Source organism: Aplidium turbinatum, chromosome 9 (assembly GCF_918807975.1).
Source record: "Aplidium turbinatum chromosome 9, kaAplTurb1.1, whole genome shotgun sequence".
Classification (NCBI taxonomy): Eukaryota; Metazoa; Chordata; class Ascidiacea; order Aplousobranchia; family Polyclinidae; genus Aplidium; species Aplidium turbinatum.
The window spans coordinates 12,635,700-12,707,788 of NC_137480.1; the positions used below are offsets into that span (position 1 = coordinate 12,635,700).

The 72,089-nt window shown below is 38.8% G+C and overlaps 4 protein-coding genes across 9 annotated transcripts in view; 3 read left to right on the plus strand and 1 right to left on the minus strand.

Annotated features, from left to right (window-relative positions):
• The first annotated feature begins 13,782 nt into the window (after positions 1-13,782).
• Positions 13,783-14,910, plus strand: LOC145776700 (zinc finger MYM-type protein 1-like). Its single transcript, XM_082587930.1, has one exon. It carries the CDS (start codon positions 13,783-13,785, stop codon positions 14,908-14,910), a length of 1,128 nt encoding a protein of 375 aa, XP_082444056.1.
• A 6,616-nt stretch (positions 14,911-21,526) lies between these two features.
• Positions 21,527-25,511, minus strand: LOC145776701 (uncharacterized; the record flags this gene model as incomplete). Its single annotated transcript, XM_082587931.1, has 1 exon — positions 21,527-25,511. A coding segment is annotated over one exon (1,065 nt), but the record flags the coding sequence as incomplete, so codon positions are not given.
• Positions 25,512-33,157: 7,646 nt separating this feature from the next.
• On the plus strand, positions 33,158-54,336 carry LOC145776985 (glutamyl-tRNA(Gln) amidotransferase subunit A, mitochondrial-like). Of its 5 annotated transcripts, none has more exons than XM_082588243.1 (11): positions 33,158-33,177; positions 39,901-40,037; positions 46,749-46,863; positions 47,849-48,037; positions 48,237-48,380; positions 48,924-49,099; positions 49,801-49,913; positions 51,519-51,611; positions 51,877-51,956; positions 52,393-52,527; positions 52,979-54,335. In XM_082588243.1, coding segments are annotated over exons 2-11 (1,413 nt in total). In that variant the 5' UTR covers positions 33,158-33,177; positions 39,901-40,036; the 3' UTR covers positions 53,346-54,335. The 5 variants fall into 5 exon arrangements, with proteins under 5 accessions (XP_082444369.1, XP_082444368.1, XP_082444370.1 ...); XM_082588242.1 differs by lacking the exon at positions 33,158-33,177 and adding an exon at positions 33,868-33,942; XM_082588244.1 differs by lacking the exon at positions 33,158-33,177 and adding an exon at positions 33,868-33,942 and having other exon boundaries at positions 46,721-46,863; positions 52,979-54,334.
• Positions 54,337-71,235: 16,899 nt separating this feature from the next.
• The window catches only part of LOC145777008 (AT-rich interactive domain-containing protein 1A-like), a 26,179-nt gene continuing 25,325 nt past the window's right edge, over positions 71,236-72,089 (plus strand). For both annotated transcript variants that reach the window (XM_082588273.1, XM_082588274.1), the window contains exon 1: positions 71,236-71,900. In XM_082588273.1, the coding sequence (XP_082444399.1) occupies positions 71,265-71,900 (636 nt within the window). In that variant the 5' untranslated portion in view covers positions 71,236-71,264. The remainder of the gene's footprint in view (positions 71,901-72,089) is intronic.

The window sequence follows — 72,089 nt, forward strand, 5'->3', positions numbered from 1 at the left end:
CGCTACAAAGTGGTGATAGACACGCGTTTTATTTGTTGCGGAAATCAGTGAAAAGAGAAAAATCGCCATCGCTCACAGAGTGCAAAATAAACGTAGCTTAATGCAGTGTGCAAAATATTATCTTGTGCGATTTGAAGTATTTTTCTCGCAGAATTCAAGAAGGTGCCAGAAACAAGAAGAGAAAAAGACTAGAGTGTAAAAGACAATGAACGCAGCGGTATTGAATATACAAAAAAAACTTTTAAAAAGTAACACACCAGCCTTGCATTCAAAGTGCATCAATAGGCGAAAAATGAAAAACATCTTGTGAAGAAATTACTATTGTTTTCGAACGCAGAGTTGCAGACAATCTTGTTGCTTAGCAAACACGTGAAGATTACCGGGTTGCTGGTTTGATTACGTTTGCGCAATCACACGATTGTTTGTTAAACGCATTAAGCGTAATAGGCCTATGCTTGGAATTCACTTCTCTCTGCTTAGTAAATTAACATTAAGCAACTTTCAGTGACTACGAATTTTACAACGATTAAACAATAATTACAAAGAACATTTGCGCTTTTTAATATTCAAAATTAAAGGCACGTAAATTAAAATGCAATAACATTAACTTTTCTCCAGTTGCTGGAGTAAGTCTGTTTCGTTGAGGCGTGAAAATATTGCCACCTGTGCTAAAAATTCGTTCGCTTTCGATCGACGATGGTGGTGACGAAAGCAATTTATTTGCAATTTTGCTCAGCTCAGGAAACATAGTATTGTTTGCTTTCCACCAAAGCATTACATTAACATCTCTTGGTGGAAGTGACAATGTGCAATATTTTTCCATTTCATCTTTCAGCTTCAGTGCATTTGGCTGTAACATAGTCCGTTTCATGGGTTGAACAAACAATCGAGTGATTATTGCGCCAACGAGGTAATATTTTTTCACGTGTTTACTAAGTGACAAGATTAATTCACTGCAATTCAGCGTCTGAAAAGATATAACTTGCAACTTCACACGTTGTTTTTCATTGACGCCCTTTGTTTTTTTTTAAAAGCGTTTTGAATCTTTCAGACAGTTGCTCTCATTTTCTTTGCAGTTTATACTCCCTCGCTTTTTCTCTTCTTGCTTTTAGCGCCTCGCATACTGCAAGCTAATAACTATTACGTAATAATCCATTTCTCCTTTTGTTACAGACGGTTGTTCGCCTGGTCAAACGTCATGTAGAAACCGTTCGGGTCTACTGAATATTACGTCATGGAAATTCCTAAAACATGAGCCAAAATTGCACCATCGTCCGTAAGACTCGTGTCAGACCGGTTTAAACCTGTTTCAGTTTGAGACCTGTTTGGACATGAAATATTGCGTCACGAACTGCTCTCGTGCCTTTGAGTTATCACAAATTTTTCTGATTCATTCTCGAAGTTGTTTGTTGGAAGTCGGTCGCACATTTAACTGGTTTATTTGGTGCTTGCTAGCTGGACAAATTCTCCGTCTTTTATCCAAGTAATCTGTATCGTAGTGACAGTTTTAGAGGTGTAGGCATTGCACCAGTCATTTCGATAGCCGCGGGCTAATTTTACTGGAATACACCTTTGAATAGACGTTTCGAAAGTGTGTTTATTTTTCGGTCATTACGTACAGACGAACGGATTCGGGAATCTTATGTTACAATTTTCCCACGAAGAGATTATGGTTTACCGCTGTGACCATAAAAAATAAAAGACGAGTTCTTGTCAGTTGGTAGGTCAAGAAGAAATTAAAGCAAGAAAAATAAACGACGAATTTGTTAGCTGGTAGGCCAAGAAGCACTTGAAGGCATAAAAATAAACGACGTGTTTGTTGTCAGCTAGTGCAGAAGAACTAATTAGAAGTACAAGAAATAATAAAAGAAGATTTGTTGGTTGGTAGTCTACACTCTTACAGAAGCAAAGAAAAGTAAAGACATTTCTTCTCAGTTTGGTACAGAAGAAAAATAACTTTGACATTCATTAGCAAGAAAGAAGATTAAAAGACAATCCATCTGTGCTTGTAGATTCAAGTGGAAGAATCCAAGCAAGTTTTGTGGACTTTTGGACTTCATACCCGTACAGCTACGGTATCGTGCATTTAAATTCTTTTTTGTATTTTTACGCTCTTTGCAGTTAAGTTTTTTATAACTACTGTAGCCTAATAATTTTGTGTGTTTGTGTAACTTAATTTTTTTAATTGTTAAATTTAGCCCCAACATTTAATATGTCTACACTCGGTGGCGACAAGGACTCGACCGCCGTAGACTCGACTGAGTTTAAGCCTGATGATGTTCTTTGCGGTCGGGCAGGCCATTCTGGGGAGGGACCCAATAACGATGAGGCTAAGTCAGTTCGAGAGGCCCGGCATCTTAGACGGGATATTTTGACTCAAATTGGGGAACTTTCTGTAGCCCTAGGTTCTTTGAGTGATAAGCAGGAACTGTTAATTTTTCGATCTAACTTATTTACTTTAGAAGAGGAATTACGGCATTTCCATGCTCTTTTGACTAAAATCTTTAACTCTGCAATCTTGGCAGAACTTCGTGATAGGGTAGATCCCGAATTTAACTCGTTAAAAAATAACTTTGAACAAAAAGAAAGTGAGTTCTCAGATATATTGGATGCTGACATACATCCTGAGGATAGCGCCTCAAATGTAAGCACTAGGATGTCTAAGAGTTCGTCTTGGATAGTTGCACAAATTAACCTACAGCTAAGACGAGAGGAGCTCCAGATCCAAGCTGAGGCCGAAGCAAGAGCTGCTGAGGCCATCGCGAGAGCTGAGGCCATACGAGCTGAGGCTGCCGTGAGAGCTGCTGAGGCTGCCGCGAGAGCTGAGGCCGAAGCGAGAGCTGCTGAGGCCATTCGAGCTGAGGCTGCCGCGAGAGCTGAGGCCGAAGCGAGAGCAGCTGAGGCCGCCGCGAGAGCCGAAGCTAGAGCTGCTGAGTTCGCACTCAAAGACGCTCAGTTGAGGGCTGAACAACGTAAAGAGGTAGTTTTAGCTGAATATCGATCAGAGGCGGGCTCCCGGCGTAGCTCTAGGAAGAGCTCTTCTAGGCATTCCAGAAATAAACATCAATCGCAGTTTAATTTACATAACCTTTTCCAAACGCCCGTTCAACCTGTGAGTGGACCAGGGCAATCCACACGTTTTCCAGCTGTTTCAGGAGGTCTCGGGGCCGCGGCTAAGGGTCTTCCGAATGCTGTAGAGCCAAGGTCTGCGAATTACAACCGAACTCCTCCCCCAGAGCGTACAGGTCACGGGGCCGCCATTAGCAGTAATGCTTTGCCCCCTTCAAAGTTTTCTGCGCCGCTAGTTGTGGATCGCCCAGCTACACGTAATTTGGGTGGTTGTGAGAGGCGTATCGCGTCTCCTGATTTTAACGTGTGTGAGGATCGTGATCGGGCTGTGCATGTGACTGAGCCCACTCAGCCCCTTAAGGGATATAGCTTGTCTTCTCCCGCTAAATCGAGTTCTCAACAGCAGGATTGCTGTTTTGAATACCAAAATAGTAGGACGTTTTTCGATAAGGCGGCCTTGATTGGTTACGATGGTAATAATATGCCATTTATCTTCTTTAAAAATCATGTTACGGCCTTAATGGCAGCTTCGCCCTTTAAGAGGACTCGTTTGACTTTGTTACAAGCAGCTTGTGTTAGGACAGCTGCGCAAACGATTGCTAATTTGGTTTCTGATACCCCTGGCTTGTCAGAGGAAGACAGGATAGAAATGTCGTTAGCTCGCTTGTCCCAGCGTTTTGGGGTTCGTGGAGGTCTTTTTGCAGAACCGGAAATTAGAAAGTATCGCTATGGTAGCAAATTGACTTCGACCTCTTCCAGTGATCTGAAAGAGTTTAAAGATGAATTATCGCAGTGTTTGCTTTACGCGCAAGCTTATGGTCAGCGTGATAAATTAGAAGGACGTTTTGTTTTGGATTTGGCTAAGCGACTCCCGTTTGACGCTAAGCAGCGTTATCTTGACTTTTTAGGTGATCAGTATGGTGGCACTGATGAGCCTACCTTTCAGAGTTTGTTTGAATTTGTAGTACGGGAGGAAACGCGTAAGTCGACTGATTTTAGCATTATGCTAATGGGCGATTCTGGTGAGTCGCAGCAATTTAAAAAGTTTGGCAAAGGAAAATTGCCTTCATGTCCGGTTAGGCAGACGTCCGTAAAACCCCATGATGATGTGATGTCAGGGAGTTCGCAGTACTCGACTGTTGTTGGCGCACCGCGCGGTGGTGAAGCCAGACGTAAAAACCTACCGGCATGTATTTGTTGTTCGTCACGTGGTCAAGTTGAATATCATTTTTTGTCTAATTGTAAAGAATTTTTGCGCTTGACACCTAAAGATCGGAGAGATGTCATTGTGAAAGCTGGCAAATGCTTGAATTGTTTGCGCCAGCATATGGTTAGGGATTGCGTTCATGCAAATAACTGTCGTAAGTGTGGGCCTAACAACGATAGGAAACACTATTTTCTTTTGCATGATTTTTATGTGACGTCACGTGATTCTCTGGATTCGGTTGGGAAAGATGATGCTCGTGCCAGAGTTCCTGTGCGTAATGTTAAGATTGGAAATGTTAAAGCAGCCTTTAACCGCGTTACTGCTGCTCGTGTTTTGAATCCAATGACTGGCAAATCGAAGTTGGTGTATTGTCAGCATGATCCTGGTTCGCAGTTGACGTTTGTTTCGAGTGATTTGGTGTGTGAACTTGATCTTAAACCGTACGATAAAGCGTCGTTTAAAATGGATACCCTGGCTGGTCAGAAAGCTACTTGTGCTGACCTTGTCAAACTCAGCATCCAGTCGTTAGAGACAGATGAACTGTTTTGTGATATAACCTCGGTGGTTAACCCAGCTTGGGCTGATGATGTTAAAACTTTACCGCATAAACAAGATTTAAATGGTTTCCGTCATTTTCATGACGTGAATATGTTTCATTTGAATGATTGTAGTACTGTAGATGTACTGATTGGCAACGACAACGCTTATTTGATGTGTGCAAAAAAAGAGCGTGTTGGAGAAAATCGTAGTGAACCACATGCTTTGCTCACTCCTCTCGGCTGGTTGGCTTGTGGTGGTAAGTCACCCTTAGATGAAAGCGTTGCTAAAGTGTGCAGAGTGCAGACGTCTTCAGAGTCGGATGTCATCTCTGGCTTTCAGCGTAAAATTGAGTCTCGTGATATGGAAATAGAAGACCTGAATAAAGTCATTCAGGATTTGACGTTGCAAAATGAAACCTGTGAATTGTCTCGCAATGATAATTTGGCTAGAGAACTTGTCGAACCGAATATTGAGTTGAAAGATGGTCGATTTGAGATACCTGTTCCGTTGAAGGAAGATATTGATCTACCTAACAATTTTGTGTTGGCGTCAGATAGAGCTGCTGCTTTAAGAAAGAAAGCTTTAAAACAACCTGAACTTTGTGATTTCCTTACTGACACCATGAAAGATCTTAAATCAAATGGCTATATTGAGCGTACTGGTGAAGCAGGAAATGTCAAGGGATTTGAATGGTATTTACCATACTTTGTTACGTCACAATTAAAAAAGCGCATTGTTTACGATGGCAAGTCTGAATTTCGAGGAACTTGTGTTAATGATGTAATGTTTTCGGGTCCTGACTTGTTAAACCCTCTGGTAGATGTCTTGGCTAGATTTCGGCTTGGTAGATTTGGTCTCATGGCTGATGTGACTAAATGCTTCTTTCAAATAAAGTTACCTGAGTCGCAAAGGGATTTGTTTCGTATATTGTGGTTTGAAGATGATGACCTTGAAAATGGTAGGATGGTACCATTTCGTTTTTGTGTACACCCTTGGGGAATAAAGAGTAGCCCGTATATCGCTTGCTTGGCTATAAAGAAAATGATCGAGCAGAATCCCAGCAGTGCTGGTGAATTGACTCTCTGCAATATTGCAAATAATATGTACATGGATGATTTTATATTTTCGGCTGATAGCTTAGAGGAAGCTCAGCAAATCACTCATGAATCAATTGCTTTGTTTGATAGCCGTGGGTTTAAACTTGGTAAGTGGAGTGCTAACAAGGAGGCTATGATTGTCTTGTCAAATTTGGATAATGAGATGCTTTCACCTTTGATTCGTGACATTGACTTTCAGACTGAAAATATGACTTTGCCATCAGCGAAGACATTGGGTTGTGTGTGGCAAACCGAGTCTGACGAGATGCGTATCGCATGTTCCTTAAAGCCCTTAGCTAAACACACGCGCCGAAGTATGCTCAGTCAGCTTGGACAAAATTTTGATCCGCTAGGCTTTGGAGCGCCATTTTTTCTAAAAGCACGCCTTATACTTCAGCAATTGGCGAAGTTTGATTGGGACACCGAGGTCCCTGATAGCTTTGTTAAAGAGTGGGAGTCGTGGCTTCGCTCTTTGGACCTGCTTAAGGATTTTTCGTTACCGAGATGGTATTTTGCAAACTCTGGTGTGTGCAGTCCGGATGATATTGTTTCATATCAATTGCATGGGTTTAGTGATGCTTCGAATCAAGCTTTCTCTTCTGTTGTTTACTTACGTAGACTGGTTAACGGAGTTCCGAGTGTGTCTTTCGTTCTGGGTAAATCTACCATTGTTGTAAAAAATCAGTTTTCTTGGCCGATAGCTAGGAAAGAGCTTGTTGCCGCTTTGAATACAGCCAAACTCGTGAAGCAGGCCTACGAGGCATTGAAGATGCCAGACTGCCTTAAGTATTTTTGGTGTGATTCTCGTACTGTGTTGCAGTGGGTTAAAAACCCTGATTTACGTTTGAATAAGTTTATTACGCGTCGAGTTGAGCATATTTTATTGTTGTCTGGAGCCCAGGATTGGCGTTTTTGCCCTACCGATATGAACCCAGCTGATGTTGGCACAAGGCCAAATCTTATTACAAAGAAAGAATTTCGAGAGTTGTGGTTAAATGGTTCTAGTCTTCTCTACCAGTGTGAGGAAATTCCATCTGTAGAAAATGCCACTCCAGTACCTGTCCATAGCCTATATCTTCGTGACGAAGAGGAGTCGCTTGACGTTGGACAGGGTGGTCTTCACAGATTGATCGAGGCCGCACCTTCTTTGTATGTTATGAAAAAGAGAATCGCTTATTTGGTTGCTTTTGTTGAATTTTTGTGCTGTAAAACGAGAAAGCGTAGCTTTGTGAAGCCAAAACTGGATGCATCTTATCTTAACAGTGCTTCAGAGTTGGCTGTGAAGTTTGTTCAGAAGAGCGTGTATGGCGATGTGGTACATTTAATGACCAAACGATCGCCGGATGCCCTTGAGGAAGTGATAAAGCGAGGTAGTGTTGGCGCTTCGCAACGTGAGAAGGAACGGTTGAAAGAATTACGTTCACTTAAAAAGTACAGACCTTGTGTAGATGACGCTGGTGTAATCCGCATTGAAGGGCGCTTAAGTAATTCTCCCAAGATCTCTCTTGAAGCAAAGCATCCGATTGTTTTGCCTTCGAACAGTGCCGGTCTTTGGGATGTGCAAACCGTGCGATCGCACAGGGCCCGCAAATTAGGGGGCCCGCAATTTACTCAGAAAATGCAGTAATTTTGTCATTTTCAAAGGAAAAATTCAACATGTGAATTCAGCAAAGGAATTCGCAGCAAGAAAATATAGAGACTCAACGAATTCAACCTATTTCGTCGCCTGAATATTTCGTACCCTGAAAAGATCGAGAGAAAAAAAACGACATAGCCGAAATCGCTGATCGGAGTTGCCGCAAACATTTCAAAATTTCTCGATCTTTTCAGGGAACGAAATAGGTTGCATCCAGACTTAACATACTGTAGAGACATACCTTTATTTCCGAAAAATGCCAAAGAAAGCATGATCTTATCCTTTTGCTATGCCACCGGACAGCACCATTTCACAGTAATATTCATACCTAAATTTTTGTTGAACATGCTCTCAGAATGTCCCAAATTCAAAGTAATTTTTCAAAATTTTCTGGGGGAGGCCTCCCACACCCCCCGCCGCTGGTTGTCGTTTTTGGCGATCACGCCGCCACCGTCGCCCCTCCCCTTTCAAAGTACCTAGCTAGTAGCTACGCCGCTGAATTGGATTATTGTCATTGGGGCCCGCAAAAGCATATTCCGCACAGGGCCCGAAAAACCCTAAGACCGGCACTGCTTCGAAGCACCCCTTCACTAGGCTTGTTGTACTGTCGCATCATAATGGAAATGCGCACTGTGGAGTACAGCACACTTTGTTGTCTACGCGACAGAAGTTTTGGATCGCTAATGGTAATGCCTCCGTGAAGAGGTATCTTGACTGTGGTGTATGCGCGATTGAGAAAGCTCGACCTATAAGGCAGCTCATGTCTGATTTACCTTTGTCTCGCACAACTGCGCATAGGAAACCCTTTTTTGATTGCGGCTTAGACTATCTTGGACCTTTAACTTTCGTTGAAGGTAGAAGTCACAAAAAAGCTTGGGGACTCTTGTTCACATGTATGGCATCTCGCGCTATTCATGTTGAGCTGGTTACGTCATTGTCGCTGAGTGATTTTTTACTTGCCTTTACAAGGTTTACAGATTTACGTGGGCAGGTTAATGCTATCTATTCCGACAATGGAAGTACCTTTCAGGCAGCATCTAAGAAGTTACCCGAGTTGATAGGATCAGCTGAATTTCACAACGCCCTGAGACAGAGAGAGATAAACTGGGAATTTATACCTCCGTATGCTCCGGCGCAAGGTGGCGCCTGGGAGGCAATGGTTAAACAATTTAAAATTGCATTTTTTCACATTTTGGACTCTTCAATTCGTAAGCCCAAATTTATTGAACTGCTTACGTACACAGCAGGCAGTGCCGTTCGGATCGTGAACGAACGCCCTTTGGTACCTTTGAGTGACGACCCTAGGGATTTTACTGTCATCACCCCTGCCTCACTTTTGACCCCATACTTAGACCCATACTGTGCTGTTGGGCAACCACATGATCGTGACCAACTAAGAAGGGATTATCGGTTCAATTTGTCACTTTCTCATCAGTTTTGGAGTAAATGGATCGATTTTTACTTGCCAGGTCTTCAGGGCCGGAAAAAATGGCTAAAAATGGCCGAGAATTTGGAGCCTGGTCAACTTGTAGTGGTAGGTTCTCTCCAGGACATTGATAAACGTGGGAAGTATCAACTTGGGAGGGTGCATGAGGTAGTTCCACAAATTAGGAAAGGGAAGCCTGTGGTTCGTAGAGCTAAAGTTGCCGTCTGCAACAATGATGAGAGTACGGGGAAAGTGAAAGTAGACTATGTGTTGAGGGATATTTCGTGCCTCGCCCCCGTAAAGAACACCTAAGTGTTAGGGTTTGAGCTTGGTTTTGTCTGCGGTGGCCGACACTTGTCTGAGCCCAGAACAGTCGGTTATTATCGCAACCATGGTATATAGCGTCATTTTTTGCGTGTACCTACTACCTATGGTACCAATTTCATGTATCGTCGTGTTTATTCTTATTGCTGTTCATTCTTTGCATGCCCTTTGTATTTGCGTATTAACTTAAACGTGAGTGATTCAAACAATTTGTGTATCATGTGTTTTTATTCATTGGCTCACAATTGTCGTCAATTCTTTTTTAGTTATGCCATGTCAGACTGTCATAACTAGGGGCCGCTATGTTACAGACGGTTGTTCGCCTGGTCAAACGTCATGTAGAAACCGTTCGGGTCTACTGAATATTACGTCATGGAAATTCCTAAAGCATGAGCCAAGATTGCACCATCGTCCGTAAGACTCGTGTCAATCCTGTTGAAACCGGTTTAAACATGAAATGTTGCGTCGCCTTTGAGTTATCACAAATTTTTCTGATTCATTCTCGAAGTTGTTTGTTGGAAGTCGGTCGCACATTTAACTGGTTTATTTGGTGCTTGCTAGCTGGACAAATTCTCCGTCTTTTATCCAAGTAATCTGTATCGTAGTGACAGTTTTAGAGGTGTAGGCATTGCACCAGTCATTTCGATAGCCGCGGGCTAATTTTACTGGAATACACCTTTGAATAGACGTTTCGAAAGTGTGTTTATTTTTCGGTCATTACGTACAGACGAACGGATTCGGGAATCTTATGTTACAATTTTCCCACGAAGAGATTATGGTTTACCGCTGTGACCACCTTTAACTTCTAACCGTTGTGTAATCATTCAACTTTTATATTTTATCTGGTCTGATTTTCTCTTTGAACGTTTTTCGTCATTTCAAAGAAACAAAGTATTTTGATCTCGTGCCTACTAAACAAGAGTTTACAAAATGGCGGACAATCGTCATAATTTAGACTACCGCTCTCCGAATGCTAGTTGACGTTGATGCGGTTGTTCCAAGAAGCCGTTCTTTGATCGGTGTTTCCACGCGCTCGCGCTACTTTTGATTAGGAAACTTTGATATAAAGAATCGGAAAGAATCGGCAATTTTTTCCGATGCCGATTCCGATTCTCCAAAAATTGCCGATACCTGCCGATTCCGATTAATCGGCACATCCTTAATTATTAGGATATTATTGGAAATGCATTTGACAAACTCACAGCACATTCTTATATAGCAAAATGCCAGTCAAATGCTCTTAAAAAGCAAAAAGATAATTTGAAAGATAATGCAGCTATCGCTTTTCTGAACTTTGCAGAAAACTATCGATTCATTGTTCAGGATGAAATTCAAAATTTTCACTGGAATGTAACCCAAGCCTTAAAGCAGCCGGCGGCCATGGCCGCTAAGTAGTGCTTGAATGACCGCCGGTGTTACCTCCTCAGTCGGCCAATTTGGCCGCCGGTTTCTTCAGCTAATTATTTAATTTTGCAATAGAATGATCGTGGATTAACTGTCGAAAATATCTAGTATCAAAATGTGACGCAGAACTAGGTCAGCACGTCATAATCACCACTGTTGTATTGTGCGGAAACATTTGCTATTGTATGGAAAATATCCAGCTGCGATCACCGGCTATAAGTCTTGTTTGTAATTCCCGACGTTTATATTAACAAAGTGTTAATCCGAAGTGCTAATTTACATTGGCTGGAAATATTGTCGTTTTTATGTTGATTCAATGTTGTGGGACATTGAATCGTTGTTAAAAAGGAGAATTGTTCAAGAAATGTCAGCAGTATTTGAATATTAAGGTGACCCAAAGTGCCATGCCGAAACTTTTTCAACGTCAGCAAATTTAATGAGAGGGCTGTTGTTGCCTTTCCTGAACTAAACGACTGAACTGCGGTTGAGTTTTTGACAATGCAACACGCATGTCATCTTCAACGTCCACCATAGGCGCCGACTCCGGGGGGGCAGCGCCCCCCGTAAATTTAGCTCGGGGTGGCTGCCCCCCCGCAAATTATTTAAAAAAATCCTAAATCAAATGTTTCTAAGTTCAGATTTGCGTTAGTTTGACCTTCATTGCGGATCGATCTCAATTAAAAGATCTGCTTGTTGCAACAAGAGCGCTGCTCCTAAGATAACAAAAGAAACAGAAGTACGGTAGCTGATAAACGCCAGCATGGTGCCGTTGAAGCATAGTAACAATGATTGAAAAGCGTTTTTCTTGATTTCTTCTGCTTTGTTTTTTCTTGGGAGTATCAATAACGAGGTGCGGTTTGCTGTTTGCTCAGTTTGGTATCTATGCGTATTAAGGGCTAAAGTTCAAAGTGATCAGCATATAATTCGAAGTAGCAGAGTATCTTGAATGTTCATGGTCTGCAGAGTATCTTGAATGTGTGTGAAGATTATGCGCTTTCTAACGATGTCATTTTTAACTGCAAAAAGTCATTTGCTATGTACTTCCAAACAAAACACTTAAAGTTAAATATGAATCCAATTGTACGGCTCAATGGAAGTGAGATCAAATTCGTAGACAGTGTCAAATATTTGGGTGTTTTTCTTGACACGGCAATGTGTGACGACAAGGATATAAATCGACAAGTGCGATCAATCTACTGTTCTGCCAACAAATTAAAATCCAAATTTTACAAGTGCTCCAGTGATATTAAAAATGTTCTATTCCGTTCTTATTGTACTCCAATGTATGCATGTCATCTGTGGGAAAATTATCATCAACGTGACATTAATCGTCTGCGTGTTGCCTTCAATAATGCGTTTAGAATTATACATAATTTGCCTAAACACTATAGCGTACGTGAACATCAAGTCTTGTGTAACATCATAACATTTGATGCATTACTTCGTAAATATGTTTTTTCTTTTGTTGGAAGATGCGAAGTATCGTCTAACTCTATTGTTGCCTCCCTGATGAGGTCTGATTGCCATCGTATATCAAATTACCGTCTTCATTATAATAATTCTATGTATGCTATTAACTAGTTTTGATGGCTGCCATGTCATCTGATTGTTTTTATCGTTCTCAATACTTTCAGTTCTTCTAACTTGTAACGCTACCGTACCATTGTCTGTAAACTTGTAACAGTAGATAGCCTATTTATTGAGATTTTGTGCATTTGCAGTTTGTGTATTATTTTGTTATTTTTTGATGTTATTTCGTTGTTGTTGTTCGTTATTTGTGCATTTGCAGTTTGTGTATTATTTTGTTGTTTTGTTTTGGATATGGACAGCTTTGTCTGATGCAAATAAATTATTATTATTATATTATTATAAAGCTTGGCGATATACAATGGCAGATAGACGCAAACAAACATCAATGCTTTCATTTTTTGCTAACAAAGTAGCGGCAGCAGTGAACATCAACCAAGTGAAGATGTGTGTGAAGAAAGACGGGAAAGTGAGAAAGCTACCACTTCGTCCGAAGTGGGAGAGAGTGGGTTGAATGTTCAGTCTAAAGGTCAAAAGTACCAGCGTTCATGGGAAAAGGAATATCCTTGGATAACCTTCGACTCCGTGAAAGGAATAGCTTATTGCACATCGTGCAAATGGCTGTGGATCAGTGGCGTAGCCAAGGGGGGGGTTTTGGGGGTTACAACCCCCCCCCTTTGGCACGCGTGTGACGTCACGATATTGAGAATGATGCTTTCAGTCAAAAAAAATAGACTAATTTTAAACAAAATTACGTTAAAAGAACGAGTTTTGCCAATACCAAACATCTCAGCCAGGAATTAGCAACAAGAAAACATAGAGACTTAGCTTTATTTCCGAAAAATGCCGAAGAAAACATGATCTTATCCTTTTGCTATGCCACCTGACAGCACCATTTTACAGGAATATTCATACCCACATTTTTGTTGAAAATGCTCTCAGAATGCACCAAATTCAAAGTAATTTTTCAAAATTTTCTGGGGGAGGGCCCCCAGACCCCCCGCCGTTGGGTCGTCAAAACCCCCCCTTTCAAAATTTCTGGCTACGCTACTGCTGTGGATCATAACAAAGTCTCGTCACAGACAAAATCTGTTTTGTCTTCAGGGCAACAGAAGGTTTGCATCGAAGGTTTCAGCAAATGGAAAAAAGGGAAAGATGCATTAAAAAAGCATGATATTAGTACCGCACACAGGGAATGCAGTGAAGCTAGACTGGTAGACGCAGAGGCCACAGAAACATCAAAAATAGTATCTGCAATTCGACTTTGAGGAACATGAAACGAAATCGCTCTGTCATTGAGTGGATTTTTAAAGTAATAATTTTTCTTGCTCGACAAGGGTTGGCATTGCATGGTCACCATGATGACAATTCAAGTATAATGCAAACGCTTCATCTTCTTGCCTCAAAAGACGATAACTTAAAACAGTGGCTTGAGTGCAAAAGCTATCGTTGGTTAAGCCATGATATTCAAAATGAAATGCTAGAACTGGTTTCGTTAATTGTCTTGCGCAACGTTGTTGCAAACATTAATTCTTGTGTTTGGTTTGCTATCATGGCTGATGAAACGCAAGACATTTCTCATAGGGAACAAATCTCTCTGTGTGTTCGTTATGTTGACGATAAATTAAACATTGTAGAATGTCCACTTGGTATGGTTCAAACCGATCGTACAGATGCTGCCACCTTACATCAGCTTATACGTTCCGCAATAATTGCCGCTGGTCTGGATTTAACTCGTTGTCGTAGTCAAGCATACGATGGAGCTGCGAATATGAATGGCCGTTTCAATGGCCTACAAGCACGTTTCAAGCTTGACAATCCTTCTATGGTACACGTGTACTGCGCTGGACACCAGATAAATTTAATTGTACAGGACGTGTTGAATTATAGTCACAATGGTAGAAATGCTCTGGCTGTACTTCAAAGTGTTGTGAGTTTCATACTTGCATCCCCAAAGCGATTGGCACAATTCCGTAACTTTCAGTTGAGCACTGACGCAAGTGACCATCACTCATCACTACGACCATTGTGCCCAACAAGGTGGGTTTTGAAACTTGGCGCAATCGATGTCTTTTTACGTGAATATGAGAATTTACTGGATTGGCTTAAGAGTGTTACTGAAGATGACACTGCAGATTCTGTAACTAAATACCGAGCGCAGTCTAACTTGAGAGCTATGGAAAACTTTTCAACCTATTTTACTTTGAAAACCATACATCGATTGCTTCACTCCGTGAACCCAGTTCATGTAGCTGTACAAGCACGCCACATGACTGTTGGTAAGTTTCGTGTTCTATTAGAAAATCTGTTAACTGTTCTTTCTGGAAACCTTGCAGACGATGACAGTGTGGAGGCGTTTGTAAATTCTTGCTTTGCACTTGGTTCGTCAGTTGGACTGGAACCTCCACAAATTCCAAGAACGACTGGAAGAAGAACCCGCAGTCTAACTGAACACATTGAGGAAGACAACGTGGTGACCTTCTTTAAACACCAGTTTGTACAATTTTTCCAGAAAGCAACTGACACCATTAGAGAACGTTATGCAAACCACAATCTCGAGACAGTTAATCATTTAGAGAAGGTACTTCTCTGCAGTGATCCTCAAAGTGATGAGGTGAAGTTGTCCATTTCAAGTGTAGCAAGTTTCTACCAGGATGATATTTTAGAAAGCAACCTGTAGCTTGAAGTCGAACAGTTTCAAAGCTACGTGACTGCGCGAAACGTAGATACAGTAAAAGTTGAAGATGTACAAACACTGTTTTCCTGTGACAACACGCTTCGGATATTGTTGCCTAACCTTTTTACGGTTCTTCGCTTATATTTAGTACTTCCGTGTACAACCTGCGAAGCTGAAAGGTCTTTCAGTGCTCTTCGTCGTATCAAAACGTACCTGCGATCAACAATGAAACAGACACGCTTAAATCATGCATTGTTGTTAAATGCGTACAAGACAGAAGTTGATTCTTTGCTGTTAAACCCAGTTATCGATGAATGGATCGACAGAAGCGCAATAAGGCAACAGACATTTGCCAAATCTTCCTCTTAAGTCTTAAGCTGACTTTCTAACTTGCTCTTTTTCATTTCGTGTTCTTCAACAGTTCAACGTATGTAGCTACAGCAAGTAGTTCAAAAGATTTGTGCAGCTGTTTTACACAGCATTTTCTTTCAATGTCTTCGTAAGTGCCACTAAGCTACGAGGTTAACCTTTCAATAAGGCCAAGGCTATTGGCTACAACAAACTTGCATCTTTCACTTTTTGCGTTCACTAGATAATTAATAGTTCTGTTATTACCTGTTTTCACCACGATTTTCGTCGGAGAAAAACTGTTGGCTGTCTTTTTATGTTTTAATATCCTTGCAGGAATTTTAATATGAACGGTCAGGGTAGATTCCGCCCAAGCAAGTGATCAGGTTAAGTTCCATTGGTCAGCGATCTTGGTATTTCCTTCTGGGTTACGAGATATTACTACAAAATCACAGTTCCTTGTTTTCATTACCTGTCAAATCGAAATAGATGCCTGAATGCCGTGCTCTGTAATGAAATGCAGTGGCGGCTAACATGGCCGGTCTGGGGAGCATTTCAAGGTTCCGGCTATCATCATGTTTTCCATCTTTTTAGCATGATATGTGTCGGCCACACAATTAGCAACAGATTTTACTACTTTCCCAATTGTGTATACAGTATTGAACTTTACAACTGTAATTATCAGGAAAACGCTTGGTCAGTGGTCATTAACTGTGGTGCCAATAATTAACGTCTGCAATTTTTAACAATATTGCTTATCCATTTGGGACTTAACCCGTTAAATGCGTAATTAATTTTTCAAAACTCTCCTTACTGTGCGTATTTAATTTGATCACTAGCAGTATTTTTCGTCGCATTATTGCTTGCTAGGATAACCCCCCTGATGCAACACAATACGCTTTTGTTCAATTTCCTTTTGTGTCTATTGCATATACCTTTTCATTGACTATTGGGGATAAATCTCCAGCTGGACTATTGTTTTCTGATGTAATCGCATTACTTTCAAGTGATTATACTTTTCACCATTTTGAAATTATTCAACTAGTTGTTTATTATGAAGAAAAAAATACATCAGTTTACAGAACAGAATAATTTCTAAGCATTTATAGGAACGACAGTAAACAAAGTATATGCAGTCGTACACATAAGTTTAGTTTGGCAATATTCAAACTGTATCATTTTCTGACGCTTGTTCTAACATTAGCAGCAACACAAAACCTTATTGTTTTGTTGACTATATGTTACAAAATATTTTTCGAACACAACAAAATATTTCTGAAACTGAAACTGCTTGCAAGTCTTGCAACATTACATCAAAATGACCTCACACTGGCTGAATGCGTGTGATGTGATTCGAATTTTAGACACCGGAAGAAAGCCATTTCAGAAAAAAAAATTTAGGATGAAATCTTTTATTCTTGCAATTGTGGTTAGGCTGTATTGGAGGTGAGTGCAGAAGCTACCTAATATTGCAATAGAGTGATTTAGGGATTAATGAATTCCATCAGGCTGCAATCGTCATTGTAGTGTAAACAATGCATCTAGGTTTCTTCACACGTCATAATTGCGCCTTCCAGACAAAGCGAATAGAGCAGGGGTTCTTAACCTTTTTTCTTTCATTACCCACTTCCGCTACTTAATAAACCTATATTCCCCACATACTTTTAAAACTGACTGAAAAATCAAAATGAATCCTAGTAACCTGTGTGACATATCTGTCATAGCACAATGGTATTTAACAAAAAGAACAATTTCAATGAGAAGAATAACATTAAAGATTGTCCATTAATGTCAATGCGATTTTTGTTTTTGCTTTTCAGTGACGATCGAGTCAATGTCAGGCTCTATTTTTGAGATTGCACAACGCAAATCTGATTCCAGATGAATTGTAAAACAATGCACTAGGACTCGATGTTTGTTAAAAAATATTACTTTTGTGACTAACTAATCAGATTTACATCCTTGGATATTCGAGTAAAACTTAAAACAATTTCCCACTTCCAGACCAGAAAGAATTTCCCACTGCATGGATATTCAGTAATTTCCCACTGGTGGGAAATTTCCCACCGTTTAAGAACCACTGCACTGGAGTACACATAGAACAACAAACCCAACTTCAAATTACCCACTTGAAATCCTCAAATTCCCCACTAGTGGGTAATTACCCACAGGTTAAGAACCCCTGGAATAGAGGAAAGCGAAATTAAAAGTGCCATGAATAGCTGCGATCGCGAAAACGACAATTGTCGTCATACGCACTTAACAGGTTAAAAAGGAAATCTCAATTAAATCTTACCTGAACAAACGCCACACGGTGTTTGTAGCAAAATTTCGCGCGAGGAAATGGAATACTACAATTAACAAGGCAAAACATTTCGCGCCTGTTGTTTTGCGTTCGCCTTTTTCGTTGAGATGTTTTCCTTTACCACACGCGCGCGTGCAACGCACACACCGCCGCTGTTGGCGCATGAGCTGATGAATGCGGTAACTTAAAAGCGATAAAAGCATTACACAGCAAAATGGAGCTTTGTAAATCTAGCAAAAATGGAGAAGTAGCGTCATTGTGCTGAGCCAGCATTTTAAATGTAAGCAATCAGTCGGCTGGAAAGTTTGCCCCCCCGGCAATTTTCAAAACCCGGCGCCTATGACGTCCACTGTCCAGGCGATTTCGATGTTGTTTTTATTGTAACAAGAGCTGAGAATCTTGCCTCGCAAAGGTTAAGTGGTTATGAATGGTAACAAAACAATAATCGCTTGCTTTGCCAAGAATGGGTAGGATTGCAGTTGTGAGCACCATAATTCTTCCACAGTTTTTGAATGAAACTCAATGCGTAATAACTCTTTTGATCTCAAATCGATTAGGTCATCTTTACTGAGATCGTCATCGCTAATGTTGTATAAGTCAAAAAGAAAAGGATTTCGAATCCATGTTTCAACTTCGTTCGGTAGGTGATCTAAATTAAAGTAACGTTGAAATGAGATTTGCAGGGTTTCAAGTGTGCGCAAAATTTTTCTCTCATAGAGATCAAAAGAGTACATTCTCTTTGAGTTTCATCCATCAAGATAAGATCTTCTAACATTGGAAAGTTAGCGTAGGCTAATTACATGCTTCCAATCTGCGTTTCCAAACCGGCAGCTTGGCTAAAAACGCTTTTTCAGTTGCATGAATTATTGTCACACCTGGTCCTTGAATGCCACGATTAACATTGTTAATATGATCGAAAATATCGGCTAAGTAGGTCATGCCGTATAGAAAACTTTTACTTTCGAACAATTCTGAGAGGGGACTTCCTTTTGCTTTCAAAAGAGTTGATACCTCAATTTTTAGCTGCAGTCGTTTTAAAACTTCTCTAGATAGCCAACGTACCTCAGAATGATACAAAAGTACTCCGTAATCTGACCCTACTTCATGACAGAGCGCTTTAAAAGTACGGTACACGGTGGTTTACAGCTCTGCTTTTGATGAAATTAACGACTTTCACGCAATTCGTCATAATTTCTTTGAGACTTGCTAGTAAAGTTTTTGATGCTAAGGCGTACCTATGCAAGAAGCAATGGGTAACAAACACGCGAGGAGCTTCGTTTTTTACTAAACAGCAAATCCGAATTTGTTCCTGAGCATAGCTGGTGCTCCATCCATGCATATAGAACAAAGTTTTTTTCCCAAAAATTCATCAAGGTAATCACGGACCCCCAAATGCTTTCTCACGGACCCCTAAGGGGTCCGCGAACCCCAGGTTGGAAACCACTGCCCTAAATGGTGAGTTGGTGACATCATAACGGTATAAATGGTCAGGTTTTATGAAAGGCGGTATGCAGTTGAAACAATTTAGTGTCGTTAGATGGTCCCGCAATACCGGATTACAATCCCGATAAAGCAGTTATTGCGTGGTACAACGATTAAGCAAGACGCTCAGACTTCAATAACACTAAGAGATCATTTTGGCATTGTTGCAAGTTTAATTCTATTTACTTGTGCTATCGTTATTTTGTATTTTGGCCTCCAAGCATGCAGATTTGGCCGCCGAGAAGGAGCTCTCGGTAGGCCACGATGGCTGCCGGACAAAAACACGAGTTTTAAGGCCTGGTAACCCAATGTACTTTACACCCTGTTGTCATCTATTTCCAACCAAACAATGAAAATGGCCATAAATCAATCTGTTACATTTCTGATGACTTAGAGCACGACACAACCTTTGTTAACGCCATTCAGCAACGTACAACCAAATTTATCCAACAAAATATTCCAAGCGTATCAAAAGTGAGTTATTATTCTGACGGGTGTGCAGGACAGTATGAAAATTACAAGAATATGATGAATTAGTGCCACTATAAAGAAGATTTTGGCTTGGATGCTGACTGGACTTTTTGGAACAGTTAAACGCCTGGTAGCACATGAAAGTTTACAGAGACCATATTCGGATCAAATTCTTGATGTAAATTCAATGTTGCAGTTCTGTTTAAATTCAATCAAAGGAATATATACAATTTGACTTCATCAGTAAAGAGAACTTGGAATGTGCTCGTAAGCTATTAGAATTGCGGTACTCATTCATATATTCAAACCAGTTGTATGAATAATGTAGCTTGCAATTATGATGATTTTTGGTAGATTGGTTTGGTGCTTGCAACCAACAAAGACGAAAAAGATGTTCAAATTCGATTTATACACCCACACGAACCTGCAACCAGATTCCACTGGTCGGTGCGAGATGATGCTTGCTGGGTGCCGGAATCTCACATTCTTTGCAAAATTGCTACACCATCAAGCACATCCGGTTATGGTCGCTGTTATTCCATTTCCCAAGAAGAATTGAATTTGATCACATTGAAATTTGATAAATGAATAACATTCTGTAGTTAAATAGATGTTTGTTATTGTTGGGTATTGGCATGTTTGATGTTGCATGATATTCTTCGAGTTATGTTATAACACTGCTTTAATGATATTGGCATTTTAGCATGTAATAAGGTTGTAACTAAATTTGTTCACATTTTTTTGTGTTACAGACATATACAAACACAATTTTTTGTTGCGATTACAACTAGGCCTTTTAATGAATAATTTGAGACCATTTTTGCAAGTTGGCCACTTGGGCACCCTGAGATATTCAGTGCGGAAGTTGATGTATCAGAAAATCTGAAAGCAAGATTTGAAACACAAATTCAAGGGGGAAAGGGTTGTTGCAAAATTTTTTAACCATCATTTTTGAATTCTTTAGGGTTCAAATTGGTAGTATAGCCTACCAAATTTGGGCCCGATGTGACAATTATTAAGAAAGATATTAAACATTTTAGTCAAAGATGTTTACAAATTATGGGGCGCTCCTTGCATTTCGGCCACCTGGTGGTGAAAATTTAAAACTGGCATTACTTTTAAACCGCTCGGTCGAATTTGCTCAAATTTTCAGAAAAACCTTTTCTGTTAAATAGCTCCATGTCCTAGGAATTTTAGATATTTTAAAATTTTTGTTTACAAATTCCAAAATTTGTGATGATTTAATATGGAATGACCTTGCTATAAGAGTTACTGCATAGTTTATTTATTTTATTTAGTTTGTTTATTTTTTAAATCATCTTGGTCAATAATTTCATACAATCTGCATACTTTATGAACTTCAAGCTTCATTTTGTTTGGGTCTGCTACTATTCGGCTAGTCCCCTTTTCGACTACTTCCCTTTTCGGCTACAGTCCGATTCGGCTACTTCCCTATTCGGCTACAGTTTTGAATTGTATTTTATTTCACAATATCGTTTCTTTTGCATTCCAACAAAGAAAAATAAATTGAAATGAAATTTAGCGCAAAATGTTTGAACTATTAAATTGAAATGTATGCTCACATAACATCGACATGTATCCTACGTCACCGTCTGTATGCAAACTTAGAATATATTAGAATCCTCAACTATTACAAAATTCCAAATCCAACGACGCCTTCTGTTTATTTAAATAATGTTGTATTTTATTCCATGATATCATTTCTTTTATAGTTGAAATTATCGAAGCTTTAGATGAGTGGGGTTTAGACCTAACCACTGAGATCTTAAAACTAAAAAGTGAATTAAATTTATTTTTGAACTATTAATGTTTGCTCAGATAAAATTGACATGTATCCTGTGTCGCCGTCTGCATGCAAACTTAGAATATATTAGAATCCTCAACTTTCCAAATCCAATGACGCCTTCTGTTTATTTAGAGAATGTTGTATTTTATTCCACAATATCGTTTCTTTTATAGTTGAAATTATTGAAGCTTTAGATGAGTGGGGTTTAGGCCTAACCACTGAGATCTTAAAACTAAAAAGCGAATTAAATTTATTTTTGAACTATTAATGTTTGCTCAGATAAAATTGACATGTAGCCTATCCTGCGTCGCCGTCTGCATGCAAACTTAGAATATATTAGAATCCTCAACTATTACAAAATTCCAAATCCAACGACGCCTTCTGTTTATTTAGAAAATGTTGTATTTTATTCCACAATATCGTTTTTTTTATAGTTGAAATTATCGAAGCTTTAGATGAGTGGGGTTTAGACCTAACCATTGAGATCTTAAAACTAAAAAGCGAATTAAATTTTTTTTGAACTATTAATGTTTGCTCACATAAAATTGACATGTATCCTGCGTCGCCGTCTGCATGCAAACTTAGAATATATTAGAATCCTCAAGTATTACAAATTCTAAATCCAACGACACCTTTTGTTTAGTTAGAGAATTTTGTATTTTATTCCACAATATCGTTTTTTTTATAGTTGAAATTATCGAAGCTTTAGATGAGTGGGGTTTAGACCTAACCACGGAGATCTTAAATCATATTCATGACATATGGTACGTTCCATATTCATAACTTTACCAAAGAAAACCGGAGCAACAGAATGTTCACTTCACAGAACAATTAGCCTTGTGAACCATTTAACAAAGATCTTACTCCGAATCATGATGACGAGAGACCAAAACTAAAATCGGAAATATCAACAGCACAGTTTGGATTTGTTCCAGACAAAGGCACCACAAAAAGGAATTTTTACATTAAAAATGATAACAGAGAGATGCATGTCCGATTCTTCTGTTTATTTAGAGAATTTTGTATTTTATTCCACAATATCGTTTCTTTTGCATTCTTGCATTTTATCCAGTGTTTACCTTTAAATGCCTTCCCAGACGGCAAAATCCATCATTTTTACATTGATTCAACGTCTGCAGACGTTAAATCAATGTAAAAATGACGAATTTTGTTGTGTGGGTTCGCTTTTTGAGCAAACATTTCAATTTAATAGTTCAAACATTTTGCGCTGAACTTTATTTCAATGTATTTTTCTTTGTCGCAATGCAAAAGAAACGATTTTGTGGAATAAAATACAAAATACAATTCAAAACTGTAGCCGAATAGGGAAGTAGCCGAATCGGACTAGCCAAATCGGACTAGCCGAATCGGACTGTAGCCGAAAAGGGAACTAGCCGAATCGGACTAGCCGAAACGGGCCATTCCGTGAATCTTTACATGTTGAGTCATACTAAAAGGCAGCTATATTAATAACATGTTATCTTTTTATAACAAAGGAACCAAGTGCTGATGACTTTTCATGTTCCAGTAAATATGCATTTGCAAATTTTAATGCAAAACTTACAGAAAGAAAGAAAGGAAAACCAAAAGTGAGATGGAGGGACGACATTGACAAACAATGCAATATAACCAATTGGTACCAACTAGCACATAATCATGTAAATTGGCATGAAAAGGGGAAGGCTTACGCTCTGCAGTGGGCTCCCACAGGCTGAAAATGAATGATGAATGCAAAACTTACAAAAAAATGGTTCCTCTGGTGAACAATCTAATAATTGACAAACAATGATTTCAGTATAAAATGCTTATACATATATATAACACAGTATAACATATGGTACATTCTACACAACGTCATTCAAAACTTCATTTTCAGTTGATTGGATTAGAGATGATAATTCTTCATGATGCAAACATGGATAACATTCCTTGGTGTCTGGACCAATTTCCAAATGATCTTGACCAATGATTCCATAAGTTTCATATACTTCAGAAACTTCAAGCTTCACAGGGACACTTTCATGTGGATTCATATTCAAAATTGGAGGAAACTGCAAACTGACTTAACAACACTTATTTTATAATGATGCAACTGAATGGAGTAATATTTTCCTGAACAGAACAAACATAAAAAAGATAAAGATAAACAGTCTAAATTACGAGCACGTACAATCAACTTTGTCAAAAACATCATATTCACTGTTAAAAACATCACATTCCTAAGAAGAGTTTACTCAGGTAAATAACCAAACTCGATCATGAATATGACAAACATGTTAAAACAAAACATTCACAATTTTGGCTAAACGTAATCTTTTTATCGTTGAACTACTAAATTGCTGAAACTAGTAAGTGAATCTCATATTACGTGTGGGATTCGTTTGTGCCGATTTAGAATATGCATGTATGCATGCCTGAAAATGATTTGTCACAAACATCGCATCGGTGTAGCTTTTCATCACAATGAGTTACCATATGAGATTTCAAATTACTAGATCTGGAAAATGACTTTTCACAAACTTCACATTTATATGTTTTTTCCCAGAATAAGTGAGCTTATGAAATTTCAAACCACGAGATTGCGAAAATGACTTTTCACAAACATCACATTAATACGTTTTTTCACCAGTGTGAAGTAGTTTGTGGCGTTTCAAACTACCAGATTGCGAAAACGACTTTTCACAAACATCACATTCATATGACTTTTCACCAGAATGAGTGAGCTTATGAGATTTCAAACCATGAGATTGCGAAAATGACTTTTCACAAACATTACATTTATATGTTTTTTCACCAGTATGAAGTAGTTTGTGGCGTTTCAAATGACCAGATTGCAAAAAAGACTTTTCTCAAATATCACATTTATATGCTTTTTCATCAGAATGAGTGAGCTTATGAGATTTCAAACCACCAGATTGCGAAAATGACTTTTCACAAACATCACATTTATATATATGCTTTTTCACCAGAATGAATTAGCTTATGAGAATTTAAATTACCAGATTGCGAAAATGACTTCACAAACATCACATTTATATGTTTTTTCACCAGTGTAATTTGTGGCGTTTCAAGCTACCAGATTGCGAAAATGACTTTTCACAAACATCACATTTATATGTTTTTTCATCAAGAATGAATTAGCTTATGAGATTTTAAATTACCAAATTGAGAAAACGAATTTTCACAAACATCACATTTATATGTTTTTTCACCAGTGTGAAGTAATTTGTGGCGATTCAAACTACCAGATTGCGAAAAAGACTTTTCACAAATATCACATTCATATGGTTTTTCACCAGAATGAGTGAGCATATGAGATTTCAAATGACCAGATTGCGAAAATAACTTTTTACAAATATCACATTTATATGGTTTTTCACCAGAATGAGTGAGCTTATGAGATTTCAAATGACCAGATTGTAAAAAAGACTTTATACAAACATTACATTTATATGTTCTTTCACCAGTATGAGTGAGTTTATGCGATTTTAAATGACCAGATCGCGAAAATGACTTTTCACAAATATCACATTCATATGGTTTTTCACCAGTGTGAAGTAATTTGTGGCAATTCAAAATATAAACACGTGAAAACAATTTGTCACAAACATCACATTTATACGGTTTTTCACTTGCGTGAAGACGTTTGTGCTGATTTAAATTGTCTATATCTAAGTATAACTTTTTACAAACATCACATTTATGTAACTTTTCACTGGTATGGGTTAGCTGATGAGATTTCAAATGACTAGATCGCGTAAACGACTTGTCACAAACATCACATTTATATGGCTTTTCACCAGTGTGAATTCGCTGATGTCTTTCCAAATCAGATTTCCAGTTAAAACTCTTACTACAAAAATCACAAGATTGTTCCCTGAAGTGAACTTTTTGATGAGTCTTCAATGCTGATTTGCATAGGAAATGTTCATAACATACATTGCAATTCAGAGTTTCCTTTTTAGTTGGTTGGATGGAAGATAACCCTTCTTGATACAAATATGGAGGACATTCCTTGGCGGCTGAAGCAGTTTTTAAATCATCTTGGTATATAATTTCACATGATTCAGGAACTTCAAGCTTCACTGGAACCTTTTCATGTTGATTTATACTGAAAGGTAAAATGATGATTATTGTTTCTTGCAAACTGATCGTGCAACTCGATAGTAACAGAAAAGATGGGATGTGAAAAAGCGTGGGTAAAATATTATAATATGAGCATCAGACATCTCGACAAGGCCAACTTAGTGTGAGCAAATTTCAAATGCAAATTTGCAAGTTCAAATTTTATTTGAATTCTGCAGCAATAACAAAATTGTTTTTTGTAAGATGAAACTACATTATGACAAGTAAATGTGATGTCCTGCAATAAGAGTTACTGCATAGTTTATTTATTGTATTTATATATAGTTTATTTATTTTTTTAAATCATCTTGGTCAATAATTTCATACGATCTGCAATCTGCATTAGGGTATTTCATTTGCTCCCTTTATTTTAATTTCGATCTGTCTCTAAGTTAATTCTGTTCCATAAAAAATGTTCCATATTTGGGAAAAAAATAACTTTAGAATAATTTTTAATTTCATTACCCCCTGTTTAACCCCCCCCCACCGCAACTCCGAAAATGTCAATTCGATTATGTCGTCACTGTTTTTCTTCCCTGGGACGTAAAATTTGTCTAAGTTGTCATCCACCCAAATGCTGACATGGCATTTACAGACTCTTTCGAGAAGAAATTATTGCGTTAAGACGTGTGCACGCACACACTCTATCGGGCCAGACGCACATGCGTGGGCCGTGGAGTATGTTGGTTTGGTTGACTGCGGGTGTGCGACTGTGCGTGCACATTAGGGTGATTCATCAATTGAAATTTTTTTTAATTTAACGGGGCACCCTCTCGTATTCTGTCAATACCTGAAAAAATAATCCTGTCAAATTTCTAAGGCAATCGAAACCATTTTTAAGGTTGCTACCGACTTTGAAAGCTGCACATAATACACAAATGGGTCATTCCATGTCAACTCAACAGGGTGTGCAAGCTTGACCCTCTTAGATTTTGTTGAAATTCACACTAAAGTTTCATATTGATGCATAATGAACACAAAAAAAAATTCAGCTCATTATCTCAAGATGTTTAGAAATTATAGCCCTTCAAAGTCACCAAAGTCCCTCAAAATGCGTTTGCATGTAAATTTTCCTCCATGTTTGGGTCTTCATAACTTTTATTCTAAAGCATTTACAAAGCTGAAATTTGGTATTCTGAGTAAGAAGCAGCCCTAGTTTGCATATCTACCATCAAAATTGCTAATTTCAAATTAGTTTTAGATATAGAACCTTTCAAAAGATGAAATTTTTTACATTTGAAAAATTTTCATCATTTTTTGATGTCCGTTATCTCCTAAACCAATAGTCACAGAACTATCATTTTGCGTATCATTAGTCTATACTAGTTGGTAATTAACCCCCATGAGACTGACATCAATCAAATGTAAAATTACTGAAGTTTGGAGGGTGCAAAGATGAAGCCCGAGCATTGGACATTGAATCACTGTGGAAGGCGATTGATTTGCTGGCTGGGCTTTCCTTATTTTGTTTCAGTTTGTAACACCAAGCGTGCAATTCCAAAGAAGTACCTGACTTTGGTGGGCCTAACCTCCTACAAGAATTTCTTTTCCACTAATGATGTGTTTAAACTACTGTATCGTATTATGTTGTGTTGTGTCGTATTGCACCCTTCACTATGCCCTGTTGTGTTCTAACTGTGCTAAATAGCTATTATAATAATGATTGTCGCTAAAAGACCATAGATGTTGTAAAGCGACATAAAACAAACCATAACAATCAATCAATCAATCTTTTAGGTATTGACATGATACGAGAGGGTGCCCCATTGAATTAAAAAAAATTTCAATTGATGAATCACCCTAGTGCACGTGCTCTGTTGCCGATAAGAGAAGCGCTGTTCAGCTTGTGTGTGGTTCATTTGCGACAATACTGTTTCGTGTAAACAAAAGTTGCAGCAATGCAGGATGTCAAAGAAAAAGTTAAAGTGCTTAAACTAACAAGCTAAGTATGAAATTGTAACCAAATTGAAAGGAAAAATTAGGAACAAGACAAAGTTTTCTGAAAAACATGATCTACCAAGGACGACGTTGAACACCCTCCTAAAAAATTCAGAAAAAAATTATTGCAGATTATGAATCTGGTAAGAATGGCACCTCAAAAAGAAAAAAAAACGCAACTTTGAAGATGTAGATCAGAGGTGACGAACCTGCGGCCCGCGGGCCGCATGCGGCCCGTCAAAGAATTTTGTGCGGCCCGCAAACAATTTGACAATCGCTCATGCATTGAAGACAAAAGACATCTCAAAGCTGTTTTATGCCTTCACTGGTACACCTTTCCTTTGCTATTTTCTTGCCCTAAAGTCCAGTGGTTCCCAACCGGGGGAGAATTCCCCACTAGGGGGGAATTTTGCAATTTTCAGGGGAAATTTGGTTTTGGGATTGTAAACCTTTTAAGCCTAGTAAGTTGGCCTAGATTAGAGCGTTAAAGAGGAAATTATTATTAGATTAACTCCCGATTATTTAAGCAACTGTGCACTGACAATCTGACATGGATGCTATCCATCAAGTAGGCTTACTTCTGTTTCATGCAAACACTAGATGGCTTTTAAGAGGAAACGTAACCGAACGAGTGTTTGAGCTCATAGACGAGCTTAAATTATTTTTTGACCTTTAAATAAACTTGGAATTTGTTTCATTGCTGAATGATGACAGATGGATTAGATTCTTTGCTTATTTGGTTGATATGTTTGGTCCATTGAATAAACTAAATCCGAAAATACAAGGGAAAAACACCAATAACTGTATATATTCAATTGCCATCTCTGTTTAAAGCAGATTGCTCATCAACATGGGTTATCTGTATCCATGAGCCATTGACATATTGATACAATGGGAATTTACAAACTGTAGGCTACTGCTTCCATGATGGCTCAAGGAAGGTTGGAAGAGAGTGATTAATTTATGTCATTGTCATTTGGAGATTGTCTTAAGGTACTAGAAGGCTCTGCTGTCTTCTTCGCGAGGGGAGTAGCCTACGTTTTGTCTGGCCTCTACATTTCGACCAGCCTGGTTTGGGTGGCCCTTCCAGGAGTAGATAGTTCAGTACCGTTCAGCACTTACAGATGCTTTTGGAAGCTTTCACCAGCAAGCTTGATAATAATTGAAAGAGAAAAGTTAGAATGAACAATTGAAAATGTTCCCATGTTTAAAGAATTATCATTGGTGCTGGTTGTTGATGGCAAAGAACAAGTTCTTCCAGAGTTGGAAAAAGAATTGATTTTGCAACATCTCACAGCATTAGAATTAGAACTGGAATTCATTCGATATTTTCCTAAAATTTATGACGATGAGCTTGATTTAATACAAAATTCATTCACATTGTTGATGAAAAAACTTCCCGATAAATTTCAGGATGAATTTTTATAACTCAAAACGGATTCTTGCGCAAGAGAATTATTCAGGAAAGATATCAATCACTGGATTTTGGCCATTGATGTGTAATTTCTATCCCAAAGTGGCAGAGAAAGCTACTCGAAGTATCCTTCCGTTTGCTTTCACTTATCTACGCGAATCAGGTTTTTCAACTCTTGCAAATGAAAACAAAACAAAGAAACAGATTAGACGTGAAGAATGATATTCGTTGTGCTCTTTCCAATACTCTTCCAGCATTCATGAGTTGTCGAATCAAAACAATCACAAGATTCACACGGACTGTTAAATGCATTGAATCTTAGAATTTTGAATGCCTATTCTTTGAATAAAATACTTTTCAGCTACGTTCTTCTTTAATTAAATTATTTTAGTTTGAAAAGGAATATTACCAGCTAAAAAGCTTATTACTAGTGAAAGTTTAGTTTATCTCCCAAAACTTAGATTAAAATATTAATGTAAACAAGTTTTTAACAAACTAAATTTATAGGGGGAGGGATTTAGATTTGAATATCGACTAAAAGGGTCCACCGGATAAAAAAGGTTGGCAACCACTGCCCTAAACACTAACTTTCAGGGTTTAAAGTTAGAAAATAGGAAAGCTATAAGGTAAAGGTGTGAAAACACTATTCTCCAATTTTGGTCGATTCCAATCTATGACGTCATGGAACTTTGACGATTAAAAAGTTGTGTGGCCCGATAACTCATGTGTAATTGACAAAGTGGCCCGCGACAGCGAAAAGGTTCGTCACCCCTGATGTAGATGAACCTTTGCTGAAGCGGTTTAGAGTTGCCAGAGATTAGAAATTGCCAGTCAGTGGCGAAGATTTGAGGCTGAAAGGTCAGCAGTGTGCTGAAGCATTTGGTTATGAAAACCCAGAGAAACTGGATATCCATTGGGTCAACAGGTGGAAACTAAGAGAAGAAATAGTCTGTAAGAAACTGCATAGAGAAGCTGAGTCTGCGGACCATGATGCTGTTGACGACTGGCAGAAAAATCGGCTTCCTGTACTTCTGCAGGAATTTAGACCAGAAAGCATTTTTAACACAGATGAAACTGGGTTGTTTTTTAAATGTCTTCCTGACTGAACGCATGTGCTGAAAAACGAAAAGTGTGCTGGGGGGGAAATGTCCAAAGAAAGACTGACTGTGCTGGTCACTGCGAGTATGACGGGAGAAAAACTGCCCCTTCTTTTGATCGGAAAGTCTGCCAAGCCACGTTATTTTAAAGGAGTGAAAAAAACTTCCACTTCAATATGAGTCCAACTCCAAAGCTTGGATGACCTCCACCCTTTTTGAACCTTGGGTGAGAAAAGTGGACCTTGAAATGAGAAGCAAAAACAAAAAAATTGCTTTAGTTTTGGACAATTGCACTGCTCATCCAAATGTGAGAGGCTTGACTCATGTGAAACTGATTTTCCTTCCTCCAAACACTACAGCAAAAACTCAGCCTATGGATGCTGGCGTCATCCGCTGCCTGAAAGCTCATTACAGAAAGAATTTGGCAAAAGAAAGATTGGTTGCATGGGAAGAAAATGTTGGAAATTTCAAAATTGACATTTGCCATGAATTTTTTGCAGAAAGCCTGCAACAGTGTTTCCGAAGTTATGATCAAAAATTGTTTCAGAAAAGTGAAGTTGTCACTGAATGGCAATGAAGCTGAAGAAACTCTTCAAGAAGAAAATGGTTCAGAATTTCTAGGAATCTGGGAAAGGTTGCAAGCTGCCGATTTGGTTCCTGCCACAGTAGGATTTCATCAATTTAATGAAGCTGATGAGGAGTTGGTAACTAGAGAAACAATCACAGAAGAAACAATACTGCAAGAAATCCAAGGCACCTTAGATACAGAAAATGACGACAACAAAGAAGATGATGGTCAAGAGGAAAAAGAGCCTGTGCCACTTCCATCTACAAAAGAAGCTTTGCAGATGGTTTGAAAGCTCCAACTGGGGAAAGCGGGGCAAAACGTAAATACGAGGCAAAACGGACACCCCGTTATTTTTATAATGAAAGGACTGATGGTTCCATCAGAGATATAAATACAAGAGATAGGCAATAGAATCCGCGTACGCTTTAAACAGGCGGCGATGTTGAAAAGCGGTCACGGTTGACTGGATAGGGATCAAGCGGCAGCTCTCGATGCCCGCAAACTGCAAAACATGATAATTTCAAGCAGTTTACCCAGAGGTTTACAGGTTTAGTGAGGAAGTTCCAAGCAATTTGATTGTTCCAATTCAGTTTTGTAGAGCTTGCATTAATATTCGTCTATTGGAAAATTAAATATGGTAGATAACTTAATTGCTATCAAGCTAAGTTACTGTATGTATTATTGACCAGTCGGCAATAAACCTAGCAGATTACGGTAGCCCTTTTGGATTTATTATTTTGCGAATATATGTAGGAAGCAACATGCAGGTTTAGCAAGAGTTTCAGTTTTTAAACTACCTGGCTAAATACTTAGTCATGGGCATGGTAGTTCTTATTGCCATTTGCAAGATTAGGTTATGAATTGTGGTGTATTTTACAGTTATGAATTCTGTTGTTATAATCATTCATATTTGTTTTATAATTTCAGGAATGTTATCATTATACTATTTATTTGCAGTTATTTATTAGATTATAAATTCCAGCTTCGAATCACCCAATCCCTTAGTGTCACACGGATAGAAGTAAAAGGTTTTTCTATATTTAAACTGTCAATGTTTATGCGAAAGGGAAGTACAAAGTGTGGCATAATGAAGTTTTGAAGAAAGTCATACTTAAGTACAGAGATGAACATGATCCAAGAGATAATATTAAACAAGTTCTTCACAAAGGAAATGCTGGAATTTGTGAGAACCACTTTAATCCAGAGGACATAATAATAAATTCCAAAAGTAGCAGTAAATCTTTAAAGTTTGGTGCCGTCCCATGCTTAAACTTGCCACAGAGAACCGGTGATAAGCTGCTGTATCCACTATGCGTCTAACACTGGTCCGTGACTGAATTACACCATCAATACATGAAAACATTGGAGATGTCAAGAAATCTTTTAACAGGATAAAACGAATTGGGTGGCAATTTCAAGAACATGCAGATTATATTTCAATTCAAAAGAATGACCTTGTTCTTATTGTAAATATCTCAACATTACAATACAAAGTTAGTGTGTCTCACTTTCATTTTAAAGTGTCTGAGGACAGCCAGAACACAATGTTCTGTAACAAGCTTGGTGCCCAAATCACAGAATTAGAAGCACTTCCAGCAAAAATGTGTCCCGGTATTACAACAAAGCCAGTCATTGGCACTAATTGCATTGTATATTACAAAGCACAATGTATTACAATGTTGACTGATTTTCAAAAAATATTTTTTGAAAGTCAACTTGAAGTTAATCAAAAGAATTGTAAAACAAAATATCATCCTGAGATCATCCGATTTGCTCTCAGCCTGCAGTTAAAAAGTTCCTCTGCATATGATTATCTCGGATAAACTTTGTAGAGTTTTGCGCTTGCCATCAAAACGTACTTTATTTGATTATCATCATGTGCATCAAAACCAAACCGGGACATTCAACAATCATATTCTGGATGCATTAAAAAATCAAAGTGATTCATGCAAAGATTTTGAGAAATACCTTTATACGGTATAACGTTTGATGAAATGAAAGTACGATCTAATTTAGTATTGAAACCGGAAACTGAAAAAACTTTTACAGATTAGCCTATGGATCAAATTTATCAACCGATTTAGATGTGGCCAATTATATGCTTGTGGTTTATGTTAAAAGTTTTTCAGGAAATATCAGTCGGTCTCTGGCCTTTTATTCAACAAACACAGTTAAATGTCATACTTTAGTGAGCATTGTTTGGGGAGGTGTAGACAGCTTGGAGACACATTGTAATGTGAAAGTGCTGGGAACTGTTTGTGATGGCAGCGCAAACAATCAAAAGTGTTTGGAAATTTTGGGATCTGGTTCTGAAAAAGTAAAAAATCCATTCACTGAAGAAGATAGGTTTCTTTATTTAATTATTAAATCATCCGCCCCATCTTATAAAAATAGCAAGAAATTGTTTATATGCAAGCCGAGTTGGGAGAACACGATTGATGCAATACGCTAATGGAGAATTGATCTTGTGGGATCATTTTAAAGAAGTGGCCTTTACTGAGATGAATCGAGAGTTGCCATATTTGTCAAGAATATCAAATAGTCACGTTTAGTTGACTTCTTTTTCTAAAATGATTGTTGCTGTTGCTGCCCAAACACTAAGTCGCTGCGTATCAATGGAGTTGGAGAAGTATGGTTTTAATGCCACAGCTCAATATTGTTCCACGTTTAACAGGTTCTTGGATTTGATGAACACAACATGCAATTTTACAACAGGTACCCCGGATTTAAAACCATATTATTCAACTACTGATGCCAGACTTAAACGATTGCAAGGTGTATTTTTACCGTATCTTAATGATTGGCATGAACAGATAAATGCAGACACTCAAGTTTCCCGGGCAATTAGAAAAAAGAAATTCATATCTGATCAAACCTAGGATTGAAATTATCAGTTAATGGCATGATTGGAATTATCGAATGCCTTTTCTTTTGTCAAACAACATGCCATTTGTTTGTACAAAACGTGTGAGCAAAGACGTATTGGAACATAGATAAAACTTCCATTTTCCTATAGCCTAAAATATATCGTATGCTTTTATAACCTTCGTTTTCAAAACGTGAACTAAGTGAACTCCGAAATCGGAAATACTGTACTGAATGCCTCGTAGCCTTTCCCTTATCGCTGCCCAGACAGCAAAATCTGTCATTTTTACATTGGTTCAATGTCCGCAGACGTCACAGCAATGTAAAAATGACGGATTTTGCTGTCTGGGTGTTGATCCATATCCACGCACCGTGACGGTGACGTCATCATTTTTCAACATCGATTTACGAATTGGCCACTTTGCCTATATATCTCTGTACTTATATCTCTGGTTCCAATTTGTTTTGCGCAACAGCTGCAATTAAGTCCAATTAATCGTGTGTAAGTGTTTGGCAACACTGCTGTCAGTTTTGAGCAACTGATAGTCCGAATACTGTATTTGTTAAACTTAAAAGTTCGTTTTGCAATCATTGGTTTTTCAGAAAGAAGTACCGGTACGTTAGGTTGAGTAGGTGTTTTAAAGGAGATTTGTATACCGTTTGGATTTTTCTTTAATTTGGTCAAACTAATTATTTGGCAAAAAATTTTGTTTGGGACACCATTTTAAAAAGTGAGGTTGTCAGAAAAAATAACTCCTGCAAAAAATTTTTGAAATTGATATAGAGGTGGCCCTCCCCCCTAAAGTTTGGCGCCCTCCTACAAAATAACAAATCTACATATCTCAAAAACTGCTTGAGCTAGAGATATGGTTTTTGTGTCAAAAGATGCAGAAAGCATGATTTCCTATCTGCTTTCTCAACAGTGATTGCGTCTATCTTGAGTAGAAAAGCAGTTATTTAAAAATAAACTGTTTTCGGTATTTTAGCACAAAACAGTGCTAAACAAGTATTGTGGCCCAAGCTATTCAATAAACAAAGTTCATAAACTAACCTGTAAAACTGGTAAAGCAATAAACGAAATAAGTATTCCTAAACTTTTATACATTCATGCATAGCTAAAATGCCCGTTTTTTATCATATTCCTTGGAGAAACTCCTGAGCGTGGAATCCGCTTTCAAGCTTCAGGTGCCATGCATTGCGCTCGTTGGATGGCAAAGGCGATTTATGCAAAAGCTTGGTCTGCATTTGTGGTATCTGTCCGAAGAAATGGTTGGACTAGCCTTGTTTGACTCGCGATTGTCTGTGGAAAGTAAAAAGGTAATGGTGGCAACCTTGTTAGATGAAACAGCAAAACGTCCACCAAGGAGAGTCTAGAACAGTATTGCACCTCTAATTCAAAATGGCTTCCTCAGCTGTTGGGTGAAGATAAAGCAATAATTATACTTTCAAAGGATCCTGCTCATTGGACTGAAGATGGTGCATTCAAGCTTTACACATGGCGAAGGGACTTTCAGCAGTCAATGGCAGAGCAGAGAGAGGAGTTTCTCTAAGTCTAATTCAGGATTTTAACAAACTCTTAACTGAAGATGAGTACCAACTTCAGTATCTTTTGCAAGTTGTTACTGAACACAGGAAACTGTTTCCAAATTCCAAAAAGAACAATATTGTCGATTCTTCTTCGTTTAAACCTTCTTTGTCACATCCAGGGGTCAAGGGGCTCTGTCTTTTACCACTCTTGGGCAGTGGCGATGCGGTTTAGAACTGGATGCTTGAGCAGGTGTCGAGCAGCAATTGCATTGATTCGTCATCCAGTTCAAGCAAACCACGCACACCATTTGGCGCAGTTACAGATGGTGTGGTCTGTGGTTTGTTCCTCTTTGCCACACTCACAGATTTTGGATGGAGCCATCCCCCATTTGTGCATGTTGGAGCGGAATAGTCTGACTCCAGTAGGCTAGCCCAGTACGCAGGCGGTTGAGGCGCACCCAGGCCTTCCTTGGCAAATTATCAGAGATGTACGTATGCGCCGCAAATTCTACGCCGCATACATGCGGCGTAGACTTTTTGTTTGCGCTAACGCTTGCGGCCACATTTTTTTGGATAGTTTGCGCTTGAGGATGCGCCGTAAAGTTTTCGCGGTTTTTTAGCGCATAGCGTCAACGCATACTTTTTAATGTCTTAGTTGTTGTTTGCAATTTTTTTTTGTCAAACTGCGAAATGTTGACGTCTTGCAATTGCCCATTGTTCTACCGTTGTGTCACAGTTTCATCTATTGTTCAGTCAGCTGGAGTTTGTTTGTATATCGCACTACTGCCTTTGACGCTAGAGTCCCACGTGGAGACTGAAGTCTTGCAGAAAAAAAGAAAGAATTAGTTAAAACAACTTAGGCCTACTGCGAAATTACTTAGTAAATTACGGGTCAGAACAGGAATGTAATGTAAGCAAGCAAGTAGGTAGGTTGGTAATGTCGCTTCATGTAAACAATGACTTGGCTTCGTAGTCTGAAGTTTTTTTTAGTCAAGCAGTGTTGAAGGCGTTTGTAAGCAATTGTGAGCACTTTAATTTATATTAGTTAAGTCTTGCATTTTGGGGCAAATCAGAAACTTTTCAGGCAATGAGCAGTGCAACCTATGTATCTAAACAAACTCAAATATTTGGTCTCCGACCGTGATTGCTTGCATGATGTTGTACTCTGTATGTTATATGTAGTACAGTACATTACTTTGCCTTTGCCGGTTATTCTTGTTGTAGGCTATGTAGCGTAGTAATGTGTAGGCCTACATACAGTAGGCTATCAAGCTAAGGTAATTTTTACTTGACAATTTATACATTCTGTTGCGTAAGTATGTAATTATGTATGTTTTGTAACTTGATGAGCAGTTTAGCAAAACATGCATCCAGGGGCCAATTGTGAGAGGCTTTTGAGTAGCCTACTGCTAATAACACTAGTAATGCTAACTATCCCTGAATGCTAATAACAAAGAGTTGTGCAGTTCAGAATCTAAACTTGCTTGTGTCTGGCATTTTTGTCTTCCATTAACCCACTTTTTAAAAATCTTATCAAAAAAGAGCATAGAGCTTACTGAGAGAATTATGGCATTAAAAGCAACATTAGTCTTATTCAAACGGAATCATTTTATAAATAGTGTTTCTTATAATGGATTTTTAGGGAGCGACAGTTAGTATATTACTAGGAGCGACAGTTAGTATAATACTAGAATTTTCTTGATAGGCATATGCAGGGGCGCGGGAAGTAGGGGTGCTCAAGGGGCTGCAGCCCCCCCTAGAGCTAATTCAGCCCCCCCTGGAATTTTCGATAATTTCTTAAGCCTTCCCTAGAAAATTCTGACAATTTAAGGTACATGACGTTGTAAAGGCGGTGAGGCTTATTGTTGATGCCTACTTCGTTCAAAGAGTTGCAGTTGCAATTGGTGAATAGTCTAAACGTAAATCTTTATTCATGTCGCTTTTTGGTTCTGATAAAATTGCCTGCAATTTGCTGGGTTTCTGTCCTACTCGTTGGTGTGTTCGTGCTTGTGCCCTCGCTCATGTTGTTACCCTACCCTGTTGCAATGTCTGACCGACATGACAGAAGATAGTGCAATGAGAGGAGACGTACGTACAAAGATATTCGGCTTGGTAAAACAAGCATGCACGATGCGACTTTATTTTGCGATTACCTGCAGCGGCCGGTGAAGTTTTTCAGCCTGCAGAAGCCGTCGCAAGATAGCTTCAAAACAAGAATGCTTCTACAGCTTTAGAATCCATCACCATTCTCCACAAACGGATCAAAAATCTCAGAAAAAATGAATTAGTTTCCAATCTTATGGAAGCAGCGAACGTCTTTACTTCTTCCTATAACCTAAAGACGCTAAAGGATCCCCGAGAGTGCAAAACTCCAGTAAGATTTCGAAACACAGAAGAATCGGATGCTTTGTCGTCTGCGTGAGAAAGAACGTGGAAACGGCAATACACCGAAGCCCATAATTTGGTTCAAGCTGAGCTTGATCGAAGATTCAACCAGGCGGATCTGCTTACAGCAGCCAACAAGGAGAAGGCCCTTCTGAGCTGTGTAAACGGTGAGGAAAGATCTGATACTGGAGATCATCTTACCCGATGCCATCAGCAAGATCGCCTAAAAACGGAACTTACCTTGCTCAGCGATGTTGTAAGTGGAAAAACCGCAAACTCCGTTCAAAAGGTTGCTGAGATACTATCGCAACTAACCCCTCAAACACTAGACCTTTTCAACGAAACGCGAAAATTCGTGGAGCTCTGCCTTTGCCTCCCAGTTTTAGCTGCATCATCAGAACTTCCTTTTTCTGCTCTAAGACGCCTGAAAACATGCTTGAGAAGCTCAATGACACAAAAAGACTTAGGCTACTCATCTTGCGTTCATACATGTCCACCAAAACACTGTCGATGTCAAAGAACTCATGGCACAGTTCATAAAGAAAACACCTAAGCGAAAAACAATCTTCGGAAACGTGTGAGAACTCATTTCCACAAACTGTCGTTTTCATATCACTTTCTAATTTGTTCGTTTTCATTTTGATTACCTAAACAACTGCTGCTTTGTTGTTACCGCTCTTCATTTGTTACAATTTACAAACTGTGTGATTTGGCGTCGTTTCTGACACAGGAGGGGACCGAATGCTTACTACCGGACCAGTTTTTTAATGTTCTCACACATAAGGGGGTTCTGGGGGGCTTCGCCCCCCAGAAGCTGACAACACTACGGCAGCTTCAGCTCCCCCTGGAGAAAAATAGTTCCCGCGCCACTGGGCATATGGTACAGTTTCTTACACTACACTATTGTATTCAGGGAATAACTTACGGTAATACTAATCTCCGAGTGAAATGGAGCATGATAATACAAATCCATGGCCCTACATGGAAAAGTATTTTAAGCTCTCTTCTTCGAAAGGCAAAAACTTATATTTTCAATGCCAGATGTGCCTTCCGGCCAAAAAGATAATTTCTTGTAACGAGAAATCGCGAAGTGGTTTGAAAAGTGTGTTGTTTCGAGTGGTTTATACCGTGTGAATGTTTGGCACCTAGCAAACAAAATGAGTTTGCGCTAGAGTATGCGCTAACGCTGACGCCGCAAACTTATTTTACAAGTTGCGTTGACGCATGCGGCGTATAGTTTTTCGAACGTTTGCGTTTGCGCTGACGGCGTCAATATTTTTTGTATGCGCGTACATCACTGCAAATTATGCATTGGGGCTGGTGTCGGAGAGAAAACTTTAGAGTCTTGAGGAGTTCTTCTTCCACTCTGAGCTCCATTTTGTCGTTAATAAGCTGAACTATCGTAAGTCCAAATTTTTCAAAATTGCGTTTTGGATTGATTTGGCATCTTTATAAACTACAGTTTATTTTGTTAAAGCATCGTAACTCTATCTACTTTAGTTTTTTCGTTAGAAAACTTTTAGAAAGATCAAACGATGTACCAGCAAACACAGCGTGAACTTTAAAATTCAATTTTTTCAAAACAGCATTTTTGGAGTTCAGCATATTAGCGACGATTTGTGGTCCTCCCGGGTAGCCGTGCTGATGGATTGGTCTTCAGCGGTTTTCATCAGGAGTTTGCGTCACATACAAATGGGTGTCTCGATTTCAGTTGCCGAGGATGCTCGATTGTTCGCTCACAGACTCGTAGAGACTTGAGTGGAGCAAGTGGTTGGGGTTTGTAGTGCGGCGAGAAAGGGACAGGATGGCTTCTTCGCGACGAAACTCAGCTGGTTGGTTGCCTGCAAGGGCAGGGAAATTGTCCAATGGTGTAGGTCGCTGACATCCTGTCATGATACGCAGGGCAATATGTAAAATATTGTCGATAATATTGCTTCTCGCAGTAGCCTACTGACCAGAATCTCATTTTGAAATGAATATCGTTACCAGTGTTTCCTCAAAGGTGCAAAAATTAAGAAAAAAAGCGAAATTTTGTAGACGGTTTCGTGGTCACAAAAAAGGTTGTAAAATCAAGATTTGGACAAATGCATTTTTTCTAAATAACTGCTTTTCTACTCAAGATAGATGCATTCAATGTTCAGAAAGCAGATAGAAAACCATGTTTTTCTGCATCTTTTAACACAAAAACTGTATCTCTATCTCAAGTGGTTTTCGAGATACGTAGATTTGGTATTTCGAGGGAGGGCACAAAACTTTAGGGGGAGAGGGCCACCCCTAAATCAACTTCAAATTAAAAAAAAATTTGCAAGAGTTATTTTTTCTGACAACCTCACCATTTGAAAGGGTGTGTCCCAAGCAAAATTCAAAAACTCAATTTTAAGAGCCACCCTAGTAGATATAGTTCAAGAAGTAATTAAGCATGTCAATCGATGTTAAAACTAGTGTGTCTGCCGTGATACTTAATTTGTCCGCCGTGATACTTAATTTGTCTGCCGAGCTAGCTGCTCAAACCGGACACATTTGTCCACTGTCAACAAAATCGAATTTCGAGGCCTGCAAACTATTTCGTCCCCTAAAAAGATTGAGAGAAATTTTGAAATGTTTGCGGCAACTCCAATCAGCGACTTCGGCTCTGTTGTATGTTTTTCTTGATCTTTTCAGGGTACGAATGGAGAAATGAAGTGTTCAGGAGACGAAATAGGTTGCACCCCCAATCTCCAATGCAGTTGTTCAACGGATTATTTCCACCATCACTTTGACCAAAACAAAGTGGAGAAATCTTTAATCTACATCTACAAGTATGTATGCGAAACTACCAGGATTAAGCTCTGCAAGAAGCTTTCGGAATGGCCTGTTTCGGAGAATTCCATTCAGAGACAGCCTTTTTCGGAGAAAGCCCTTTTTCAGAGATTTTTCTAAATCCAACGGCGCCTTCTGTTTGTTTAGAGAATTTCAAAGAAAAATAAATTGAATTGAAATTTAGCGAAAAAGGTTTGAACTGTTAAATTAAAATGTTTGCTCACATAAAATTGAAACGCACTTTGGAATTTTGGAGCAAATCGGTGTTGCAATTGATCCGCGAAATGACCTTTGTATTTACAAGCGCGCAAACTGTTCAGATGTGAGATCAATGTAAAGAAAAACGATAGGCCAACTGAGTGATTCAACGTTTTCTTTTGTTGGTTTTGTTACTGTATTTTTTTTTCACAATATCATTTCTTTTGCATTCTGACAACGAAAAATAAAAAATTGAATTGAATTTGAACAAATCGAATGGCTTTTGTAAATGTTTTTCAGTTACAACCTATAATGGTACCTAGTCACTAGTCAGCAAAAGTTCCCTTTTGTACATGATTTCAACGTCGCCACATATTTGGCTGGCCGGGAGCTAGGCTACCGTACCGAAGTTGAACTAGACCAATTAGGCGGTTGCAAACATATTTCCTTTCAATGAAACCAATAAGCTACTACATTTGGTTTGCCTTTAGATTACATTCAAAAGTTTTGTTGACATCAAAAATTCTTTGACTGTTTTGAGTTATATATAACATCTTTTTGTGAAAAAGGTTTATTTGATGTAAAACAAATATTTTTCTCCAAAAACAGCTTTCTCCGAATAGGGATTTATTCGAATTGGATTTTCCAAAACGGATTCTCCCAATAGTAGCAGACCGGAAGCTTTCCCTATGCGAGGATAAACATTCAACCAATTAACATTAAGTTCATTTTCAGTTTTCAATATGCGTCCCGGTGTAACGGTCCAGGAGTTACTGCGGTTCAAAAGTTACCGTGCTGCTGCAGCGTAGCAGTCTAGAAGTGACGTCAGACCACAAATGACCAAAGTTGCCCGGCGCTTCCGAAAGCTATATAAAAACAAAACTTTTACAACTAAGTTCAGGCCTCGAAATTAGTTTTTGTTGACGGCGGACAAACGTGTCCGGTTTGAGCAGCTATCTCGGCGGACAATTTAAGTCTCACGGCGGACACACCAGTTTTAGCGTCGATCGTCATGCTTAATCACTTGATAATTCTTCATTATTTGAGAGCTTTAGCTACGATTTAGAAGGCTTTTCAAAATTTCAGCGAAGGCTTTCATCAGACCAACGAGGTGCGCTTGAAGAGTCAAAGCGCGGTGTAGCTGCTTAATACGCCGCATAACTGATTAACTTCCACCGAACGAGGTCGTGTGGATTTTTGCGTCACAATGCTCTGGGCACGAGTCGGAAAACTTCTACGCTAACGCCACTATTTTCTGCTGTGCAAAGTTTCACTAGGCATTTTTCTTTAGGTTTATTTTTGCGTGGTAGGCTATGTGAGCGAAAGTGAATTTTCTATGGGCCTTTTCTTTCTTGCTGTAATACCAAAACTTGACAAATTTTTCTTCAACTTGCTGTAACAGCCTACTCGTATAATCTAATTTTGTAACCAACCTTGCCTTATCAATATTACTCGGAGATCAAAGGCAGACATTGTGACGTAAGACTTGAACTTGCGCGTGCTCCCATCGATTCTTACCGAACAATTCACCTTTGTTACGCTGATTCAATGTCATCAATCGTTGAAGCAACGTAAAAATTGACAGATTTTCAGCTTGAATGAAAGCTAAGGGATACAGTATTCACATGCTCTAGATGCGCGCTAGAACGCGCGGAAATTATATTCTCACAACAATTGTTCATGCTATGCAATGACGATTTGTATCGCTAGTTTCTGTGTTATTTCTTGGCGGACAAATATGACCGATCTAGAGGGTACTTCCCGCGGACATCATATGCTGTGACGGCGGACATGTCCGCCGTGTCCACCGTGAATTTCGAGGCCTGAAGTTTAATTGAGTAGTTGCTCTCAAGCTAATGCATACCTTTTCATTTAAGATTAATCAATGCTTAAAATTGTCAATGCAACTTTTTGACCAGTAGGAATTTCAATTATTTTCATAAAAAAAATATGTATATATATTTGGCAACCCTGGTAACTCTTGGACTGCGGTCACTCCTGGACCGTTACACCGGTATTGCATGTCTAAAAATGGCAAGCCTAAATAAAGCCATTACAAGCAAGAAAACAATAAGAAAGTTGAACTATCAAACTCAATGGGGGTTTTAACCCCCCTGCGTCCTGCGTACACCACTAAAGGACAATAATTATATGTTGCTATCATATTCAGAAGTGAACTAATTTGAATAAAACTTTTGGAATTACTTTTCGAGCAAGTGAAGTAGGCTACTGTAAAATCTTCCAATGTAGTGAGAGTGCAACTACCTAGCAAAGAAAGTCAAACAAACATTTTAGTCAATAACAAGTGAATAAAATTAACCCTGTTTGGAACTTTGTATAACTTATTGATATATTGATTGATGAACCACACAATCTGTCTTAGTAAAATATATGCTGAGCTGATGACAGTGAATCATCACAATTGTACACAAATTTGAAGAAAAACCAATGCACAGCCTATGATTCTAGTGGAGTTACATCTCTTTGACGTAATGTAGCTAATGTGAAAGAAACCAAACAAACATAAAAGCTAAAAAAAACTGTGAATTGACGGCCCTGACGGAGGCAGATTGTGTGGATTTCAGATTGTCACCAAGTTGCTAACTCAAACCAATGACACCATCAAACCCGACCTTGCGTATACTTAAACTACCGTACTAAAATGTTTTATTTTGGACTGGAAATAGATAGCAGAAAGTAAAAATATATATGGAATTAGGATATAATATCAATACATAATAACATCTTATTGATCACCTATTTTGTACCTTGGCAAAATTTAACTTCCAACTGTTTTCTTAAGTATCAATCAATAATTTATTCATCAAAACAATAATAACGTTCACAAAGATGATATAAAACAAAAGTACACTAATGTTTAAGTAGACATAAAATGTATTCAAAATCAACTGGTGAATATTATTCCTTTTAATTAGGAATCAAAAAATGAGCAATTCTAGCTATTATCTGTGATACATAATAATGTTTTAAGCTTACGGTAGGGATGGGCAAAATAGAATACCGAATATAGAATAACCGGTTGTAGAGCCAAACCGGTTTCAAAATGCATATGAAATCGGATAATTGAAACCGCTTTAACGATCGACTTCGTTCAAGTCCGTTTGATCGCAACGAATTCGCTACAGCGAAAGTACAATTGTTTATCGATTTAGTGCGATGCGGCGTAGGAAAAACGCACGAGTTTCATTGTTCGCATTAAAGAGATCTTTCTTGTCAAGCGCTTTGTAGTCCTCACAATCTTGCGGAAGTGTGGCACGAAACAGCTTAATCCGCTTTCAGGATTTTTCTCTATTTCGGTACCACAAACCTAACTTGTTTCTGGTAGAACAGAAGGGTCGACTAGCCTTCGCTCAGCAACTCAACATCGCGAGCTCCCATTCTCGCATGTAAGGCAACCTCCAGTGGGGACCCCTAACGCCAGGGTTGCCAGGTTGGCCTATTTGGGGCAAACTTTCAGAAATCTGGCTGTTTGGCCCCCAAATTTTTGGTTGGCTCTTTATGAGCAGGCTGAGAATTGTTTTCTAGATTTTAATGTAAGCTTCAGCAATATGGCAATCAAAACGTGTTTTTTGGCAACTCTTGACTTTCTGATTTTTCACCCTGTTTTCTTTTCACACCCGGCTCGACATCAGCATGACCTTTTTTTAGTGAGTTGAAGGGTTAGCTCTCCAATTTTGGTTGGCTTATTGGCCCTTTTTGAAAACCAGTTGGTTTCTTAAGTTTTAATTTAGCCCTTTAGCTTTTTTGGGCCTTGTTTGGCCGTTTTCAAAATGTGAGGGATTATGGAATGTTTTTTGCAAGTGATTCTTTTTGCCTTGTCTTCTGGAGAAGGTGGTAACAGAACACTAGTAAGGATACTGTGGCAGTGTAATACCAGTACAGGTGTACTATTTTATTTCAATTGTGCTTTTGGACTTGATCCAGGAAGACTAGGATGCCAAAGAAGTAGAAAGCAGGATATGAGAGCGGTACCGGTAGGAAATACAATAGTAGGCCTGTGGTAATTGGAGAAACTTCGAATGGGAGGATGATAGTGAATTGAATGTGGAAATGTTTATTTGACTGTTGGATAACTTGCTCGGGGGAATTTATTGGAGTCACATTTTCTGCATGCTTTTTTGTAAATTGTTTATTTGTTATTGTTGTGTCTCTCCAGAAGCATGATCTAACATGCTGTATGGTCTGTATATTTTATGTTTCAGTGCTGAAATGTCTGTATTGCTAAGAATGTGTTGTTAATTCAGTGAAATTGCTTCTTAGTACTTGAAAATTGAGCTGGCCCTATTTTTGGCACCTTGTTTTAGAAGTTGGCTCTTTTTTGGCCCTTTTTAAACATGCAGTTGGCTTCTTGCCAAATTTACATCTGGTAACCCTGCCTAACGCTCAGAACAATGCAGGGCACTCTACCTTTGCGTGTCTCGGGAAAACCCAGCCCTGAGACACTGGTGGTGGTGGGGTGTTATGTGGCACGAAACAGCTTAATCCGCTTTCAGGATTTTGCTCTGTTTCGGCACCACAAACATAAGTTGTTTGTGGTAGAACACAAGGGTCGACTTGCCTTCGCTGAGCAACCCAACATCGGAAGCTCCCACTCTCATATGTAGGGCAACGCCGACCACAGGGTGTGAGGATTAGCGACCCTCCCCGCAGAAGTACGTACGGGTAGCTGGCTTTGTCTTAGCTTTTACTACTGGTATGCCAGTACAGTGACATGGACGACTTGTTGAGCGGTGGGATTGAAGATGCTACATGCAGTAGTAAAGATGAATCAGCAAATTTGGTTTCACCACCTTTAGAAATAGATACCTATCTCACGTTGTTGAAAGCATCGACTATATCTCTTCAAAATGCCCTTGTTTGGTGGAAAGCAAACAAAAACCAATTTTCTTGTTTATGTCAGTTAGTTTCAAAATATTTTTGTGTACGGTACCTGCTACATCTGCTTCTTCAGAGATGTTTTTCAAGTGCAGGTTTAACTGCCACTAAGTTGAGATCTCGTTTGACTGGTGAAAATTTAGAAAGCCTAAATTTGTTACACTGCGATAAGCATTTTTTGTGATGTTCATTGTTTTTGTAAAGTCATAAAAATTATTAAAATGTGTCATGGTAAAAACTGTCAATTATTCTAGAATAGATATCTGTATTCTATATTCGGTTTCAGTATTCTAAAATATTCTAGAATAGCTAATTATTCTATTTTGCCCATCCCTAGCTTACGGTAAAGTTTTTTACAAAATCAAATAAAAGTGAAGTTTCCAATACCATGTGAATTGGGTATGTCCTCAGCAATCTTGGAAAAGTCTGTTACTCAGGTGTGTAATGTATTGTGCTAACACAGTCACATCAACTCATTTTTTTGTATTATGTGAAATAAACTATGTTATTTTATTTTTTATCGATTTTTATTGCTATGAAAGATGTGATTGGTTTTATTTTTAATAAATTCTTTCTTCCAATCATGTTTTCTAAACCTTTCCTCTTCAATCAAACACGATACGTATTTCCATGATTTCTGTAACTGAACAAGGTTCATACTCTCAAATGTTCACCATTTGCTTCAAAAAGTATTAGTCTCTTTGCCCAGACTTTATTTTTCTATTTGAACATCTTACACTATTTCAACTATATATGATACCTTTTCATATCACATTCAAAACAGATTCCACATCAATCAACTTCTTTAATGATCCAGTTGGCATCTTTTCTTTATGCTCTACTCATCCATCTTGGCACTGTGTTTTTAGTCTCAAGGCTTATCATTTGTTTCACAGTCAGAGTTTAAGTCTCGCTTCCATAAAACATCCATGGTGCTTCTCACACATACTGCATAATATGCGTTTTTACATATTGCGACACACTGTTTCTTGTTGGAAAATTACTTGATTTTCTAAACTTTTTCCATGTACTGTATTCTGATACCAATGATGTTGAATCAGAACTATTATTTTAACTGATGACATCTTCCTCATATACAAACTTTGTGACTTTATTCAGAAAGCACTACTGTCCATTTTTATTAAACCTGTATTGCAATCGTTACCATTTTCTAGAATGATTGCTCAATTTACACTCACTGCACATTAAAAATTACTTGCAACGATTTTGAGGTGACTCCTCACACACACCACAAGAATGCTTATTGCTTATATACCCATTCATCACACAATGCACATGGAATAGAGCTACTTCTAACACTTGCCCTACAATACATGTACCGGTATAACTACCATTTGCCAATCTGTTTCACTGTTATTTTCAGACAACATAACCTTGATCCTTGTCACATAATCTATTATGTTAAAATTTGTATGCTGCATACAGTATATATATTGTAAACGTTCAATAGAGAGAAAATATGTTATATTTTCTGGTAGATATACTGTTGTACATTTGTAAACATAGAGACCCTAGCATTTATCTGGAATAAATTGTATTTTGTTTTAAATGACCGTTTACATTGTAGGTGGTAAAATTACTAAAGACTGGGGTAGTGTCTTTCAGTGAAATATTAGATGAAACCTGGAGGAGATTGGATAAAACAAAATGCCTCAACGCTTTCATATCAGTTTGTCCCAAACATCAACACATGCCAAGTAATATTCTCAAGTATGTTTGCACTGTCATTTTAGGATAAAGCTTAATTTTTGCTGTCAGCATTGACCACAAAAAGTTTGGTGTTGTTTTAAGTTATGCAAACAAACAAATTTCTTTATAGATTTTTGTGTTGGTTTTCACCGTAACTAATGCCCTTGGTAAAATTGGTTAGTTTTGTGGATTTGGGAATTTTATTAATAAATGTTTTTATTAATAAAGCTCTCACGTCTCTTGTTGACCAACTTCTCAAAAATGAGGTAGGCAATTTAACGTAAGAGAACAACTGCACGCCCAGTCAAGCCGGTGCTAGAGAGCAGCCCAATTACGGATCCAAAGGATGCAATGCCTGGAAATTCTCTATTCAAAGTAAATATAAGATGAAGTCCAGATCCAAATTGTCATGTTACATATCGACGATTTCGGGTAATCAACCCTCTTCAGTGCAACGTTCCAGTCCACAGAATAAAGTTTAAAACGGTTCAGTTAATAATGTAGTGTAGTTCAGTTAAGAAATAAATTTTTTTGCTGTTGCTAATAGATACAAATAAATTTAGTCTCCGAGCAGTGATAACAACAATTATAATGCAAATTGTGAAAGGAGTCATACATTTTAAAGCAGAGTGGCTATGATATGTAGGCGTACACCTAACTATAATTTTGTTAGTTGATCTGTGACGAAACAATCCGTTCAGTAAAAAATGCTTCAATACCTCATATAGCCGATCATCTTTCATAGTGTTTCATCACAAAGGTTTAATAAAATTAACACTTGAGTTTCTTAGCAGAAACTGGAGGTGTTACATTTTTTGCGGCTCCGACACCACGATAAGCGGAGTTAAAGGCTTCATTAAAATGGCTTGGCTCCGGCTCCGCAGCCCTGCATTAAAAAATCATTTTGTCAGCGTTAACTGGTGTTTCATTTCGTTATAGATAGATCAGAATAAAATTGACTTGGTGAACTGGACTTCGGCTTGCTAAGGAAGTCATGTTTTGCCAGGTCTAGCCTTCTCAAAGGCATTCCCTTTTCCCTGAAAGACAACTTTAGCACAAAAGAAGTCCGTACAACATGTGGGTCTCACATGCTGAAGGATTATGTTCCAGCTTTCAATTCAACTGTTGCTGAAAGATTGTTGGCAGCTGGAGGAGTCATGGTGGGAAAAACAAACTTGGATGAATTTGCAATGGGGTGATCATGCTTTGTAGAACGAATTAACAAAACTGTTCAAGTCCATGCTGGTTTAGCAGAATACTATAAGTTCCAAAACGAAAATGCTTTTATAAAAATGTTATGGTGTTTGTTAAAGAAAGTTTTAGAAGACAAAAGAAAAGTGTGACGTCAAACCGTGATATGATTTCTGAGTAGTTTGTAAAAGTAGTTTTTTAAGATCCGGATCTGTGGACTCCATTTTCGGTGCTGTGCGAAACCCATGGATGTACGACTTCACGAAAGAGGATCCATCGGATTGGTTTGTCTCCGGAGGTAGTTCTGGTGGGAGCGCCGTAGCCGTGGCAACCGGAGCAAGTTACTTGTATGTTGCTTTGCAAGCTTTTTTAAGGAACTTTCCAGCTTAGTGACCGTCTACGCCCTACGGCTTCGACATTGCTCAGAAATGGACATACTGTATTTGCCACTGCAAGTTTTCAAAATCAAATGTCTTCTATCATAAATCGAGAGCTTGGGTTAGTCTTCATTTATTTTGTTGAGGAAGTTTTGAATATTATCCCCTTCTCCACACCACCTTTTCCAGTGTGATTTAGTTCATTGAATATATACGGTACGGTGTTTGTAATTTTTTTAACAGTTTCAAATTCTGTAGAGATGTTAAGGACACTTATATCGATTTCCGTTTTATGCAAGAAGGTCTTTCGGAGCGCAGGGACTAGTATCTTTGAAATATTAAAATTAAGTAACTTCCATTTTAATAAAATACAACTATGTTTACTCCAAGCGTCTGTTTTGGTTAACAGTAGAGCTATGCAAGAGTAAATAAGCCCAAAGAATAGGCTATTACCACGATGTGTTCAGTTCATATTGGTTATTGGTGAGAATCCGGTTGTTTTGTATTATTCAGTGGTATCGGTTCGGACACCGGCGGCTCTGTCCGCGTGCCTGCTGCTTGGTGCGGCATTGTTGGCCTGAAACCAACGTATGGAACCATATCGCGACATGGCCTCATTTCGCTTGTCAACTCAATGGACACGCCTGGTATTTTTACAAGGACTATGAACGATGCTGCTTTTGTTTATAGTAAGTTTTTAATATTACATAGCCATAACTTAGGTTTGTGTTTTAAACGGTTTGCGAATTTGTTAAATTTATGAAAATTTTACAATCAATGTGAAAAATATGACACTGCCATCTGGTCAGCAAGTTATTGCTTTTACATAGTGTAAAAAACATCTAGCGACGTTTTTTGTCTGTCTGGACACTGGGCAGGCAGTCCGAAGTACGCTGTTGGTCAGGGATTTGCCTACCTGAAATTCGGAATTTTTTTCGGTGAGACAATCAGTCAATCATTCGACCACTTTGCTGTATGAGAGGTGAAAATCTGTTTTCATTTAGTAGACACGAGCACGTATTGTCACGTTTAAACAGGTGAAAACATATGTGTTCTTCAAAAACTCTGCTTTGATAAACGTAAGGCTGATTCTGTTGCTGAGTTTTGCGGATGATTTATTCAACTTCATCTGTTACTTGTCGAAAAAGCAATCAAATAGAAGACTTTACGTCAGCGAGTTGGAGTTCATGCAGATACATTTTGATGCAATGCATTGAAAAAGGATATTTGGTGGCGATTTTCACTTGAAATAAATCAGTTGTAAAAATTTATTCTTGTTTATTTTTTTTTCAGCTGAAATTCAACCTTAGTCGGTCAGTTATTTGCGTATACACTTCAGAGCAGCATGCTGTTTCTCATAGCATGATTTCATATTCTATTCCATGTTTAGACATTCTTAGTGGACACGATGTTTCGGACTCCACTTCTGTCAATCGTAAAACGAAACCAGTTGAAATTAACGAAACTGAAGATGTGAAAAATCTTGTTGTTGGCATTCCCAAGGTACTCGAGCCCATATAGTGGCCTACAATTCTTTGGTGACCTGTCTAGCTTGAAAATGTAACTTATTGACTCCATACAACAAAGTAAATAAAAAATACAAATCCATAGAAAAGTAAAATTTGTTTAATTGCTGCCTTGTGCACACAGGCACACACTTGGGATACTTACGATTTCTTGTGTTTTCTGAAAGGAAACTTCGGCCGTCAGCCAGTAAATTGAATAACTTTTGCATTTATCAGCTGACCGTTCAGCTGGAGCAAATGCTTGACAATACTAATAAATTCGAAAAAACTGCCGATTGTAGAAGTATGCTTTAAAATAAACACACTCAAAACTCACAATTTTATAGCTTTGGAAAAATCGAACCTACAACGGCGAAGTTTTTTCACATTTATTTTGTTATTTCTATAGACAAAATAACAACTTTATTAACTTTATTCTGACCTAATTATGATTTAAGGCAGACTTCACAATCTTTATGCTTTCCTTTACTGCAGGGGTGTCCAATCCATGGCCCGCGGGAAGGTTCTGAGTGGCCCGCGCGGTATTTTGCAAAATGACTTAATTATCAACTTCATCACCTGCATAATTTATGATGAATTTACATTTCGAGAAATTAGCATTTATTGTTTGCTTTCTTTGTCTATTTCTCTGTAGTCTCTGGTGCAGGGGTGTACAACTGTTCAAGTTATTTTTATTGCATCACAATGCACATTGCTACAACATTTTCCACATTGTTACATCCACATTCTTTCTACACAATCGTACTCGTGCTTCAAGAATCAGTCAATCAATAACATTTCTTGCTTCATTGAGATACATCTGACATCAGAGACTCTCGCAAAACTCATTCCGCAGTGATATGAAAAATATGTCTCCAAAAAATTGTCAGAGGATTCACAGATTGGCAGTTTTTGTGGCCTCATTATTCGGCAGCGTTTACTTGTGTGAGCAACTTTTTTCGCGGATGAATCATGTAAGATCCCATGTAAGATAACTAATTCTTGACAGCCATATGGAAAGCTCGCTTTGCATTGCTACATCGTCCATCTCACCGAATATTGGCAGACTTGTTAGAGAAAAACAGTGTCAAACTTCACATTGCAATGTCGACGTTTAGCAAAAAATTTGTTAACTTGACTATATATAATATATATATATCTTGGTATGTCGATTGTTCTTATAATTGTAAAAGAGTATAATACACATTTCTAAGATTAGAATTTTGATGTTTTGGGTTTTAATTAGAAATTATAAGACTGCTGTTTCTGAGATTACAAATTAGCAGTAAACTCAAGTGGCCCGCGAAACCATTTGAAAACCGCATGTGGCCCAATGGCCAAAATGGTTGGACACCTCTGCCTTTCCGCTTGTCGACTAATAGCAACTCTTTCCCATCAGTATTTTCCGATCAAAGTATCTGCATTTACTGTGCACAGTTCACCTTTTCTGCATCAGTGAGCCATCCACAACCCACTGACTGGCCGTATCTTCAGTCGGCCGTGGCTCACTCTGTGGATAAGCACAATGAATAATTAAATATGTTGATTGAGAAGCCTTGTATTTGAAATCATGAAATGAATTGATACCATGAATTCTCTTCAGGAATATCATGGTCCTGGCCTTCAACGCGAGATACTAGACTCTTGGAGCAGGACAGCTGATACATTTTCCAACGCTGGAGCTAAAGTTGTCGAAGTAAACTCTAGCTTCTCTGTCAATTTTTGACGTAGACATTTTTTAAATGTTAAGTTTGTTGAGTTGTGGGTTTATGTTAAAATAAACAACCTCACGTTTAACATAAAATAGACAATTGGTTGTTTGTGAAAATGTGTTTCATTGGAGTAAAAGTGTTTCTCGAGCATGTTTGTGATATTTTGTGTTGCTTTGACCAATGATACTTCGGATATTATTCATTGTTATTATTATCACTATGTTTGCTAATCCCTGCACATCCGTATAGGTCAGCATGCCACACACACAATACTCAATCGTCTGCTACCACGTCTTGTGCTGCGGGGAAGTTGCTTCGAATATGGCCAGGTTTACACTGTTTTTTAGCCAATAATTTTTAGAATTTCGTTGATACTTGAATATTCGTGCAACATGCAAAGTCTGTGGTTAATTATGATATACGAATCAGTGTGTACCTTCTTACTTTTCATCGTAAGCAATTTGGAAATATAAAGCAAAAGTTATATAAAGCATATATAAAGAAATATAAAGCATAATCTAAATTCTAAAGCAAAAGTTTTTGAAAACGAGGACTAATTTATTGCAAAAAACTTTATTTTCGTCAAGAAATGAATTAATTAGTTAAAATAAAGTATCTGCTGAAAAAAACTGAATCCATCTGAATTTAATTTCATCAAGTCGGTAAATTTGCTGTTGGCATAAAATTAAGGATTTTTATGTCAAATTTGTAAAAGCACATAGTAACACCAAGCACTTTCTCACTTTTGTTGCTTTCATTGGTCAGATATGACGGAATTGAATATGGTCATCGGTCAACTGGAAATTTCACAGAAGAACTGTTTGCAAGGACTCGCAATGAAGGTTTTAACGAAGCAGTGAGAGGGAGGATAATGGCAGGAAACTACTTTCTTCTTAAAGAGTAAGTTTATGTTCTTAAAAATCTTTTTTGTTTTTGAAATAGTTGTTGCAATTCCACTTCAAAGACAATCTAAGATTGTTGTCTTATATTTGTGCTTCGTTATTCCGTTACGGAGTTTATCTATTGTCAGTTCGTTGCTCTGTTTAGATGTTTAATTCTGTCAGTGTCGAGTCCTCCGTGCTGTCATGTGCCTTACTTCACTTGCTTTGTTTGGCTCATTATTTTGCATTTCTTATTTTATTTCATGTATTCGTACTGTGCAAATCAGTTATGTAGGTGCTTGACAAGGGCTAACATGTTGTATAGCCGAAAACGTTTGCAATTTCTAGTTTATTATTTTATGTTATGTTAAAAGACGTGTCGTTGCGTGGTTTTATTTGCTTATGATCAAAACTGCAAAACGATGTAAACAAAATGAAATCGTGAATCGAATGCCACTGTTCGTTTGCAGGAACTACGAAGCATATTACGACAAGGCGATGAGGGTACGCCGACTGATTGCTAACGATTTTCGTGACGTTTTCGCCGATGGAGTCGACGTTCTTCTTAGCCCAACGTGTGCCTCAACTGCTACTTTGTATAGTGAATTCATTAGAGAAAGCAACCGAGACCGCACAGCAGAACATGACGTTTACACACAAGCCGCCAATATATCAGGAGTTCCTGCTGTCTCGATTCCTGTTTGCTTGTCCAAACAAGGACTTCCTATTAGCTTACAGTTAATGGCTAATTCTTTTAATGAAGGAACGTTGCTTAAAGCAGCGAGGTTTTTAGAAGCTGAATTGAATTTTCCATATTTCAAATTTGAAAATACATAACAAAGTTGTGGGCCTAGAAATGAAAAGTTAAATAATGGACAGGCTGTTTTCTATAGCCCCTCTCCTATTTGCGTTTAAGTTATGAGTTTGTGAGGATCTTTTGTTCCAATTGCAAATTAACTACACGATTTACCTTCAACCTTTCCTCACTCGAAAAAGCCACCGTCTTTTGCTCTTTCGGCTGATTCGTCGAGGCTTTTGTTGTTGAAGTAATATTGACCATCTGGCTTTGAATATCCAAGATGGAAATCAATAGCGTATTACTTTAAATTCGTGTTGATTGCTCATCGGGTTAAGCGCCCGTCGTCCGTGAACAGAGAAACAGCAATATCACTGAGCGACGGTTCAACTCTCAGGGTATGCGCTTGAGCAACGCACTTTAAATACAGCTTTTCATTCAGAGGTACTTAATTGACGGAATAGTTTAGACAACACTTCACCTACAAGGAGAAACTTCACTCTGTCCATCTCATTGACCGGGCCTGCGTCTGTGGTTCAAAATTTCTGCAAGCATACGAAACTGTCGGGATTAAGCTTGCAATTTTTTTTTCTCCATTCAAGGATAATAATTTTCCACAATCCGCCCTATGATAGAGACTAACTTTGTGTACCAACTTAAACTTTAAGGTAATCTAGTGACTTTCGAACTATGTTTCACATTCGTTTATCTTATCAAAAACGTATTCCTTTGACACATACGGCCACGTTTTCTGCGCTTACATAGATTTGCATGGCATGGCTGCTTTGAATTCATTATTTCCGCTGTGCATTCATCATGTCACTCAAAATAAACTGTGTCTGTGTTCTTGGTTTATCAGAATTTTGTGTGTTCTGTATTTTTCGTTGGACTTAGGTCTGTTGTCAAACTACCCATACTACTGTTGCTTCAACAGTAGGCTGCTGGCGGTCTTTCAGGATATTTGCAGTCTTTTTGATTGCCTACAAAGATTTTCCGATAGCCTACTTACTGTATTTACTTTAGTGAAATGCCAGGTGTGTGTGTTGAGTTATTGATAAGTTAAGGCTATGATTTCTGGTGATTTCCACTTTCAAAGCAACAGAAGATAAATGTTGGCTTCTCCAGTCTTTCTCTATTTGTCCCAGGCGTTGCCTTTTCAATGTGAAACGAAAACGCATCTGGGCTGCGGCTACCGTCTGGCTAGATCACCATTAACCGGTGAGGCGCAGGGAAATTGAATAAATATTCAAAAAAATGTATTATTTTCGCAGTTGGCCTTAAAAATTATGTGTTCTCTAAATCTGAGGTAACGAATTGGGTACCGGTAGTAGGCTTCAGTTTATTAGGTGGTATGATATTTTGTTGGTCAGAGCCAATTTAATTTTCAACCAAATGTGTGTTTTTATAATTTGAAATTATAAACAAGAGACGTTAAATCGTATACATACAACATTGAAGGCTTTCTTATAATTTGTTTGCTTTCTTTTTCTGATTGAGCATATAGTAGCCTACCATAAAATGCAACTATGGGGCTTATGTAATAAAAACTTGCACGTAATTCAAGAGAAATAACCTACCCCAAAAACAATTTGCGCTCGCCCAGTGCGCTGTGTGCCACCGCGTTTTCAGAGGTCTGCCAGTGCGACCCGAGGTAAAAAAGATTAATGGTCTCGAACCCGCAACAACGAAAATTCAGAAATTACAAATTGCTCGTAAGAAAATGAATTTTGTTTTTACACTTCAAAAAATAAACGTTTAGGTTATTGCAAAAGTTACAATGTCAGAAATAACATCTTGTTTAAGTAACTGGTCTACTTGGAGCAGTGGTTTTCAACCAGGGTTCCGCCAGTAGGCTACCTAAGTCTAGGGGTTCCGCTAGTTTACATTCAAATCCGAGAGTGTATTTTTTATTATATGCATATTGTTTAAATATAATCAAATATTGATTAGGTTTGCCACTATTAATAAATTTGCTACACTTTTAACACGTTCGCTGCGATCCCGCGTTTTTGTTTTTTTTTGTGGTGCGATTGCCTTTAACTTTCTGCTTTCCCGCCATTTTTTCTTCTCGACATGTTTTCTTCGCTTGGAGTTCTTTCGGACAGTTTAATCCCTTGGTTCTCAACGGGGGCGTTTTGATTATTAGGGGACATTCTGGTTTAACCCATCTACCGACCAGCGTAACGATTTCGTCACATCATTTTCTGGATATTCAACTCTACATGCTTGCACGATAGCCAAACAATTTCTCTTACACCATCGTCGTATTTGATTGACTAACCGTTTTGTTTTACAAACGCTATCTATTTAAAATTTAAATTCAGTAATTTTTCAGTAGCTAGCCTATATCACAAAATCTGGCGAGTTCCATTATGACGTAACCACTACTACCAGTATACTGTTTTCATGTTCGCAAATATATTGGATAGTTACCTAATACCTATCCAATATATCTGATGTGTTTTTTCTCAGTGTGCATATTTCAATTTCTTCGCACGAACCGTAACTTGTTTCATTCATACGAGACTGAAGATGTGACGGCTACGGCCTCTCATGAAATCGATTTCTAATAAAGTATTGAGACTGTTGACCGATCCTTTGGTACTTAGACAGTACAGACAGACCAACTCGCAAATATATATTTGCTTTTCGTAATTAATTTGTTTTTATTGGGGGGCGGTAAAATTTCACCAGTTTATAAAGGGGGTGTTGGGCCAAAAAAGGTTGAGAAACACTGGTTTAATCGTTTGTACACCGGTGGGTCAAATCGCCGTGAACGTGTTAGAGATCATTTTGTTTTGCCAGTAGGCTATTAGGTTTTTTACAGTTTGTATTTTTATTGTACTGTACATAAATAAATCTGAACATGAGTATTTTAATTTAATTTTATTAATCAAATCATGTTTTTTGCATAAGGCACTTAAATTATTGAACAGGGGTTCCTCGAGCTTGTGGAATGTTTCATTGGGTTCCGTTCCACCAAAAAGGTTGAAAATCACTGACTTGGAGTATGAATGCGGCACGGTGATCTAAAAATTTAGAATGAAGCATCGATAGCCTAGCCTATATACTGTATATAGGCTAGCTACTACAACAAGAAAACAATAATCTTCAAAAAAACGAGGAACCCACAACCTGTCATATATAATATATGACAATGACAACTGATTGGCTTTGGTTATTCGTTTCATTCAAAAAGTTATCATTATATAAATGACCGACTTCAAAAAATTAGTTATTGATTATTTTTGCAACATGAAAATCAGGCAAATGGATTTTATTTTTAAGTGAGACCGATTGATCGTAGCCTAAACCAGTGGTCTCCAACCTGTGGGTCGCGACCTAAAGTGGGGTCGCCTTAATTTTTCCTGGGGTCTCCAAAGCAAAACTCACCATATTCAATTTATTACCGAAAAAAAAAGACTGCGATGCTAGTTTAGATTAACTTTTTGTTATTCATGGTGATTGGTGACTCTAGAACGAGCGAATAGTTACTTATGCAGGTGTAGTGTGCAGACATTTCATCGGCTGTTTTTGGTTTGCTTTGCAGTTAGTAATGGTAATTTGTAGCTAGTAAGTATAGCTAAATATTATACAAAAATTGCAGCAAAAAATACCATAAAAAAATGATATGACGAGGCTTTTTAAAACTTAGTTTTACTGAGTCAAATTGCAAACCAAAGTGTCATAAAGTTCTCGCAAAAGAATCGATGAAGAAAAATAAACTTAAACGTCATTTTGAAAAAAAATCATCCAGGCTGCTTGCATGGATAAACCATCTGAGTTTTTTGAACGTAAATTGCAATCTCTTGAATTCAATTTCCCTATCAGTAAAACGTAGGATTGAAGATATGTCCAATGACGTTCTTGACCAAATTGAAATCATCGCATTAACAGTGCAAATTAAATGTTGAAACAAATTGACAATTTTGTGTTCGTGAAATCACGTTCATGTTTAAGTTATTTTGGCAGCCGATTGTAGCATCGAATAGACAGCGATAGACACGTGTTTCGCCCATGAGGCTGGGCTCATCAGTATCGCACCGTATTCTTGCCACTTGAGTAATCGACCGCCGCTTTACCAGTCAGTTTAACTCTTATCTTTGTGGAAAGAAAGAGCCAACATCACGTTCATGTGTTATGTGAAACTTCTTAAAAACAATCATTTGGAATACTTTTGTGTAGCCACATTTCTCTGTAATTCTGCAAACTTACTCGTAGGCCTATTAGGCCTATTTAGTTTCAGCATTACTTAAAATATTTTTCTCCGTATTGGAAAATTGTTTCTCTGGGCAAGAAACTTTACGATAATTGCCTTCACCCAGTGATCGATTTCGAGTAATGGGTAGTACCAAATTTAAATCATAAGTAGAGTAGACAACCGGAAACAGACATTGCCGTCGGCTGCAGCGTGGGTCAGGTGTAGACCTACGTCGGAAGGCGTACAGCGATGCATAGCGCTCAAGTCCGCTTTCTCTCAATGCAGGATAAAGATAAGAAACAAAAACAAAAATGGGGTCTCATGTAAATGCTGATTTCGTTTTCGCTTAAATTGGGGTCGCTTCTTAAAAAGGTTGGAGACCACTGGCCTAAACCACTTGTTGTCGTTCAATCTGTTAAACTATTTGTTCAATCAAAATTAGCCTACGTAGTCAGTTAAACTAACCTTGGATTAAATTTTCGTGGACTTCAAACAGCTTTATTATTAAAAAAAGCATTTACTTAAGTCTCTGTAGAGCAGGGGTGACGAACCTTTTTGCTGTCGCGGGCCACTTTGTCAATTACACATGAGTTATCGGGCCACACCACTTTTTAATTGTCAAAATTCCATGACGTCATAGATTGGTATCGACCAAAATTGGTGAATAGTGTTTTCACACCTTTACCTTATAGCTTTCCTATTTTCTAACTTTAAAACCTGAAAGTTAGTGTTTAGGGCAGTGGTTGCTGTTACGGCCAATCTCTGTACAAATCAAACGTCATATAAAAACCGTTCAAGTCTACCGAATATTACGTCATGGAAGTTGCTAGAAAATGTGCCAAAATTCCACCATCGTTAATAAGACTTGTGTCAGACCTGTTTAAATCTGTTTGGACCTGTTTGGGCCTGTTTAAACATGAATGCATTGGTTCACTAGCTCGAACACCTGTTGAATGACTTCATAATTGTTTTTCATTATTGCGTCACAGTACTGCATACGTGAATTTGAGATATTGATATCTATTCTGGTCATTCGTAAAATGATTGCTTGAAAGTTGGCCGCTCATTTAACTGTTGGCTTAGTGCTTGCTAGCTGGACAAAAGTTCCGTCCTTTATCCAAGTAATTTGTATTGTAGTGACAGTTTTTAGGTGTACGGCGTTGCACCAGTCATTTCGATAGCCTCGGGCTAATTTTACTGGAATACACTTTGAATAGACGTTTCGAAAGTGTGTTTATTTTTGGGTCATTGCATGCAGACGAACGGATTTGGGAATCTTACGTTACAATTTTCCCACGAAGAGATTATGGTTTACCGCTGTGACCATAAAAAAATAAAAGACGATTCTCTGTCTAGTGTTTGGCACAGAAGCACTTAGAAGTAAAAAATAAAAGACGATTCTCTGGCTAGTGTTTGTACGGAAGCACAGGCAGCATAAAAAATAAAAGACGAAGTTGTTGGTTGGTAGGCTACAAAAGCAAAGAAATAATAAAAGAAGATCTTGTTGGTTGGTAGTCTAAAGAAGCAAAGAAAATTAAAGACATTTCTTCTCGGTACGCAACTGAAGAACTTTAAGCTAAAAAGTAAAGACATTTCTTCTCAGTTTGGTACAGAAGAAAAAATAACTTTGACATTCATTGGCAAGAAAGAAGATTAAAGGCAATCCATCTGTGCTTGAAGATTCAAGTGGAAGAATCCAAGCAAGTTTTGTGGACGTTTGGACTTCACATACTCGTACAGCTACGGTATCGTGCATTTAAATTCTTTTTTGTATTTTTTACGGTCTTTGCAGTTAAGTTTTTTATAACTACTGTAATTTGTGTGTTTGTGTAACTTAATTTTTTAATTGTTAAATTTAACCCTAACATTTAATATGTCTACACTCGGTGGCGACAGGGACTCGACCGCCGTCGACTCGACTGAGTTTAAGCCTGATGATGTTCTTTGCGGTCGGGCAGGCCATTCTGGGGAGGGACCCATTAACGATGAGGCTAAGTCAGTTCGAGAGGCCCGGCATCTTAGACGGGATATTTTGACTCAAATTGGGAAACTTTCTGTAGCCCTAGGTTCTTTGAGTGATAAGCAGGAACTGTTAATTTTTAGATCTAAGTTATCTACTTTAGAAGAGGAATTACGGCATTTCCATGCTCTTTTGAGTAAAATTGTTAACTCTGCAATCTTGGCAGAACTTCGTGATAGGGTAGATCCCGAATTTAACTCGTTAAAAAATAACTTCGAACAAAAAGAAAGTGAGTTGTCAGATAGGTTGGATGCTGACATACATCCTGAGGATAGCGCCTCAAATGTAAGCACTAGGATGTCTGAGAGCTCGTCACGGATAGTTGCACAAATTAACCTACAGTTAAGACGAGAGGAGCTCCAGATCCAAGCTGAGGCCGAAGCAAGAGCTGCTGAGGCCATCGCAAGAGCTGAAGCCATACGAGCTGAGGCTGCCGCACGAGCAGAGGCTGCCGCAAGAGCTGAGGCCATACGAGCTGAGGCCATACGAGCTGAGGCCATACGAGCTGAGGCTGCCGCGAGAGCTGAGGCCGACGCGAGAGCTGCTGAGGCCGAAGCGAGAGCTGCTGAGGCCGCCGCGAGAGCCGAAGCTAGAGCTGCTGAGTTCGCACTCAAAGACGCTCAGTTGAGGGCCGAACAACGTAAAGAGGTAGTTTTAGCTGAATATCGTTCTGAGTTGGGCTCCCGGCGTAGCTCTAGGAAGGGCTCTTCTAGGCATTCCAGAAGTGAACATCAATCACAGTTTAATTTACCTAACCTTTTCCACACGCCTGTTCAATCCGTAAGTGGACCTGTACAATCCACATGTTTTCCAGCTGTTTCAGGAGGTCTCGGGGCCGCGGCTAAAGATCTTCCGAAGGCTGTAGAGCCAAGGTCTGCAAATTACAACCGAACTCCTCCCCCAGAGCATACAGGTCACGGGGCCGCCATTAGCAGTAATGCTTTGCCCCCTTCACAGTTTTCAGCGCCGCTAGTTTTTGATCGCCCAGCTACACGTAATTTGGGTGGTTGTGAGAGGCGTATCGTGTCTCCTGATTTTAACGTATGTGAGGATCGTGATCGGGCTGTGCATGTGACTGAGCCCACTCAGCCCATTAAGGGATATAGCTTGTCTTCTCCCGCTAAATCGAGTTCTCAACAGCAGGATTGCTTTTTTGAATACCAAAATAGTAGGACGTTCTTCGATAAGGCGGCCTTGATTGGTTACGATGGTAATAATATGCCATTTGTCTTCTTTAAAAATCGTGTTATGGCCTTGATGGCAGCTTCGCCCTTTAAGGGAACTCGTTTGACTTTGTTGCAAGCAGCTTGTGTTAGAACAGCTGCACAAACGATTGCTAATTTGGTTTCTGACACTCCTGGCTTGTCAGAGGAAGACAGGATAGAAATGTCGTTAGCTCGCTTGTCCCAACGTTTTGGGGTTCGTGGAGGTCTTTTCGCAGAACCAGAAATTAGAAAGTATCGCTATGGTAGCAAATTGACTTCTATCTCTTCCAGTGATTTGAAAGAGTTTAAAGATGAATTGTCGCAGTGTTTGCTTTACGCGAAAGCTTATGGTCAGCGTGATAAATTAGAAGGACGTTTTGTTTTGGATTTGGCTAAGCGACTCCCGTTTGACGCTAAGCAGCGTTATCTTGACTTTTTAGGTGATCAGTATGGTAGCACTGAGGAACCTACCTTTCAGAGTTTGTTTGATTTTGTAGTACGGGAGGAAACGCGCAAGTCGACTGATTTTAGCATTATGCTAATGGGCGATTCTGGTGAGTCGCAGCATTTTAAAAAGTTTGGCAAAGGAAAATTGCCTTCATGTCCGGTTAGGCAGACGTCGGTAAAACCCCATGATAATGTGATTTCAGGGAGTTCGCAGTACTCGACTGCTGTTGGCGCACCGCGCGGCGGTGTGGCCAGACGTAGTGACATACCGGCATGTTTTTGTTGTTCGTCACGTGGTCAAGTTGAATATCATTTTTTGTCTAATTGTAAAGAATTTTTGCGCTTGACACCTAAAGATCGGAGAGATGTCATTGTGAAAGCTGGCAAATGCTTGAATTGTTTGCGCCAGCATATGGTTAGAGACTGTAATCATGCAAATAACTGTCGTAAGTGTGGACCTACCAACGATAGGAAACACTATTTTCTTCTGCATGATTTTTATGTGACGTCACGTGATTCTCTGGATTCGGTCGGTAAAGATGATGCTGGTGCCAGAGTTCCTGTGCGTAATGTTAAGATTGGAAATGTTAAAGCAGCCTTTAACCGCGTTACTGCTGCTCGTGTTTTGAATCCAATGACTGGCAAATCGAAGTTGGTGTATTGTCAGCATGATCCTGGTTCGCAGTTGACCTTTGTTTCGAGTGACTTGGTGTGCGAACTTGGTCTTAAACCGTATGATAAAGCGTCGTTTAAAATAGATACTCTGGCTGGTCAGAAAGCTACTTGTGCTGACCTTGTTAAACTCAACATCCAGTCGTTAGAGACTGATGAACTGTTTTGTGATATAACCTCGGTGGTTAACCCAGCTTGGGCTGACGATGTTAAAACTTTACCTCATAAACAAGATTTAAGTGGTTTCCGTCATTTTCATGACGTGAATATGTTTCATGTGAATGATTGTAGTACTGTAGATGTACTGATTGGCAATGACAACGCTTATTTGATGTGGGCAAAAGAAGAACGTGTTGGTGAAAATCGCAGTGAACCGCATGCTTTACTCACTCCTCTCGGTTGGTTGGCTTGTGGTGGTAAGTCACCCTTAGTTGAAAGCGTTGCTAAAGTGTGCAGAGTGCAGACGTCTTCAGAGTCGGATGTCATCTCTGGCTTTCAGCGTAAAATTGAGTCTCGCGATATGGAAATAGCAGACCTGAATAAAGTCATTCAGGATTTGACTTTGCAAAATGAAACCTGTGAATTGTCTCGCAATGATATTTTGGCTAGAGAACTTGTCGAACCGAATATTGAGTTGAAAGATGGTCGATTTGAGATACCTGTTCCGTTGAAGGAAGATATTGATTTACCTAACAATTTTGTGTTGGCGTCAGATAGAGCTGCTGCTTTAAGGAAGAAGGCTTTAAAACAATCTGAATTTCGAGGAACTTGTGTAAATGATGTAATGTCTTCTTGCCCTGACTTGTCTGACTTGTTAAACCCTCTGGCAGATGTCTTGGCTAGATTTCGGCTTGAAAGATTTGGTTTCATGGCTGATGTGATTAAATACTTTTTTCACATTTTGGACTCTTCAATTCGTAAGCCCAATTTTATTGAACTGCTTACGTACACAGGCAGTGCCGTTCGGATCGTGAACGAACGCCCTTTGGTACCTTTGAGTGACGACCCTAGGGATTTTACTGTCATCACCCCTGCCTCACTTTTGACCCCATACTTAGACCCATACTGTGCTGTTGGGAAACCACATGATCGTGACCAATTAAGAAGGGATTATCGGTTCAATTTGTCACTTTCTCAGCAGTTTTGGAATAAATGGATCGATTTTTACTTGCCAGGTCTTCAGGGCCGGAAAAAATGGCTAAAAATGGCCGAGAATTTGGAGCCTGGTCAACTTGTAGTGGTAGGTTCTCTCCAAGACATTGGTAAACGTGGGAAGTATCAACTTGGGAGGGTGCATGAGGTAGTTCCACAAATTAGGAAAGGGAAGCCTGTGGTTCGTAGAGCCAAAGTTGCCGTCTGCAACTATGATGAGAGTACGGGGAAAGTGAAAGTAGACTACGTGTTGAGGGATATTTCGTGCCTCGCCCCCGTAAAGAACACCTAAGTGTTAGGGTTTGAGCCTGGTTTTGTCTGCGGTGGCCGATACTTGTCTGAGCCCGGAACAGTCGGTTATTATCGCAACTATTGTATATAGCGTCATTTAGCGTGTACCTATGGTACCAATTTCATGTATCGTCGTGTTTATTCTTATTGCTGTTCATTCTTTGCATGCCCTTTGTATTTGCGTATTAACTTAAACGTGAGTGATTCAAAAAATTTGTGTATCATGTGTTTTATTCATTGGCTCACGATTGTCCTTCAATTCTTTTTTAGTTATGCCATGTTAGACTGTCATAACTAGGGGCCGCTATGTTACGGCCAATCTCTGTACAAATCAAACGTCATATAAAAACCGTTCAAGTCTACCGAATATTACGTCATGGAAGTTGCTAGAAAATGTGCCAAAATTCCACCATCGTTAATAAGACTTGTGTCAGACCTGTTTAAATCTGTTTGGACCTGTTTGGGCCTGTTTAAACATGAATGCATTGGTTCACTAGCTCGAACACCTGTTGAATGACTTCATAATTGTTTTTCATTATTGCGTCACAGTACTGCATACGTGAATTTGAGATATTGATATCTATTCTGGTCATTCGTAAAATGATTGCTTGAAAGTTGGCCGCTCATTTAACTGTTGGCTTAGTGCTTGCTAGCTGGACAAAAGTTCCGTCCTTTATCCAAGTAATTTGTATTGTAGTGACAGTTTTTAGGTGTACGGCGTTGCACCAGTCATTTCGATAGCCTCGGGCTAATTTTACTGGAATACACTTTGAATAGACGTTTCGAAAGTGTGTTTATTTTTGGGTCATTGCATGCAGACGAACGGATTTGGGAATCTTACGTTACAATTTTCCCACGAAGAGATTATGGTTTACCGCTGTGACCAGTTGCCAACCTTTGTTATCCGGTGGACCCTTTTAGTCGATATTCAAATCTAAATCCCCCCCCCTATTAATTTAGTTTGTTAAAAACTCGTTTACATTAATATTTTAATCTAAGTTTTGGAAGATAAACTAAACTTTCAGTAGTAATAAGCTTTTTAGCTGGTAATATTCCTTTTCAAACTAAAATAATTTAATTAAAGAAGAACATAGCTGAAAAGTATTTTATTCAAAGAATAGGCATTCAAAATTCTAAGAGTCAATGCATTTAACAGTCTGTGTGAATCTTGTGATTTTTTTTCGATAACTCATGAATGTCGTGGAAGAGTATTGGAAAGAGCACAACGATTGTCATTCTCCACGTCTAATCTGTTTCTTTGTTTTGTTTTCATTTGCAAGAGTTGAAAAACCTGATTCGCATAGATAAGTGGAAGCAAACGGAAAGATACTTCGAGTAGCTTTCTCTGCCACTTTGGGATAGGAATTACACATCAATGGCCAAAATCCAGTGATTGATATCTTTCTGAATAAGTCTCTTGCGCAAGAATCCGTTTTGAATTCTAAAAATTCATCCTGCAATTTATCGGGAAGTTTTTCCATCAACAATGTGAATGAACTTTGTATTAAATCAAGCTCATCGTCATAAATTTTAGGAAAATATCGAATGAATTCCAGTTCTAATTCTAATGCTGTGAGATGTTGCAAAATCAATTCTTTTTCCAACTCTGGAAGAACTTGTTCTTTGCCATCAACAACCAGCACCAATGATAATTCTTTCAACATGGAAACATGTTCAATTGTTCATTCTAACTTTTCTCTTTCAATTATTATCAAGCTTGCTGGTAAAAGCTTCCAAAAACATCTTTAAGTGCTGAACGGTACTGGTATCTACTCCTGGAAGGGCCACCCAAACCAGGCTGGTCGAAATGTAGAGGCCAGACTAAACGAGCTCCCCTCGCGAAGAAGACAGCAGAGCCTTCTACTAGCCTACCTTAAGACAATCTCCAAATGACGATGACATAAATCAATCACTCTCTTCTAACCTTCCTTGAACCATCATGGAAGCAGTAGCCCACAGTTTGTAAATTTCCATTGTATCAATATGTCAATGGCTCATCGATACAGATAACCCATGTTGATGAGCAATCTGCTTTAAACAGAGATGGCAATTAAATATATACCGTATATTGGTGTTTTTTCCTTGCATTTTCAGATTTAGTTTATTCAATGGACCAAACATATCAACCACATAAGCAAAGAATCTAATCCATCTGTCATCATTCAGCAATGAAACAAATTCCAATTTTATTTAAAAGTCAAAAAATAATTTAAGCTCGTCTATGAGCTCAAACACTCGTTTGGTTACGTTTCCTCAAAGCCATCTAGTATTTGCATGAAACAGAAGTAGGCCTACTTGATGGATTGCATGATGGCTTACTTATTACGTAAGCCATGGATTGCATCCATGTCAGATTGTCAGTGCACAGTTGCTTAAATAATCGGGAGTTAATCTAATAATAATTTCCTCCTTAACGCTCTAATCAAGGCCAACTTACTAGGCTTGAAAGGTTTACAATCCTAAAACCAAACTCACCCTGAAAATTGCAAAATTCCGCCCTAGTGGGGAATTCTCTCCGGTTGGGAACCACTGGACTTTAGGGCAAGAAAATAGCAAAGGAAAGGTGTACCAGTGCAGGCATAAAACAGCTTTGAGATGTCTTTTGTCTTTAATGCATGAGCGATTGTCAAATTGTTTGCGGGCCGCACAAAATTCTTTGACGGGCCGCATGCGGCCCGCGGGCCACAGGTTCGTCACCTCTGCTGTAGAGAGTGCTATATGAGCACATCGGCCTATCAACACAACGAATCAAGATTTCAATCCCTCCATTACAAATGATTGCGGGCCCCCACTGTGTCAGGTAAAAGGGAGTTAGCACGTAACAGGACTTATTTTACAAGTAGACTAAGTTTAAAACTAAACAAAATGTTTATACATTGAAAAACAGCCTGTTCAAACGTCAACATATCAAGCGAAAGCGAGGCAGATGAACGCTATGTTGGTGACAAGGCATATGAGAGGGGTTACGGAGGGTACGGCGTACCCTTGAGGGCCCAGGTCTGTGTTTTTTGGGGGGCCCGAAATTGTGGTTTTATAGTTTACCAGCAAAAATGTTTGGTTAAAACCGTCCTAAACGACTGATTTCAAGCATAAAAGTTATTTTTTAGTCCAGGGAGAGGGGGCCGTAATCTAGCAAAAGGGCCCAGAAAGGTAATCGAGTGCTTTGCGAGCAAATTAGGAGTCCAAAGTGGTAATTTAAGGCTTTACGTGCAAAAATGTTCTGTAAGAGCACCCTAAATTAAATCATAAAAGTTGGTTATTCTCCTGTCCCGGAAGAAGGGGGAGGGGGGGAGGGGCATAGTGTAGCAAAAGCAGGTTTGAGAAAAACCCTGGCAAAATACCAGGGTGTTTTTGTTTTTTTGTGTGTTTTTTAAAAACTATTTGACAAAGGTAGTTTCACGCTTATTTTACTTCAAATGAATTTCGGAGTTAGAGCAGGAGCTTGAGAATACTTTCGGAGCAGGACAGGAGCCGGAGTCAAAAAAAGTGACTTCACTGGTTCACCTTTGCTAGTGCTGGGCATGTGATGGATGCAAAAGTTAATGAAGAAAGGTTAGGATTGGTCAGATGATTAACTAGATTACGTTTTAACAAGATGTTATGTTTGAGCCTTGGTAGAGAGCTTAGCTTGTACCAGAAGATACATATAACACTCAGTAACGTTAACGGATTTAACATTAAACACACAAAAAAATACATGAAAAAACTACTAAATCCAACGCTTTTGACACCACATATGTGAGCAAACATCTAATCAATCAATAAAGTTTATTTCGAGCATAGCTCCACATTTTTGATATGGAAACTACACTATGGAGGCACCGAAAAAACCATGCGGTTATCTAAGTCAAGGTGTCCCCACTGCACAGATGTCCAATTCTGCAGTAAAATGTTGTGTGGTGTGCAATACGCTTAAGCAAACATCACACTTTTTTCTCAAGACAAAGGGGGCCAGGAATGACTCTTCGTACCCCTAGTAAAAATTTCTCTCAGAGACCCTGGTTGATGGACTTTGTGCGGTACCGGTAACAAAAGTGTGTCGATGATCGATGTTGAGAACGTGAACTTGTGACACTCAATATGCTTGTGGACTCACTTAAAGACTTAAAGACAGCACTTAAAGACAGCAGTGGCCGAGTCGGCAGCAGTGGCCGAGTGGTTAGCGCGTTGGGCACGCAGTCGAGAGCCTGCATGTTCGACTCCAGCCACCCGCACTTGCTGTTGTTTCTCTGGGCAAGAAACTTTACGATAATTGCCTCTACCCAGTGATCGATTTCAAGTAATGGGTAGTACCAAATTTAAGTCATAAGTAAAGTAGACAACCGGAAACAGACATTGCAGTCGGCTGCAGCGTGGGTCAGGTGTACGTCGGAAGGCGTACACTGATGCATAGCGCTCAAGTCCGCTTTCCCGCAATGCAGGATAAAGATAATAAAACAAAAACAAACAAAACTCAATTGAGTTTGCAAACTCGAAAAATACTGTAGGTTAGCAGAATCGATGTCCGCCCCTATAGCTCAGTTGGTTAGCACATCACTTCTGGAACGAAGAAGCTTCTAGATCAAGCGGCGCTGATTCGACTCTCGGGGTATGCGCTTGAGCAACGCACGTTAAGGACTGCTCTCCATTCAGCGGCATCTAATGAATGGAATAATTCCCGAGCAACATGACTTCAACAATCGGAATCTTCACTCTATCAATCTCGGTGACCGGGCCTGCGTCAGTGATTCAAAGCCTTTACAAGTATGCGAAACTGCCAGGATTAAGCTCTGCAAGAAGCTTTCCCAGTCCGAGGATGAAGAGTCAATCAATCAAACAATTTCTCAAAAAAGGCTAAATTAAGTGTTCATGGAGGTGCAGCAATAGATTTTCATTCATCCTTATAGTGGCGCCAATGTACCAGTAGCTGCCTGCTTTCTGCCGTTTAGATATGTCCTCGAGCTTTGAAAACGTTTTTGCAAATCTGATGAAAAAACAATTATAATGAGTTTTGCCAGTTTGGCTGTGTACATCGCTTTCCCCAGTGAAATATATCTGATTACGCATTATAAAAACTCAATTAAATTCCAACATTATTTTCATTTTTGCTTTGATTTAATAAAGAATAACCAACAACGAAGGTAATGTCTATGTCAAATGAGTTTTGTTGGCTGTTCACATGCATAGTTTTTCCTCTGTTTTTACTACTGGCCTGATGCTATGACGGTATAGGCGCTGACTTTCCAACCTAGGTTCGATTCCCTGACTTGAGAAGGTTGTTAAAAATACATCTCAACTTTACACAAAGTGTTATAAATTGGATACACATGACTTCTAAAGACAAAGCGACTGAGGTAAAGAAATTATCTACACGACTTTGCTTTTACAGTAATAGTGGCAATGTTTATCAAATAAATTCTGATTTTTTTTCACAAGTCCCTTTACGTTACTTACTAGGGTAGTAGGGTAGTTTAAAACAAAAACATCTCAATATGATGGCATATTTTCTCTCGTTTCGATGCAAAAATTTTTGTCTTGGTTTTGTTTTGTTTGAAAAAAATGCTTCCTTTTATGAAATGCACCACAATCAACGAATGCAGAAAACACGTTACAATTGCCAATTGCAAATGGGTTCGTCTTGAGCCATGCTCTTCAAAAACATTTCCAGTAGTTAGGGTTAGTTACGAGTGACGACTGTGCAATGCAAAAAAACTAGGAATGTACGGTACCATGCGAAATCTCGTTTTGTTTCGACGAAAAAATTCTTCCTCTTGATTTCGTTTCGAATTATTTTTCTAGCAAAGCATCCTACTTCATTTCGAAGTTCGAATCGCTTTTCGCAGATTAAAACTCTGTTTCGTTTTATTTCAATTAAAACAATCATCCTTTCCAACAAGTCCTATAGCATGACCTTCGCCACTGTTTCAACGTATTATTTTGTTGAAATGACGTCAAGAAATCACATGTTGTGTAGTGACCGGAAGATGTAAAAGATGAAACACAGCCGTTGCACGACTTTGATTTGACGTCGCTGGCAGAGGTGACGACAATGCAGTCCTTCACCAAATTAAATCTTTTAACATTGTGTTTTTATTCATTTATTGGCCCATGTAGTGTAAATGTTCATCACAGCACGTAATTCTGCAACGGTTTACGGCGAAACACTGTGAAGGGAAACTGTGAACTCAATAATCCACTTAGAACAACACTGTGCGACGGTCTCCCTTTAGATTTACGCGGTCCAATAACTTCTCATCTCTTCATTTTCTGACCAGTTCGGTATGTTTTGTGTTGTGGGGAAACTGTCAGATAGAAGCGCACGAACGAACAGTCCCAGAGAACTCAACAACGCTCGTTTGAGCCAGTCTGCTGTTCAGGTCGCCTGTAGTTTCACTCCCTGCATGAAAAGCCAGTTGAAATGAGCTGTTTTACTCCCTATTCCAGGCTGTTTTTCGGTTAAATTTCGACCTTAAATGTTCATCAAATCTACGTTTTATGCATCTTTTATGGAAATTTATATTTTGTTTTTCAATTGGTGACATTTGAAAGAAAAATGAACCGCCACCGAGCCGCGATATGTAGTTTTGTTGATGAACCAATGTCGTGAGTTGTTCGGTTTGCGGAACAGCCGTTTAGAACAGCCGCGAGCTGACACGGCAGGATACGCTGTAATAAAGCCAGCGTTTCCCTCTCTGTTCTGAAAAGGTCGCAGAACCCGGGAGGCCAATAGCGCTTTGTTTATTTTAGTCTGTTTTCGTTGCCGCGTTTATCGAAAGAGCTCATTGTACGCTTCGGGCTCTTTGTAATAAATCAAGCTCGAGTCCCTCGGTCACATCGTTCGATACTCATTTACTCTTCCTTGCTGACGCTATCAATTTAATAACATTTAAGCATTTGCAGATGACACAGCTTAAACATGTAATTTGGCTTGCTAGTAAAGTAATTTAGCAATTTTGTTTGAACAACAATAAGATAATAACAAAATTATATAACGTTAAAATAAAAAAAGTAAAAAACCAAGCATTTTTATTTGTGTGCATCAAAATGAAGAGTTTTCATAATATCAACAAGCCCGTTTCGAAAATGATTTTTCAAAAAGCGAGTTATGTACACTCGGACAGAGTGAGATTAGAACCTTTCCAAACCATGTTTGTCGAAGCTTCGCCGTTACCAACTACCGAAAAGCCCATCCGCGGTGATTGAATCGCATACAAAGCACTTACGGTTATCAAGCGAGGCCCTGACGACAGGCCTTCAATGTTGGATTATCTTTCGCCAGAACGAACGTAATTACAAAAACACATGACTAGGATCCAGGGAGTGAAATAGAACGGCAATTCTTCATTATGGTAGTCACTGGCTCAGACGTTGCGCAGCTCAAAATCACGATATTTGCTAATGTTGTTCCGCAGTGCAACTGAAATTTAGACATAAATGGTTGAGTTTTACCAGTGAATTGGATGAATTAAATGGTTAGTTTTACACCAAAATGGATATTTATTGAAAGTAAAGCAAACTAAAGACAAAAATTGGATTTTTATTAAAAACTTAAAAAACTAATTTATTATATCTTGGCGGATGAATACAGTACAAAAATTGGTGTGTCAGGGATATCTTGTGTTTAGTGCAGTTTTGCATTGTGCAGTTTTCGATACTTAGCTATTCCTACTCCGTGTATTTACAACACGTGTATGTCCAGGATTCAGAAACAATTAGTGAAGACGCTGGTTATCAAAATAAGGGAAGAAACCGAATGTCACTCCATTCATCGAGAATGCGAATAGAACAACGGCGCAAAACATACGTTTGTTTGTGATAGTGGACAGGCAGTTAAACACAGGACTCTGCTTTTGTGAAGCCAACCACTCCTATTTCGATGTTTGTGATCAATTTTGACGTATTTTATAATAGAATTACGATACGCAAAGTGAAGTTATTTGTTATGTTTCAGGCGTAGCGATAAATGAAGCGTTCTGCATGATTTTTATCAGGTATGGTTACCAATACTGCAGGCACAACGAACACAGAAACACCCACTGCCAAAGAAAATGGCGAATGTGAAAAGAATAACGCAGTGAGCGAAGAGTACTCTAGTTTAAAGCAAAACTCTAATGAAAGCTCTAAATCAACGCAAGTCGATCAAGTTGTCTCCAGATCACAAAATGACACTTCTACAGCCATGTCAAACGCACAAAATGAAACAAATGAAGGAACGAGTTTTAGTCAGCCATCCAGTTCTAACGGAATATCGGGTAACCCAAATTACAGCAACAGACCGTATGGAAATGGCTTGCCACCTCCTACATCAGTGACTATGAATGGACCTCCTCAAGGTCTTCCAAATGCATCACATTCAAACTACAGTTCATATAATCATAATCTAGGTGTACCCCCTAAGCCTGGGCCACGGCCTATGCAGGGGGGCCCTTCAGGCCCAAGTTATCCACCATCTATGCAGCATCGATATCCTTCAAATCAGCAACCTGGGGCTACTCCTACTTTGAATCAACTTTTGACAACACCATCAAGATACCCAGCACAGTATTCCAGTTACAGCAATCATCCAACAAGCCAGCAGACTGACTTTGCTCAAGCACAATCCCAAAATTGGCAATCAAGGCCTCAGCAGGTAGGATATGGTGATCAATTTATGTATACAAGAATTATTTGCAAAGAAAAGAATAATTACTTCACTGCATTTATTTTCATATCACACTGTATTTATTATCGTACAGTGAGTTATACCTAAATGCATGTTAGGTGATTCAAAAGAGTTTGCATAGTGTTTACTCAGAATCTTTTTTACAGTCAAGTAATT

What these genes read in the sequence shown, in the direction of transcription:
- LOC145776700 (XM_082587930.1), top strand. Translation starts at nt 13,783, where the DNA reads ATGGCTGATGAAACGCAAGACATTTCTCATAGGGAACAAATCTCTCTG.
- LOC145776985 (XM_082588240.1), top strand. Translation starts at nt 45,534, where the DNA reads ATGTCCTCAGCAATCTTGGAAAAGTCTGTTACTCAG. An exon ending in TTGGATGAATTTGCAATGGG is followed by an intron (nt 48,038 to 48,236) that starts GTGATCATGCTT and finishes TAGTTTTTTAAG; the next exon opens with ATCCGGATCTGTGGACTCCA. An exon ending in GTTGCTTCGAATATGGCCAG is followed by an intron (nt 51,957 to 52,392) that starts GTTTACACTGTT and finishes TTCATTGGTCAG; the next exon opens with ATATGACGGAATTGAATATG.